General features: G+C 34.2%; 2 protein-coding genes across 4 annotated transcripts; one reads left to right on the top strand and one right to left on the bottom strand.

Annotated features, from left to right (window-relative positions):
- Window positions 1–18,270: 18,270 nt before the first annotated feature.
- Window positions 18,271–40,384, top strand: LOC124360666. 2 transcript variants are annotated; one of them, XM_046814488.1, is made up of 3 exons: window positions 18,271–18,403; window positions 23,409–24,715; window positions 26,538–26,658. In XM_046814488.1, the coding sequence occupies exon 2, from the start codon at window positions 23,443–23,445 to the stop codon at window positions 24,661–24,663; it is 1,221 nt and encodes a 406-aa protein (XP_046670444.1). In that variant the 5' UTR covers window positions 18,271–18,403; window positions 23,409–23,442; the 3' UTR covers window positions 24,664–24,715; window positions 26,538–26,658. The 2 variants fall into 2 exon arrangements, with proteins under 2 accessions (XP_046670444.1, XP_046670452.1); XM_046814496.1 differs by lacking the exons at window positions 23,409–24,715; window positions 26,538–26,658 and adding an exon at window positions 38,899–40,384.
- Window positions 40,385–55,009: 14,625 nt separating this feature from the next.
- LOC124360654 (CCAAT/enhancer-binding protein gamma-like) lies at window positions 55,010–66,744 on the bottom strand. Of its 2 annotated transcripts, none has more exons than XM_046814468.1 (4): window positions 66,464–66,744; window positions 61,041–61,159; window positions 55,970–56,126; window positions 55,010–55,833 (listed from the first exon to the last, which is right to left on the bottom strand). In XM_046814468.1, the coding sequence occupies exons 1-4, from the start codon at window positions 66,477–66,479 to the stop codon at window positions 55,748–55,750; spliced, it is 378 nt and encodes a 125-aa protein (XP_046670424.1). In that variant the 5' UTR covers window positions 66,480–66,744; the 3' UTR covers window positions 55,010–55,747. The 2 variants fall into 2 exon arrangements, with proteins under 2 accessions (XP_046670424.1, XP_046670433.1); XM_046814477.1 differs by having other exon boundaries at window positions 66,568–66,742.
- Between the last annotated feature and the right edge of the window lie 5,345 nt (window positions 66,745–72,089).

Raw genomic sequence — 72,089 nt, 5'->3', positions numbered from 1 at the left:
TCACCGGAATCCTTTCCGAACTCAGAATAATGAAATGAAAATGAAAATGAAACATTCTTTATTTATACAGGCAAAGTTAGGGCCGCACGCCACTTTCTTACACTTAACCTGCGACAACGTAAAATTTAAAACATTAATTAAATATTACCTTAAGAATAAAAAATTAAAGAAATGATTACATTTAAATAATGTGGTGTAATTAATATAATATTTTAACATGATACAATTAAAATTTAACAAATTAATAAGTTAACTACTTCTGTAATTCTTAAAACATATAAAATAAAATAATACTTTTACTTTTTTACTAAAAATATACAAATAAAACTAAAGTAGTTATTGGTAATGAGCCCTAATAGTCCGGTAAATTTAGACATTGACCCTTGAAAAAATTCCCAGAAAGCTGAAAATTTGTATAGATGTTAGGGACACCATTGTTGTGAAATTGTGAAAAGTCCCCATCGATCCCATGTACTCACGATTCACATTTCTGTAGATGATTGCATGATCTACAATTTTTGTTTGAAATATTTTTTCATAAAACTAACAGTTTCGCTGAAAAATTCAAAAACCCTATTTTTGTGAAATTTGACCTTGAATAAACATTTTTGCAGACATGGGATCGATGGGGACTTTTCACAATTTCATAACAATGGTATCCCTAACATCTATGCAAATTTTCAGCTTTCTGGGAATTAATGCAAAGTTACCCCTATTTTTTGGCTAAATTGACCGGACTATAACTTTTATCACACACTTACCCCTCTGTCAGCGTCACGCCCACAGCTTCTCAGACCGGACCTGCCCCGGCTAACCGCTTTAAGATACATATCTGTCAGTTTCGCCACAAACCGGGAAAAGCTATCGATGCAAGTAAGTGTTTAGAGAAGAGTACTCCATAACATGGAAGCACTTATCAAACACTGCAGTCCTGTGCTGAGGCATTCTCAAAATATATGAGCCAGAGCGAGTGCTTCTTACACCTACATGAGACACAGATTTAAAATATTCAGAAAAATATCTTGATAAACCAAATTATAATATTGAATGAACTAGTTTTCGAATTTTGATGGATCTTTGATCTTTTAATTTTAGAATATTTGACTGGATGTAGTACGGTGCGATGTGCTGCTCCCGTCTCACATCGTAAACGTAACGTATACAATAGTTTTGAGTTCGTTGCAGCTTCTCACTAAGTACTACTGTTATATCATTGATCACGGAGTTACAGTAATTTAAATGTGGAAGTACAAGTGATTTAGTCAAGAGCAGCTTGATATGTTCTGGTAAAAATCGTTGTAAACGTTTGAGTGAGTGAATAGATGCGAAAACCAAATCTCCGCAACAGCGTCAGTCAAGTCAAAGTCGAGTTTATAGCCAAACCAAGATCTTTAATTTTGTCATAGTATGGCAGAGTGATTTACAGTTAACGTTTCAATAGTATTGAAGTTTAATACGGCCATTTAGTGAAGCCATCAAGTTACCATCTCACTCAGTTATAAACTTTATCTGGACGATGTTATTTACATTTATCAATTTTGTGTAGACTGTAATTTTAATTAAGTTCAATATAATTTGAAATCTGTAGGATGTCTCATTCATTTCATTTCAATATTTTTAATTTTGCCCTATTATGTAATTTAGTGCTCACATTAATGTTATTTTAATGTATTACCTATTCAATGTAATTTAATGCTTACTTTAAAATATTCTTTAGTCCCGGTGTTATTTACTACATTAATAGCCTTGCTTGGGATAAACGCAGTGTTTGTCCAGTTGACCTTTAAAAGGTACATGCTTCTAACGTTCTGTGTGTTCCTACTTCAAATTTGAAGTTATAACACATACCTTAAACTGTGGTTTGAAAATTATTTTTCTCGTAATTATAAGAACTAAATTCTGTAATCTTCCATAAAATTAAATAGTTACTTCGTTATGAATAAGCAGCTTTTATAGCATTTTACCTAAGTAAAAATGGAGTAAACCATTCAGCAAAAAGTTACTGCATTCTTACTAAGCATTATCAGTGATACCAGCTGATGAAAAGTAGTTTCAAGATGCAGTATAAGTAGTGTCAGAGAAATAAAAAGCATCATTTATCATTTTTGTTTTATTGTACTATATGCATATAAAACAAGAACATTTCAGCTCATAAGTTCTTATAAGTAAAAATAAATGGATATATGCGCCTAAATAAGAAAACCCTTTGAACAGGTTTTGTATGTCTAGAAATAAATCATAGGACTAGCTAAAACAACTTAAATTAACCCTTTGCACAGCTTTAAATTGCACATTAACGTAAAAATGTAGTATTGAGTCTTTTGAGTCTTTTGTTTGAAAAAAATCTTGAAAATTGTTAGGCCTATGGCTTTGCTCTGTTGGATTAATTAAAAACAAAAATCCTCTTATGTGCTTATAAACGACCAAAAACTATAGGCTAAGATAAGTGGGCTATATCTTAAATGAGCATAACTAAATTATATAATTTATGACAATTTTATGCAGATTTATCACACAAAGATGTATTTTTATCACACAGGATACAACTAATACACAAATTAAGCCAGAAAAGCTTCCTATTTTCAGGGATTACTCAGCCTAAGTCCTTAAGAAGTTTATCCCTCTTTGTTTATGGAGGTTTATGAAATGATTCTAGCATGGGCGCGCCCTTTGCTGTTTTATCCATTACAAAGTCCAGTTTCTGAAGGATGTTTTATATGTTAAAATACTATTTCCTCTTGTAGCTGAAACCCGAAAAATATCGGCCATGTGTGCTTGTTCCTGATTTTATTTAAATTTAGCATATGAAGTGTAACCTCGCCACTAGTATAAATCCGTGTCGGCTATTATCTTCTCATTTATTAATACTTCTGCCCTAGAGATTTTCAAACCTTGAATAAAATCTTGAAAGTCTTTTATTCAAGGTTTTACCTTGTTTTTCAACGACAGTTCAACGCTATGGCGAAAACTATCGGGTACCATGAAGGTTTGTTCTTATACCCTTAGTATGTTCAAACATCCATAAAATGTACTTACCAAGTCTTCTTGTTTCGACCTGTGATACCCTCGTTCCACACTGCGACGAATGGTTTGTCAGTTGATTTTGTGCCAATACAGACAGAACTTCCATGGTACGTTATTACGTGCTGGGTAAACAAAACTCTTTAGAAAGTGTCCACTCTATGTACCATAATCACCTTTTGCAGATCAACTGAGACGATAATTTAACCTACATCGTCATCCTTTTCGCACAGCGCACAATAAACTACTCTTGCTTCTTTTGTGGCTGCAATATGTCGCTCCAAACATTGCATTGCAATCGTCACAGGCACTTTTCAAATTTCCTTTCATGCCCATGGAGTTTAAATCATTCGCACACCTCATTCACTCCGTGGCCTAGTTTTGCAAATAAAATACTTTTTCTCCTGACTTATTGGCGTTAAAATGTTGTAGGGTATGTTTTGATCAGGATATTTTTCTTTGAAGACACTGTGTATCAAAGACACGTTGGTGTGAAATGGAAGATACAGGGTATTTGGGGCGTGCTCACACCGATAGTGATTTGAGGCCCTGAATATGATCATGAGCAATATTTGTTTCAATGAAGTTTACAGAGCGGAACCTTCCTTGTACATCTGGATTAGGGTGTATACTTTCAATTGCTCTGTTATCGACAGCACTTCAAAGACGAATCTACGATTGGAATTTTTTGTAATCCAAGAGTAATAAGAAATAAAGGTCTTGCAGACATTTCTCCCGTCTGATTGTGGTAAACAGTACTTATTATATTTCTTCCAATTTTTTAGGCATTCCTGGTTTTATAGCACGTTCAGATACTAGTTTTATTTTACAGTAGTTAAGAATAAAAGCCCCTCTACCCACATAACTCAGATTCCAAAACTGTACAGTAATATAATGTCTCCGATCCTCCGATATTTTTGGGGAGCTTTACAAAAGCCCATGTTCTGCTCAATTATGTTAAAACTCTGTGCTTGTTTTTCAAATCTTCCTTTTTTTAAATTTCCTATTTTCCAAGCTCTCCAAATTTTTGCTTCTAACTGTTCCCTTATTAGTTAGTGTCATCAGTGCTTATTCATTGTTACTCTCATTTCATTTTCGTTAGCCCCAATATCCATATCAATTTCTTCATTTGCACTGTCATCTAATTTTATATGATTTATATATTCTCATTTGTAGTAAGTGCTTCATTTTTAAACGCTTCGGGGTCATTATCATGGCTGAGTCATATGGCTGTTGTTCACTTTGAGAACTCTCAATTTACTGAGCTTAGTTATGGAAAAAATTTTGGTTATGTATATAAGTTCTGGTACTTATTTTTCACCAACCTAAGACATCACTTACAACTACCGCATTGATTAAATCACCCATTTCAACATTTTCATTGTCGATCCTAATAGGGAAGCTTTCAATAGCTAAAGCTCATTCATTTTGTAATTCCTTGGCCTGGTCCTGGTGTTGTGTCTTTTAAACATTAACATCTTCACTTAAACTATTGACCACTATAAATTGGCACTTCTTCATCTAAGTAATATATTTCACTTACAGTTATAGATGTTGAACTTACTACTTTAGAAACTGACAAAGATTAATTCAGTTCATCTTTGAAACATCTTGTATCAAATAATAATCTCAGATATGGATCAATCAATCAACCAGTTAATTTAATTTACCAGTCGGATATTTCAAACACGTAGCCTACTGCAAGTTATAATCAGTTATTTAATTTTATAAAAAACACAGTAATTGATATGTGATTGGTAAGAATGCAGTAAGCGATATGTGGTTACTGAGTTCTTGACAAGGAATAACCAGTTATTCAATTTCTGTCAAGCAAACCGGTGGCCTGGCTAGAGTATATTGCATTTTCACGTGAAAGGTTAATAACTTATCTTGTAAAACACAGTTACATTGAAATATTTGGATGAATAAACATTGCTTTATGATAGTCATCAATAAAAACAAAAAGTTACAGTTAATGCAAAAAGCACTTTGACATGTTGGACTTATCACTCACTATTAATGGTTTATCACATCTTACTACTATCTTCTTAAATTAAATAAAAAATTGAAATAAAATGAAAAATGCCTTTATTAAAGAAGCTGAGTTAGAGCTCCATCAATTCGAGATACAGGAAGATGTACCGGGATAACCGTGGTATAGTTTTCTTTGAAGAAATCTTGGAAGAATATTATACGCTTGTACTACTATATGATTGACTAATGTTAGCTTTGCTTCCCCACCCTTCTAACTTCTTTCGTTTCGCCTTTATTCGAAATAACACTTTCCAGGTGCAGCGATCTGAATGGTAAAGACTTGCAGAGGTCAGTAGCTAAGTCATATTGGGCCAACATCTAAATTGTAATGGTATCTCTATGTTCAGTATTGGTTAATCATGGGACAATGAGAGTACCTCTTCATCTAAACTGTATTTTGTAGTCAATGTGTCTCTGATATCGAAAATAGTTCGGTTTGAACTTCTTCGTCACCGACTTTTTGATATCTCTTCATACCAGTGGCGTAGCGAAGGGGGGTCCAGGGGGTCCGAACCCCCCCCCCCCCCGAAATTTTAAGACATATTAAAAAATAAAGCATGGAGCAGGAGAAAAAGGGAGAGTTATCATTACTCTTTTCTACAAACATTAAATTGATTGATTTAATTGATTAAAGTGACCGTTGTTAAACGTATAATTGTCCTTTTGTTTAAATCATAAAGTATCAAACGATACTTTTGGGCTCGGACTTTCGGATAGTGTAGCGTAATCACGGTATTTCTATAGGGCGCGGTCACGTGACGTCGCAAAGTAACCTGAACCGTAACACGGCGAACAGTTTAAATTAGCGACCACTTCGTTCAAATTCGTCTTGGGGACGTATAATGACTGCTTAGAATTAAGTTACGACGTTGATTTTAGGTGTCATTAAACTGTAGACATGTATATAATTATCGAAAAAATATAAAAAATCACTTTCGGTCGGAAAATACACTTGAAAAACTCTACTGATTAGAACTTAAACTAATTTGGACTTCAGTGATTGAGGTAAACGTGGTATTTTCGATTGAGTTAGGACGACGATTGTTGTTATCATTAAACTGTACACTGTACACCTATATGATTATTGAGAAAAAATCACTTCCGGTCGGTAAATACCGAAGAAAAGCTCTCTACACATTCAAGTTTTGACGATTTTGGATTTCACTGGTTGAGTGGTTGAGGTAAAAGTGGTACTTATAATTATGTTAGGAGGTTGATTTTAGGTATCAATTTAACGCCGACTAATACCTATATAATTATCAAAGAAAAATTGAAAAAATCACTTCCGGTCGGATAATACACCGGAAAAACTCTGCTGATAAGAAGTTTCGACTACTTTGGATTTTACTGACTGAGGTATTATTTCATTTTTCTTAGTAAATTCCGATTGGAATTGATTATTTTTGTTTTTCTTTCGATAATTATAGGTATTAGTCGGCGTTGAATTAATACCTAAAATCAACCTCCTAACATAATTATAAGTACCACTTTTACCTCAACCACTCAACCAGTGAAATCTTAAATCGTCAAAACTTGAATCCGTAGAGAGCTTTTCTTCGGTAGTTACCGACCGGAAGTGATTTTTTTTCTCGATAATTATATAGGTAGTTGAGTACAGTTTAATGATAACAAAAAATCGTCGTCCTAACTCAATCAACAATACCACGTTTACCTCAATAACTGAAGTCTGAAGTAGTTGAAGTTCTAATCATTAGAGTTTTTCAAGTGTATTTTGTTTCCGACCGAAAGTGATTTTTTTTATTATTTCCGATAATTAGGCCTATATACTCGTCTACAGTGTAATGATACAAAAAGTCGACATTATAATTCATTCATAAATACCTCATCCAAAGTGGCCGAACTTCTAATCAGTAGAGTTTTTCCTGTGCATTTTCCGACCGTTAGTTCGATCTGTACCCGAGAAACGCTCGAAAATTGCCTTCCTTTTCTAAAGGGTTTTCGGCCGTCAGTGGCCCAATGTCCCCGAAGGGGTATTTCATTTTCTCCACAGAATATAGATGTGTCAATTATATGCTTGAGTGAAGCTCTGTTTTGTTCTTTTTCTTTCTTATCCAGTGAATCCAATATCACTTTGGTACCTTCTACTCGTCCAGAATCGAAGTTCGTAAAGTTTCTGTAGCTATACAAGAAAATTTGTGAGTTGCTGTGCGAGTTGAATTTGCCTATTACATCTTTCCACTTTCTATAAAGCGTAGTTACTAAAGATCCACATTTTTTGTATTTACTTTTTACCAGTGAACTCAATGGCCAATAACACACAAAACGTCTCCCGGATCCCCCGGTTTCGGACCCCCCCCCCCCCGAATGAAATTTCTGGCTACGCTACTGCTTCATACGAACATTACTCCAGATTCCAGAAGTCATGTCTGTGACAGCGTCACACTCAAAACTGTACTAAGAGGAAGGTAACTCAACATTCACGTTCATTTAACCATAACTACATTATGTTATTGGGTTACTATTAATGAAAAGTGTTGACAAAAGTCAGTGTAGCTGGCATCTTACTTTTCCATTACACGCTCAAGACACTAGTTATTTAATCAGATTCGCTTTCTAATCTATAACTGTGTATGTCAGCGTCTCAATTATGAATTTAATAAACATTTAAATTTATGTAACACTTAAAAGAAAAACTCGAATAAAGAATGCTCGTATAAATGCTTGAATTTAAAGTTGACTGAAAATTACTCTACATATTGTTATTTGTTTCTATTTCACACTTTTAATTTTTTTGCCAGAAAACCTACAATCCTAGATGATAGTCCAATTTTGTACCACTTCTACTACCTTTTGATTATTTGTAAGATAACTGTGTGACTTACATTTTATAATCGTAATAATCGAGTCATTCAAAACTCAAGTGAATGGAAGCCTCTTGAGAACTCAAGTGGCTGAAATAAACAGTAAGGCAACGAACTTGTTGATCTTATCTGAAATGTTTGTGCGTTGTTTCATGTAGTGCTCAATGGTAATAAATACGTAATGGACATCTATATACAATTTGAAAGCTCTACAACTGTTTTGTAACCACTGGTATGACAAAATTACAATTACAATTACAATTACAATTTGTAGGTCGACATCACTCATGGATGGACATTCACTTCTGGATGGTCAATAACTTCCAGTTGAATCAACACTGGATACAGCAAAAACCGATGTGTCACTACTGGGGAACTATTTACACATGCTGATTAGAACATCACTAACAGCAAACAACTAGATATTTGGAAGTGTGGATCAATGGGTCTAGCCTACTGCTGGAGATGACTGTTAGAGTGGATGGGGCTCCAGGCTGTTGCTAGCCTGGACATTAGAGAGTGCTGTCCTCTGTCCGGTGTGACTGGAGAGGCTGGAAAAGAGCGCTGCGCTTGATTGCTAGATGGGGATGTTAGAGCAGCGCAGTGGCCGTGTCTATGCCTTAAATAAGCATCCCTTGGAATAAGGGGGTCCTTATACTGTGCCTTGACCGTGCCCATTGCCCGCTTCAGCACCCTCTCGATACCATTTGTAATGATCACGGGCTCGTTGCGCTCGCTTATTCCTCAAATATTGCAGTGATGGAACAAATAGCTCTTTGGATCATACTAGTGTCCGGTCTCTCTTTTTATTTCTTCAGCTACTTTAAATATTTCGTACCAGTGTCCAAGAATCCCAATTATGGGTGCCTTACGTGCATAAAACACAATTTATGAATTATATTGAATATAATAACAATATTTAAATAATATCCCTAATACATTAAGTGACGCCATATATACTAAAGGCCATATACTATACATTGTCATTGCATAATAGGATTAATTTAGACTATTGCAAACCTTAAAAAATATCGACTTTGGTCCAGACGTTTTTATAATCGAACATCATTTTATTTTTATTTATGTAGATAATTACACTGACAAATTATTTATTAGCTTAGTCGATTAAGCTTCACTGACTAAAGTTGTGTGTTTTTACATCAATATGACTGTGTTACAACATTTTACAGCTAGCAACAATTCGTAAACCAAGCGTATTATGTATGTTATTCCGCAACAATTTACTCAGTAAATTACTCATATAGTGCCTTCGTGACGATATGGAAGTTTTCCTATAATCCCACTGGTTATCATTCGAGGATCTCTTTTCATCCAAGTAGTCTAAGTATACCAGTTAACACAGTTTATAAGTAACAGAAGAATTGGCTGTTATGGCACATTATTACTTTTTGTGGAAACATTTTTTAATATGAGAATACTTGATACTTCATGTATTATCAGCATAATAGTAGCGGAGTTTAGACATTTCGTGAATTGAACCTTCAAAGAAGTAGGTTCAAATTAACAGCCTCTAATTTTTTATCACAATGACAGCAACTCAATGAACACGAAATGCTGTTGTCCCTTTACATTACCGCATTTAATACAAAATAACACTAAAATGTTAGTTGAATTGGCTTTTTTAATCAAATTTATACAATGTTGTAATTAATAAAGAATTTATTTATATACTTAGAGGTTGTTAAAAATGTATAGGGCATTTTAGGCAATAGGAAACCTTACAGGATGGACCTTGCTTGTCAATAGTTTATATCCTACATGTTCTTTAAAACATGTAAATAATTATAAAGGTTTAAAGTTGTTTGCTAGTTATCAGAAAAACAGGAACTGGCCTACACTTTCCCTAGGCTAGATGACATAAGTAGGTTGCTATCCTTTATCGCATGATTTCGACAGGAGACTTCCCTGTCTTACCCATCCTGCATATCCTGTCCTTCCAGAAACAAGTGTAAAGATCCTTTTAGGAACAAGTTAAACGAGAGGTTCTTTAGTTTCTTGTCCTAAGTGAATAAAAAACCCCAGAAGTAGAAGTTTGTGGGAAATCTTTATGTAAACCAAGTTGTTTTTTATACTATGAAAGGTCTCACTGAAATAAAAATAAACAATATAAATGCGTGGAACCTTTAAAATGCGGGCTTTTACAGTTTGGTTGTTGAGCATTTAATATTTAACATCACGGCTTCCAGGCTTAAATTAAAATACATTCTATTACAAGCAGTGGTAGTGAACGTGTTGTGGATAACATCATTTTCACACAAAGCTAACTAAAAGAAATAAAAAAATTAATTGAAAATTAGAACTAAAAATACAATTGAAGGGAATTGCTTAAAAGTACTGAAAATTTCACCTATTTTTTGCCTGTAGTCTGACGTATGAAAAGTCTTTAATGTAAAGCAATGATCGTTTTTTATTTAAATTGGAAGAGATTTCTACAAGACCAAATATGTTTTCCAGATTAGACGGAGGAAAGAGTTATTTTACACGTAGCTAAAATGTCAAAAAATACATTACTACCGGAAGTTTATACAATGATGCAAGAACATAGCCAGGAAAAACTGGGGGGAGGGGTCCACACAACTGGTATTTTCCCGTAGTGGACAGAGAGTAAGGCCCCATTCTGTTACTTAAAAATTCTTGGCCCGATTCTTAGTTAAGAACGATCTTTCAGCAGTACGTGTCAGTAATACTGAATTATTAAAATAATAATAATCGTTTACTAAAAAAGTAATTGAAAGCATTGAAAATTTGGAGGGTTCGGACCCCTTCGACCCCCTCGCTGGCTACGTACTTGCATTCAACCTGTACAACACTGGTGGCACGATGATTAAATTTTTAGCATGTAAATATACTCGTAACACTCAAATATAAAGTTCATCGTCCTGAATCCTTAAAGGCCAATATTTTTGAAAGCATTTAAAGTCGTACGTCAAAACCTTGACCAGTTGCAGTTACAGTCAATCAACTTTTGTAAATTACGTTTGTAAAAATATTCATACGTTTGTAAAAATATTCATACGTTTGTAAAAATATTCATACATTCAATGTTATTTTACATTTAATGAAATATAAAAAGCACGTAAATACACACAATGTTAAACATAAATAATTGAGTTATGTAAAACACTTGTTAGTTTTAGTATATGACACATGACAACTAAGATATAAGAACCATTCATTTTCCAGATTCAGATTTGTAATAGCTTCCACCCTGAAATATTAAAAGGTATAAAAATTAAGTAATGATAAATGTTACTTCAAATTGTTTGACAATTTTTAACAATTGTAAATATGTATTACATCCTATGTTGTAAAGTAACCGAGATAAACTCCCGTGGGGGACTGGCATCCTCATCGGCATCAGCCACTGGGATCGTGGGTGATGTACCATCCTCGTCGTGTGCTGCAACTTCTAAGGGAGTGGCAGGGCAAGGGAAGGAAGCCACCTTCCCTTATCACTATTCCAGTGACAAGGGTAGAAAACCTTTCCCCCCTCTTGGTTTGGCCCTGAAATTGAAAGTAGTTACCTATCCCTTCCTTTCCGGATGTTCCTACCCCTACTTTACCAACAACCCCAGACTAAGGTGTTATGCGACCCGTGCTGAGAGTCTCGTGACACTGGGGGTTTATTCAGTGTCTTCAACGGAGCCTTCTGGGAACCAGGGGACACCCAGTCGTAATTACCCTTATCTTCCTAATCGGGTCACTGGGAAGATGGACTGCAAACACCCGGTTCTCGTGGGAACAGAATGGAGAATGGAAAAGAAAACAAAAACAAAACTGAAACTCAAGAGGTAAGCGAAACTCAACCAGAAGAGCTACCGATTGAGCAATTAAGAGTGTCTGAGATGACCCCAATGGAGGAAGAGAGACTTCTCTTGTCAGAAGGCGAAGTTCGGCCGGAAGAGCCAAAAAAGAAGCGGCTCTCGAGAGGCGAACTACGAAAGCGGAGGATTGAAGAGGCTGTCGTTAGAGGTGAGCCGATAATCCCCCGGAAAGAAAGGCAGAAGAGGTGGGAAGAGAAAAACCGATCTCTGATAAAACCACACAACGAAGCCGGTTCCTCAAAAGGGATTTGGTTGTTTTCGGGGCCTCAGAGCAAGGGAAAACTCATTCCGTACCAGCCCAAAAACAACAAACCCCAAGCTATGCAGGTGTGAAGAGGCTGCGATCGCAGCTGACACCTGAAAAACAAGCAAAGGGAGGGGAGAAAAGAAGGAAGGGGCATAATGGAGGTGTCACTAAGAAGACACCCGAAACATATGCCGAAAAGATCTCTGTGGAGAAGCTGGCTATTGTCCGGCTCGAACACCCAGAAGTGAAACTATCGATGGGAGAAGCCAACAACCTGAAGAAAGTGCTGGGCAAACGCGCCTTTAAGGGCAAAAACGTTAGGATGTCCAGCTGTCATGTTGAAGGTGGAGCGATAGTGGTCGGCTGTGTAAACACAGAAACTAAGGAGTGGGTGGAGAAGCAGGTCCAGGAGCTGAGTCCTTTTGAAGGAGTTCAACTGAAAATGGGTCCAGCTAAAAGCTTGGTAAAGATTTTCAAAGTGTCAACTTTTATCCCTAAGGACATCGAGGTGGACAGCAAGCAAGAGCTGTTCGAAGCCCTCAAAAACCAAAATGACCTTGACACGGACTAATGGACTGCTGTTGGAGGGAAATCTAGCACCAACGCAACGGCGAATTCCTGGTCCTTCATGTGGACGAAGACTCCCTGAAGAAGCTGAAGACATTTTTGGGCAGCGACAGGATCACCTTCAAGTTGCAGGGAGGTAACGACCAATAGAAGATGACAGCGGTGCTCCAGATAAACCTACACCACAGCAGAACAGCTACGGCAACACTCTGCCAGAAGATCCTGGCTGACGACATAGGCGTGGTCCTGATCCAAGAACTATGGACCGTTGGCAGCCGTGTGATGGGGACGATCACCGCTAAAGGTAATTTGATATACGATTCTGGCAGTAAAAACCCTAGAGCATGTATATATGTCAGTAACAAAATCATATCACTAAAAATGGCACAAATGTGTTCTAGAGACACAGCCGTGACAGAGGTTCACTTGCAGACAGGTGATGGCAACATCAGAATCCTGTTTGCAGCGGTTTACCTCGCATACGATTCTCCAGAACCACCGCCAACTGCGGAGATGAGGCGGATTGTGGAGTTCGGAACCCTTATGCGGAGGCACCTGATTGTCAGTTGTGATGCGAATGCCCACCACACACCGCTTGGGGGAGCAGCAACATCAACAATCAGGGAGAGTGCCTCTTGAATTTTATAGTAGAATCTAACTTAGTTATTATGAATCAAGGCCGTAAACCAACTTTTGTACAAAGAAGGGGTACAGGGGTAAGAGAAGAGGTCTCAGATATAACTCTGACTAGCACCTATATTGCAACTAAAGTTTTAAACTGGAGTGTGCTAGATGAAGCATCTGATTCAGATCATAGGTATATCACCTTTGACATGAGGTCGTACAAAATAAATGAGACCTATAGAAACCCAAAGAAAACAGATTGGGTAGCTTTCAATGCAGAGCTAAAAAGCAATCTAGTAAGGGAAAATGGGTATCAGGGGCAAGGGGTCGAGGACATGGCAAACTCTTTGCAAAACGCCGTGAAAGAATCGTACCACAAAGCCTGCCCCGTGATGGAAAAAACTCAAGGAAAAAAGCATGTTGGTGGAACCAGGGGCTGGAAACCTTGAGGAAAAACCTTCGCAGAGCATATAATACATGCAAACGTGCAGGGAACTGGGATAGGTACTCTGCTGCCCTAACAGAGTACAATAAAGAGGTGAGAAGAGCTAAGAGAAATTCGTGGAGAGAATTCTGTCAGAGTATTGATAAGGCACCTGACTGTGCAAAACTCCAAAACTTCCTAGCTCGAAGCCCCATAAATGTGGCGGGTACTATACTTAGGGAAGATGGGACTCACACCAAGGATCCTGAGGAGACTCTTCAGTGTTTACTGAATACACACTTCCCAGGATCTTTTCAAACCAGTGAAACAGTTGTTAGTGAATGGCGGCGAGAACCTAGAGATAGCTCGTCTAAGGAGGACTGGAACTGTGCAAAGACTGTTATCAACTACTTAGGGATAAAACGGGCCCTGGAGTCTTTTAAGCCGTTCAAATCACTAGGTACCGATGGCATTTTTCCTGCTTTACTGCAGGAAAGTGGGGACTTGGTGATACCTCTGCTTCTACGACTGTTTAGAACTAGTCTAGCGACAGGAGTCATACCCTCATCCTGGAGGACCTCTAGGGTTATATTAATCCCGAAGCCAGGTAAACCCTCCTATGAGGTTGCAAAGGCTTATAGACTAATAAGCCTAACATCCTTCTTCGTCAAGACCATGGAGAAGGTTCTGGATAGGCATTTAAGGGACACAGTCCTCATCAACCGTACCTTACATCCAAATCAAAATGCCTATCAGAAAGGTAAATCTTGTGAAACAGCCCTACACTGTCTGGTTGGCAAGATTGAGCAAGCTATTGAACTAAAGGAAATAGCTTTAGCAGTATTCCTGGATATAGAAGGAGCTTTTGATAATACGAGTACTCACTCTATAGTGTCTAAGCTTACATCCAGGGGTACGGAGAAAACTGTTGTTAGATGGATAAATAACATGCTTAAGAGCAGAAGAGCACAGGCATCTCTGTGCGGAGTCACAAGAGAGGTCAAAACGCAGCGAGGATGTCCACAAGGAGGTGTATTATCACCAAGCCTGTGGAACATAGTTGTGGATGACTTACTCTGGACTCTGAATGAACAGGGTATGTATGCTCAAGGCTATGTAGATGATGTTGTCATACTCATAAGAGGCAAGCATATGGTTACGTGTCTGGAAATGATGCAGAGAGCACTGGCCATTGTGGAGCGATGGTGTGACGAAGAAGGACTTGCAGTGAATCCTTCGAAGACCGTCATGATACCATTTACAAGTAGGAGGAAACTGGAAATCACACAGCCAGTCCTATGTGGGGGCCAGATACAGATAAGCAGGGAGTTCAAATATCTAGGAGTCAAACTAGATGATAAACTCACTTGGAATAGTCATCTGGAATACATAATCAGCCGATCTCAGACTACATTGATGATGGTGAGACGTGCGGTAGGATGCACATGGGGGCTTAGACTCGACATGTCACATTGGCTGTACACCAGGGTCATCAGACCAATGATGGTGTATGGCTCTGGTATGGTGGCCAAAAGTCCAACAGGTGACTGCCGCAAAAATCCTGTCAAAGGTACAGCGGTTGGCATGCTTGAGGACAATGGGCGCCATGAGAGGAACACCAACCGCTGCTATGGAAGTAGTGCTAAACCTCCCACCCCTAGACATATTCGTCATAGGAGAGGCTAGGATGACTGCCTACAGACTGAAGTGCAATGGGAACTGGCATCATCACCATGCTAGTAAGCACTCCAAGATCGTTGACATTCTCAAACTGGATATTCTAGAAATGATGTCTGACAGAATGGCAAAGGTTACGGACTGGTAAAAACCATTTCAAGTCAACATTGTTGAAGGGAAGGAATGGTCAAAAGGTGAGCCTGACTACATGAAGAAGGCTCTAACCTGGTACACGGACGGGTCAAAGACTCTGAAGGGTACTGGGGCAGGGGTCTGGGGAGTCAGACCTAGTGTTAACTTAAGCTTTAGCTTAGGTAAACTGGCAACTGTCTTTCAGGCTGAAGTTACAGCCCTTGCAGAATGTGCAAGAGTTAATGTGGAAAGGGGCTACAAAGGGAAAACCATCTACATTAACTCGGATAGCAGGGCTGCTCTGCAGGCCTTGGCCAACCATGACTGTAATTCGAAGACAGTCTGGGAATGCCATAAGGTCATGAAATTGCTGGCGAAAACCAATAAAGTTATTTTAACTTGGGTGCCTGTGCATAGAGGAATCACAGGTAATGAAGGGGCAGACAGTTGCGCTAACTTGGGAGCCAACTGTCCTCTTACCGGTCCTGAATCAACGTGTGGGGTCTCATATAACTTAGCACGTAGATCAGTTACCAAGTGGATGGTTAACAAACACCTACAACATTTGAGAAATACTGAGGGGAATGTACAAGCAAAGCGGATGCTCAAGGGACCATCAAGGAACATTGCAGCAGATGCCCTTAGATTGAGTAGAACGGAGATCCGAAAGGTGACTGGTTTTATTACAGGTCATTGGATATTCCAAAGTCACCTGAACAGAAAAGCCATTCCAGTGCAGGAAACACTGTGCAGGAAATGTGGCGAGGCTGACGAAACAGCCAAGCACGTCATATTTGAATGTCCGGCATTACAGAGCAAACGCTCAAGTGTTCTTATGCATACGGAAGAGGGTTTGGAACAGGAAAGCATTGTTCAGAAGATCTCATGGTTTTGTAAAGGCCTGGGATTTGATACAGCTTAAACCTGGGAGAGGGTGCACAATAAGCCGGATGGCTGAGAGGTAACTACCAGGCCTAGGAAACCTGGCCTTCTGTTAAAAAAAAACCGAGATAAAACTTGTATATACATCCGAATGGCTACTTGTGTAACTAATACAATCAAAGACACTACTCAAAACACTGACAGCAAACTACCTTGCACTGACCTTGGCCCCCATCACGGCACACACGTCAGAACTATCCTTGCTCTGACCACTTTATCTTAACAGCTGTTTGAGCAGAGATCCGTAAGTGAAGCCGAGCAATTTAATAAAATTCCTTGCATCATAACTTTTGAACAAAGTAGAAATTTTAAAATTATTTTCCATTTAGCTTTTAGAGAATCTTCTGTAGTTTTCATGTCAGTAATCAGTTTTAAAATTTTTTTAAAATGTTGCTATCAGGATAGAAAAATACTTTTGTAACTTATCACTTATTTATATCCTGACCTGGAACAGATTCCCAGTGCTAGTTTAAATAAAAATTAACATTCAATTATTCAAACTGATAATGTCACTGAACGTTTATTCAACTTCCTGGGCATATGTATATTATTATATTCTGGCCCAGTTATATATTTATTTTAAAAACATCTTTATCAATTTTATGGGAAGATTTTTTTGAATTGCTTATTTCAAACTTCAAAATTCCTACGCCTGCTTTAAGGAGATTAATGGTGTTCTATTTTGCCAAGTTTTACCGTCAACTGATCTCACTGCACGTAACTCTCCTGTCGCAAAGCTGCATATGCGTACCGGATCACAAGTTCGACTTCCTCGTGATGATGCTTCTCTCTCACAGATATTGAATTTCCAAATTTTACGGGTACTGATCTTGTTATTAGGGGATCTAGATGAATAAGCATAGGCGTATAAAACGAGGGGCAGAGGAGCCCCTGTAGGGGGAAAATTAAATTATATTAGAATGGGAGTAAGACTGTAATTAGAATAAAAATAAATTCAATATAAGCACATAAATGCAAGTAGTAAGAACTTGAATAATTAATTATATATAACTTTATTAAAGTTTCTGTTTAATTGATCTTTTTCCTTATATAATGTGAAAATCGTATCGATGCTAGCTTGCCCCCCTCCCTGACCTCCACAAGTTTTGACTATGGGGTGCCTTTGCGTTAAAGATCAAACAAGATGATCAAACAGTCGTGACATGTAATCGCATCCTTAAGCTCGTGTCATCGTCACATGTTTTTCATCTTTTCATCATAGTGCAAATAAATACATATGAGTGCCATATTATGTAGGCCGTAATAAACAAATAGGCTACGTGTTAAAGTTAAGTAAAGCTTATAACAAAGTCGCTATAAAAATCAGTATTATTTCACCTTACAGAACGGTAGGCTACACACTATGGGGTACGGGTATGAAAATCTGGGCAGGAACATCTTCAAAAGGTCTCTCCTTATATATTTATATCTGGGTAAGAACTAAAAAGGTATAATGAGGTGTAAATTTCAGAACTTGTAATAATATACCTCTTCAAGAACAGTTTATTGGTAATTAATTTAGATTAATCCTTTCAATTACAGTAGTTTGTGATGGGTTTTTGCCAAGCCCCAATATGATTTGAATCATTCGCAAATTCATACCACACCATAAAACATTACACGGGATCAAAAGTGTTAATGAAATAGTTTATAATTAAAAACTTAATATTGTTTCTTTGTTAAGTTGGATAACTAACTATTTATAATAGAAGCTGAGTAAATATTATAGTTGAATTTGCATTGCATTTTATTATTATTATTTTATAAAAAGAATATATTTGCAAATAATTTAAAGGTACAAAATATTGAATTAAATAGTTTAGAATAAACAAATAGCTGTTATCTAATCTGGTCCTGAACCTGATACGAGTACACTGTATATATAGAGAGAACAGCAATTAGGTGAGTAGCAGATTGGCGAGGTCACAGACCGGATATTCCAGTTGGTTAAATGTGCTGTTCTTCACACGGCATGGTAGAGTAGGCTAGGCTACTACACGCCAACTCGGCATCACCTGTACAGTACTCACTTCTCTTCTGTAGACATCTAGCTGGCACAGACACATTAGTAAGTAGATAGTACAGTGTAGATGTTTTATTAGAACCAATAATTGAAAAATCTTACACATCGATCATCCAAACATTTGATTTATTATTTTATCATTATATATCATATGAAAATTGCCCATAATGTCTTACTTTCCTCTCTAGATATCCAAACTTTATGGCTAAAGCTCCTAGAGTAATATTTAAACAACAAACCTCAAAATTTAAAAAAACAAACTCGTACAACACCGTAAATTACACCAACCCGTTACAAATGGATGTGAACCGTGCAACAAACCACGTTGCGGTCTTGCAAAATTATGAAAAACTCTAGGGAATGCGAAAGTAGCGTAAATGATATACCCTATCCCATCATTGGCAAAGTACACTGTAACTCTAAGAATGTAACAATCAGTGCATTGGGCAAACATTTAACCACCTTAGAGTCAGAATAACAGGGCACAGATTTGATATTTTTCATAAAGACAAGAAGAAGCCATTGGCCAAACATGCTGCTGAGCATAAACAAGACAAAGTTGAAGAATGTTATGAACTTAAAGGAAATAATAAGCTCTTCCCTTGTCCTGAAAAAAATGAAATAGGTTAAAATTAAAAAATCTCGACCTAGCCCATCGGTTACTTTTAACATATAAATACCCAAATGGTTGAAATTTAAGATTAAATTAAATTTTCCGAATTTCTTCTGTGCCATTAATGAATGATATAACATCTGCACTTGAATTTTTTAGCTACGTATTTATATTTTTAGTTATTTTCTTCTTATTTGTTGTGTTTCTTGTTCTTTATATTTTGATTTAGCTTCCTGAAGATGTGGGTATAAAATCCCACGAAATATATAGAAGCGCTAAATATTTGTCTTTTTATTCCAATAATTTAAATTGTGTGTGTGTGTGTAGATATTTTGCTTCTACTTTTAATGCCAAACATTAAAAAGTAGATATTTCTCAAATATTTATTATTACGGTAGTAATTTTCTTCAATCTAATTTGTAAACAATGATTGGGTCAAATTATATTAGTATACATATGAATTATATTTACACAGTTTGTGTGGATTTGATTTATAAATACATTTTGTTTTTGTCAAATCTCATGCATATTTCAATTAAAACACCCGGGGATAACTTATGGTATTTTGATAATATAAATAAGGTTATATAGGCTAACATATTGAAATGTTTTTATTAACCAAGATATTTTACAGGGTCATCCATTAAAACTTTCAAAAGTTCTTAAGTGCTAGTATAATATTACAGTTTAAAACTGTAATTATTCAGAAATCCTGGGAAAAAAGATACAAACATGTTATACAGTGTGTTCCAAATCTTTTGTACACTAAAGGGATCTCGGAAACTATAAGAGATATAGCAAAGTTTAAATGAACGAGGTTGTGCGTAAATACAAGATCAACAAATTAATGTGGTCAAGTTGATTATTGGTCGCGTCGTTCACTCGCTGCTCTCAAAAAAATTGATTTTGGTCAAACATTTCAAACTGTCACAGCTCTCTTATTGGTACCTATATTAAAACGTTTTTACGCGAACGAATCTGTATGAAATTTTATCTAGTGTTTAAATAGTAGACTATAATTAAAAGATGTTTCACATCCAGCAAGCAGGAGGGTTAGGGTTCGAGTCAATTTTTTCACAATATAATGACCCATTTTTTACTTAATCAAAAGTAAGTGTATTTTTTATTGATTTCAAAAATACCATATACGTTATACTTTCTTCGTGCTTTTTATCAAATAATTAATGAAACTCCGTTTTTGTATGGTTGTGTAAAAGGAATTTTAATTCTACTATTCGGATAGTTGTTATACCGGGCTATGTTAGTGCACGCAGTGTTGGAATCAGCTGTTTAGTAAAACATAGGAATATTATCAGACAAGGTCAATTTAAAAATTTAGTGTAACTGACACTTTTGTAATTGATTAGCAACTAACGGAAATCCTCGACCTTAGCGGCGGTGGCTGCGCCCTTGTATGCGCTTTTGGTGGGAGTTTAACCTATCACCATTATGGCGACTACACATAGGCCTACACATTTGTTTTTTTCTTTTGGCGGGAATTACAAATAAAACGACTCACTGAGGATTTAAACTAAGCTATTTATTAAATCATATTCATGCGGTTGATGTGGTCTTCTACAGAGGTCTCTGTGGTCACCTGTACAAAAACCATCAAGAAAGACCATCAGTAGTACAATTAATTGCAACCGTATTCTAAGCGACCGAAATAGGTGCGTTTCTGATTGGTCCAAAAATAGCGTTCTAGCACTCTGATTGATCGTCGTTGGGCCTTACCAGTAGAGATTTCCCTCTCTCGTCAGTTTGTCGGTGATTGTTACAGAGGTAATACCTGGGTCGCTCTGTTTCTTGATATTACGTAACATTGTCATTTATAGCGTTTTATTATCATCAAAACAAAATGTCTATAAAAAATCTCGTTATTGATAATATAAATATAAAATAAATACTTATAAACATTGTTTTAAATACTTTTACTAGTTTTCCTAAATAGTCTATAGTCTGCTGTAAGTAATTTAATACTTTGAAGGTGTGTATATATAAGTAAATAAGTGTGTGTATATAAGTGCGCTGGGGTTCCTAGCGCCGAAAATCAATGTAAAATACTGTTTAAAGGACAATAAACGAATCTGTAAAATCAAACAATACATATAAAATGAAAATAACTAATAAATAACTAAAATAACGAAAATAACTAATCTATAACTGTTTTACTGTTCAGGTTTGCTTCTACTTTCTTAAGCTGTTTTAATGAAAAATCTATTGGAAATGTTGTCAAATCTGCTATGAATAAACGAAAAATCTTCTAAATCTTTTGAAAAATCTGTATTCTATTATATTAATCATATTACATTCTTTTTCTTTAATTTCTTCGTTACAACAAATATTAAATGTAAGTTATCTTTTTTGTTGATTTCTTTGATCTTTTTATCATCCAATATATCAAAAAATCTATTTGGCAAATGTACCTTGAAATCTTCCAGTTCTGCAATTATTGTTAATCCAAATTTATCTTTAACTCTTTCCAAATTTATCTTTAATTCTTTCCAAATTCAAAATTTTGTATTTCTCACTTATCTTTAATTTATTTATCTTCTTTTATTTGTAACTTGAATTTACCAACCTCGTTTAACTCTTTCAAGAAGTCCATTTACAAAAAAACAAAATAATTAAAAATATTATCTTATTTTATTTTAATTAATTTTTCTTAATTCAGGTTATAGAATGTATTATTAATGTATTGAATGTAACTAAAAACCCTTTTAAAAATCTTTTTATTACATACACGTGTTTCGGTTTTTAACCATGATGGTTAAAAACCGAAACACGTGTATGTAATAAAAAGATTTTTAAAAGGGTTTTAGTTACTTTCATTGCATTAATATATATAGATAAACCCTATAAGTGGAGTTAATAACATAAGAATGTATTATATTTAATAGAAAAGCAAGCTCACGAATCAATGTAGAATATACTAGAAATGTAGTCAAATCTACTTAAAATCAATGTAAAATCTATTGCTAGTAAATTCAAATGGAAATGCTTTGAGTCTAATAAAATTGTCTTATCTTTTATGTAAAATCTGTTGCGAGTGAAATTGAAATGTAAATGCTTTGAATCTAATAAAATTGTGTCCATAAAAAAAATTTTGTATGTTTAGAATTTCAGATTTTCTCTTATTCCACAACCGTATTTTGGTCTAAATCTATATTTATAAAGTCGACCTCCAGAAATATTTTGTAAATCATCTAAATCAATTGTACTATTATTAATCTTCTTGACTATATCTGACTTTTTTCTTTATCTTCTACATCAAATGTAAATGAATCTGATTCTGCATTGTTTAATGTATGTACAGTCCTCTTACCATTTTTGAACTGTATTTCTACAAGGTCTGGTTTAAATTTGTCATCTAGAAGATTGTATAAGTTTATTCTCAAATTCTTAAAGTTTGCTTCTGCATTTTGTATTAATTCTAAGACTTTTTATTTCTGTCTTCTTCTATTTTTTCTGTTTCATTTTTAATAATGTTATTGCACTAGACATTTATTTAAGAAAAATATTGACAAGTTTAGTGATCTATTTAAAATTTTAAGTTTTCTCTTATAAAATTACCTGATTCTCTATATTGTTCTAATATAGATATATAGATCTATACCTTGATTGGTATGCAATTGTGTGCGTCTGTGTTCAAGACTGTTATCATTTTTGTCATAAAATTCCAGGTCTTTGTTATACTTTTTTTATTTTTATAATATCGATATAATTGTTTTTTATTTATACATTTTTTTACAAGATGATCTGATTTTTACGAGATGTTTTCCAAAGTCTGAAATATCTTTTACCATGTTACAAGTAGAAAATTTTTTTAAAGAGTTTTCTACTTATTGACCATAAATTTGACAACAGGAACGTAAAAGTTGACAACACTAACGTAACATAAACGTGAATTATGTGTTTGATGTTCTATTTAACGTGATTTTGCATGTAAATTCTTATTCTGAGCGCTCAGATATGTGAGATGCATGCTCAGTTCATCCCATTTTCCATCAGTAATCACAGTTAACATGGCAAACAAACATTCTTTACTATTTATTGCTGTGAAGTTAAAATTACTAAATTGCTTATTTCGTGTTTTTCTCATGGTTGATTACCCATAAGACCAATGTAACCGGGCCACTTGCCACTTGTTTACCCAATGGACCACTCTCTACCATTTTCTCTACTGATATAGAGGCAGTACAGGTTTTTAATTAAATTTCAACTCTGTACGTTACCAAGTTCGACAGTTATAATGTATAAAGATGAATAAAGATAGACAGAAATTAGATTTCGTCATCAGCTACTGGTGGGAGATGTTCTGCCGAAAACTTAGTCAATTACAGTCATATTTAATACGCATTTTCAATACAAAAACATTTTAGGGTCAAAATAATTGCCTTATTTAGTTTAACTAATAGTGAACATTGTCTTTTTCAGACGTATTGTGTAATACGATTTTACTCCTAATACAATGACACAAGAATCTCAAGAACATCTCTCTTGGTTGGACAAACCCTTTCTGGCTTCATTCCTCCAAAGAGAACACAGAAATCAAGTTACAATTGACAAGTTCTCTATCGCTCCAGCTGTAGCAGCAGGCAATAACTATATGAGTTACTTGTATAGGGTCAGAGTGGAGTACACTGTTGCAGAGTCAGATCTCAAGGTCACTTCACTCATCATCAAAATTCCCATCACGAAAGGTGTCATCACTGAAATGTCAAATGATGGCACAGACTTGTATGATAAGGAACCAAGATTTTATTGTGAACTGTTACCAAAAATTAACAAAATTTTCAACTGTGAGTTTGGCCCAAAGTCATATAACTGTCCAATTAAAAATGGAATGATTCTAACAGACTTAATAGCAGATGGTTACATAACGTGCGATAAGTATAAATTGCTGGATTATTCTCACTGTAAATGTGTCATTTCAACTTTAGCAAAGTTCCATGCTTCTTCTGTAGTGTGCTTTCACGATAATCCTGAACTGATAAAGGAAATTGGTGAAGAGCAGTTTTTCACAGCAGAAAATGAAACAGTCTCTCTTTGGCTAAACTGTTGTATGAAGAGTGTTTGGAAAGTACTTTGTGAAATGGAAGGGCAAGAGCAAGCTGCTAATTTATATTACAGTAAAATAGATCATGTGACAGAAATCTATGCAGATCTGTGCAAACCCAAAACAGACGCTTTGAATGTCTTGAACCACGGGGACTTATGGGTCAACAACATCCTGTTCAAACACTCAGACTCTGGAGAAGTGAAAGATGCTAAATTTATTGACTTTCAGACATTAAGATGGGGATCGCCAGTGTCAGATCTACTCTACTTCATATGGACCAGTGCAAATGAGGAAGTGCGAGAACACAGACAGACAGAACTGTACTCTCTCTACCGGCAGACTCTAAACTCCAGCCTAGAGCAGTTGGGCTGTCTAGAACGACTGTCTGATCATGAGTTGGAGGATCAACTTCGTGCAGCCTCTGACTTTGTACTACTTGTAATCGGTGGAACTCTTCCATATATGATGTGTGATGCAGATGAAGTTGTCAATACAGAAGATTTAAGTGCAGAAGATTTTAAAACTGGCAAATGCGATGAGGTATTGGCTAAGTTATTCAATTCTAGAAGATTTAAAGCAGCTCTACCTAAAATTATGGAACAATTCCAAATTTGGGTCTCCTCCAAATAATTATTAATGCTTTCATCATCACTATTATTAAGATTTTATTGATGTGGCAAATATTTGAACCGCTAACTGCAGAAAGGCATCAAGTCCAAATTAACCAACTTTTCAGGAGCGACAAAAAACCTTATAAATCCATATGTACATACATATATTTAAATATTTATTTTTTATTCTATATGACTGACCTTTTAAAGATCATATTTTGAAATTGAGTCAATCAAATATTTTTAAAGAGCTGATTATTAATTTTTTTTTACATAGGACATGTTTCCTTTCTGCGGTAAACTATTTTACAATTTTACAAATCATGGGGAAAAATCATAAAATCAATACAGATCCCAACACTAGTCAACTCATTTTTGCACTTTTCCGTTGTTTCTTGCAACGAGGCATAAAATTTTTTAGCTCTACGTTTGTGTACCATTAACTCGGCGACAGCTACTCGCTTGGCATTCTCGTTTAAAAAAGGACTTTTTATTTTCAAGGTTAGTTCCTCGCAAGTTACACAAGCATCTTTAACTGGTCGGTCAAAACCAATGTCAGGGTAGTTTTCATTAAAATAAGTCCAAAAGAACTTGTATGAGAGCCTTTTTTCACTTCCCAAAGTTGTTGTAAGAAAGTTTTGGTTTTTTTTTATGAACATATCATACATAATTTTCAAATTCAAGTTTGCTGAGAAGTACTGTTTATCTTTGCCTGTATAGTGATGGGTTTTTGTTGGGAATGATTCAACATGGGCCCTTAATCGAGTCAGGACAGACCCGGGTATTGCATTTCCTGAAACGTTCTTTCCTCTGTTGTCAGTTGGGATTTCATTTACTTGCAACAAATGAGATAAACGGTAACACTGTTTAGGAGTGTATCCATAAGTTGTCATAAATCCATTTTTACATACCTTGGTGCGTTTGCCATTGTGTAGAATGGAATAGCTTACACTAAAAGCTTTCGGCTTTTCAGATGATGACCCAGGTCTGGATCTTTCTCTTTCAACAGGACTAACTTCCATTAGAGATTGGATGAAAATGTCCTGTTCTACTTTGGTTGTCATATTATGTAGTTTTGAAAATATTTCTATCATATCTCCCTCCGAAAAGCTTTGAAGGCAGTTGGACTTGCAGCTGAAACAATAACAGGCTTAATAACAAGAGTATAATATTATGATGAATGTGTCAAAAATATAATAGGCCTAGGCCTACCATATTTTGAGGTTATGTTACCGTCGGGCCAATTTGATGTAATGATTAGGTTATCGTTCAAGACCACTAGGCTAATTTAAAATAAAACTAGAAGTGAAGAGATGTATCAACCAAACATTGTATGCAAAAATAAACTATTGAACAAAACTATATTTACCTGCAAACATTGGAGCCTGGATTTTTTGCAGGTACAGTTTTGCCTTTCCAGTTTACATGCTCTTTGCCCTCTACCTTAGACTTTTTAATCACATTTCTTCTGTACTTTTCTTCATTCTTTACACCCTTCCTTCTTTTATTCGACTGTCCTTCTTCTTCTGAACTACTCATTTTATTTCAATGATGAGGCATTAAGTAATCAGTGAGACCGCACTAAATAATGTTATGAATAAACAAAGCACTATGATCGTTGTTTGACGCGACTCAGCTGACTGAACGTTAGTTATCGCGTCTGCCACGCGAGCGCTGACAGCCAGCTGGTTACTGCAGAAGGGGAACAAGTCCAGGACTAGTTCCCTTTCTGCAGTAAATAGGTTATTCGAGACGTCGCCATTGCAATAGCAATGCGCGGACATGTTTCCTTTCTGCTGTGTAAACGACGAGTCTTAAACCTAACAACAACTTTGAAGGAAAAACGGAAAACCCGTTAATTTGGACTTGATGCCTTTCTGCAGTTAGCGGTTCATTTATAACTTGTATACCTACTATATTATTAGCATCTTTTCTTTTTTTATAACTGTAGATATTAATTGTTTGTTGAGCGTCTTAACTATAAATCTTTATCAAAAATAAATGTTCAAAATAGTTTCTTTTAGTTTCATTAAAACACCTCATTTTTAACAAGAATTTTGGACTTAAACGCCATATTGAATATTCCAGGTACAAAACAACATATTCTTAAAGCCTTTTAATAAGTTTATTCCTCCTACAAAGCAACATTTAACAACCGATAACAAAGAATAGTTTTACAGAACAAAGAAACTTTTAACCTTTACAAACTATTTGCTACTAAGATTAACCAACTTTGGCTTCACTATTGATGGACTTCGACCTCTTGAAGTTTCTGTCTCAGGGACCATCTGGAATCTATATGGAAGTCCCTAATATAAGAAACTGGTCTACCAAAACTCTTGGACACTCCCCAGAAACTGATTTTGAATGATTATTGTCAGCACCTATTCAAAATGCTGTTATTACATTTACATAAAAGTATATGATTTGAGAAAAATCATGACCTAAGTTTGATAAAAGAATAAGTGGAAGGAAAAGTGCACAGCTGAGTGTCACATGGTGCACAGAAGCTTGATATTGAACTATGTTCAATAACTATCAGAAAATTGATTAAAATTGAACTATGAATCAATTCTAAAGTTAGTTTAAAATCTTTTAAAGTGCAGGTAAATATTGATTGACATAGCACAATTTGGCATTTACCGTTGTTTGAAATTTTATTAAACCAAGTAATATTAATGTATGTTGTTGTAAACAATTTGCCCAAACAACATAACTGACTGCACAACCAACAACGGATACTGATATAACCAACTTTTCAACTATGTTACTGATCCACACTTTGAAGATGTCACTGTGTTCTAAGTCATCCTGGGGTTTTAGATAACTCTGAACCTGGAGAACCCTTGATTGTTGACATTGCATCCAACCGCCCATCTTCTCCCTCCTTCCAGCAACACTAACTCCTCCACCTTCTCTAAACCATAATAGTTTCAAAGTGCAAATTGTCTTGAAATCATGATTTACATCAAACTCTTTATTTTGTTTAAAATGTATTACTAATGATCGTTCATTTGTAAAAATAACAGGATTTCGGACATTTGTCATCGTTATACATTTAAAAAATAGAACACTATATTATGAGGAATGGAACAGATTCTCTTCTCCGAGAGCCAAAAACATTAAGGAATAATATGTTCATTAATGTGTAGCGATGAACTCACATTACTAAAGTCAACAGAAAAATTTTATATGTAAAAACCAAACTTACACTTCAAAAATCCAAGATGGTTGAAATGAACACAAATCGTGTCACTCCACAAAACAAGGGCACTTTACACACACACACACACACACACACACACACACACACACACACACACACACACACACACACACACACACACACACACACAAATCTTTTCCCACAACACCCGGAGCTTTAGATCGGTGACCTCAGCTCAGAGCAGCCGATACCGCTGATATCATTAGAGGAGCTAAACATCGCGAGTGCAAGACTGGGAAACAAGAAGGCTCCCGGACCTGACGGCATTCCAAATGTTGCCCTAAAAAGTGCGATAAAGCTGGCACCGAACATGTTTCTCCACATGTACAACAGATGCTTGGAAGAAGGCTACTTCCCAGACAAATGGAAGCTGCAGAGGCTGGTTCTTCTCTTAAAAAGGGAAAAAGCCACCCTATGAACCATCGGCCTACCGTCCTCTCTGCATGCTTGACTCGGCAGGCAAGGTCCTCGAACGGATCATGTATGCGAGGTGATGGCTGAGGGGCACCTATCGGACAGACAGTTTGGATTCCGCAAAGGAAGGTCAACTGTTGAAGCTATTAACCTGGTAGTCAACACAGCGAAGGAAGCTGTTTCAGGAGATAGATGGAAAAACGGCAAGAAACAATACTGCGCAGTAGTGATGCTGGACATGGAGAACGCTTTCTACTCTGCAAGGTGGGACCGAATCATGGAAACACTCGACCATTTCGGCATCCCAAAGTACCTGCAAAAGTTAGTGGCAAGCTACTTTACAAACAGAATTCTGCAGTATGAGACAGATGATGGAATCAAGAGATACACGGTCACTGGAGGTGTCCCACAAGGCTCGGTATTGGGACCGCTTCTGTGGATCATTATGTACAACGGCCTACTTAGATTGGGGATACCAAGGATGGTAACGTCCGTCGCTTTTGCAGATGATGTCGCCCTCGTAATTGTGGGAAAATATCTGGAGGACATCAAAAACTTATTCAAGGTGGTATTTGGTAAGTACGCCGTCTGGATGAATGAACAAGGACTCAAGATGGCCAAGCACAAGACAGACATAGTGCTCATAACAAGCAGGAAAGAGCTCGAAACGATCACGCTGCAAGTTGGTGAGCACGAGATCGAGTGAAAACCATCCATCCGTTACCTGGGGGTGATGATCGATGCACACCTCAACTTCAAATACCAAGTTGAGCATGCAAGCACTAAAGCAGCAGCTGTCGGAGGGGCATTATCCTGTCTCATGCCAAACGTAGGTGGGCCAAAACCGAGACGACGAGCCCTGCTAGCGTCAGTAGTTACATCGATACTGACCTATGGCATTGCCATCTGGGCAAGTGCACTAGAACTGCAGGAGTGCCAGAGGATGATATATCATGTAGGCCGACAAATGGCACTGAGAGTTACGAGTGCGTTCAGAACCGTCTCCAGGGATGCAGCGCACGTTATCTCGGGAATACTGCCAACTGAGATCCTAGCAGAGGAATACAGGAGATTATACAAGTGTAGAATCCATAAGCAAGAAAATGTAGATGACTGCAGAAAAAGAGAAAGACAGAAGAGTCTGGAGCACTGGAAAGCCCACTGGAACAACTCCGAAAAGGGTAGATGGACACATCAGCTCATACCGAGTCTAGCAGTTTGGATAAATCGCCAACCTGGAGATCCCAGCTACTACCTGACGCATATACTCACAGGACACGGATGCTTCCGTAAATACTTACACAAGTATAAACACGAGGACTCACCAGAGTGCCCAAAGTGTCGAGGGCTAGAGGAGGACGGGAGGCATGTGTTTTTCACATGTCCGAGATTTTACCTGCAGCGACGAAAGCTTGAAAGATTAAGCGATGTGGTGATTACGCCAGAAAACGTAGTGAAATAAATGCTCGCATCTGCAACCACATGGAAAGCAGCAACGGACTTCTCCAGGGAAGTCATCGAAGAGCTGAGGAAGGAAGAAAAGAAAAGGAGGGAAGAGCAAGACAGAAGGGCGAGGCGCCAGGCTATGGAATAGTGAACTCTCCACACAAAAGTAGAGGAAGAGCGAAATCGCTTATGTCTTCCCCCGCGAAGTAATACCTCGGGGGGACAAAAGGCTGGGTGAAGAGAGGTTTACGTTTTAGTCGGTATGTGTATTTATTCTATAAGCATATTGGTACATTGATTTTTACTGATTTTATTTATTTGATTGTTTTTGTAAGTTAACAATCTTAATATTACGCTGAAATAACATCAATTTGATAACTAATCTGGCAAAATACACTACTAGGATTTTGCCTAGGTTAATGCCTAATGGTAACTTCAATGGCTGTATTTCTCTCATTTCTATAGGTTTATTCACAGTTTTGAATAATAACTGATATGAAAAAATATTAAAATGTGATAAAAAATGTTTAGTTTATTTTTCATCCTCCTTGGCCACACTTCAAGAAAAACATACCGTTAATTTTTATTATATTACCGTAGACATGAATAAATAATGATTTTTAAAATATATTTGAAATACATAACTGTTTAGTTTTACAGTGTTATGCTTTAAACTATAAAGTTGGTTTTGTTTTCCTAACATCACCATTAGAGTCCCATGTTGACCTGCACGTGTTACTTTTACAAGGGTACTTCCAACTGATGAATTCATTTATTTTCATAATAAAATACTCACTGTGGAAAGTTTTTGAATGTGAAGTGGACTTTTATTTTCATAGTTGCTAGATTTTAAATGAACATTTCAACTGTGATACCTTTAGTACCCAGTGAAAATATTACTTACATAATTAAAACTGTCTTTGAACATCTCAGTGGTTCCAAGACATCCCAAATTTTGAAGTGTGATACAGCAACCTAGAAGTGTATTAGATAAATAATATAGGTACACCCAGAGCCAATATCTTTAATTGTTTAAAGCTGCTTTGCAATATCACAAAACACAAATCGCCTTAACAAAAATTACAAATCTATTTAACTATCTAAAATTCCTAATAAGTTGTTTTTAAATTAACTGTATTATTAAATATTTAAAAAATTTTAACCATTGAATTTATTACACTAGTGAAATAAAAGCATAAACATAATATTTAAATGTAGATATAAATAAATTATAGTTTATTGGAAAACACAAAATTTGTCTGTTCTATGAGGATATATAGTTGTTTCAAATGGATTGTTCATCTCACTGGAGAACTACTACTGTGTGTGTGGCACAGGTTGTTGTATAAGATAGTATGAATATCTCACTGTATTTTATTAAATAACAAACAAACTTGGCAATGAGTTGCTAACTTATCTTTTGTTTAAAATGTATATAAACAAGACAATGAGTAGCTGTTTTTAATCTTTTATTGAGATACCTACATCTCTAAACCTCACTCAATTCTATAAGATATATTATCTGTTTGGTCTAAAAACACAATCAGCACAGTCCTTGGATCTCTGCTCTTAAAAACTATGAGGGTGTAAAACTGCAGCCTTTTTGGATTAGTGTCAAATACTGGCAGTTGCAAAACATAATTTATAAGCTTTACTCATTTAAGGTCTCATTTTGTTTGTACATACATATATATTGGTGAGACATTCAATAAACATCATATTACAATTATATACCAGTATATATTTAATTTGCATGGTTTCAATTACTTTTTAAGATTTGTATTGATTTTTTTAGTAACAGACAAATGATTTAAGAAATTTTAATTTTACAAAAGAAATATTTAAGAAAAATAAAATAATGCATTCCAGAGAATAATGAAAACCAATTTTCAAAATTTTACAAATGATGTAAAAATAAATCAATGTATTAATGATTTGGTTGTGAATATTATAAATAGTTATGATATTTTAACATGTAACCCCAGTATGCATATAGTTGTAATACATGCAGTAAAAATTAAAATTCCAATAATTTTTGCCCTTTATCAAAAACAGCCATTATTTGACATCAATAAATTTGTATAAACACATTAGAGGCTCAAATCAATTAATATTTGTTCAAAGCAATTACAAAATAAAGTTTATTGTTGGAAATCTTTTTTATAGTAGAGAAACATTTTTTAAGTGTTTTTAATTTTAAATAAAGGTGAATTATTAGTTTAAAACGCTTAATAAATAACACTACATTAAATAGAATAAAACTAAAAAGTTAAATGAGTATTTTCATACTTCACTGTCACAATTTATTTAAAATGAAATTTATAGAAATTTGGTTTTATTAAGGGCTATATTACATTACTTTATAAAGTTTCATGTATTTGCTAATAAGTTTGTCTACTTTGATCTAATGTTTTAGTATGGAAATGTATTTAATGATATTTCCTATTTGTCTAAAATAGTTCATTTTCAATGGACTTTGTTTAACCCTCCAACTGGCAGTCATTTTTTTTCCTGTAGTGGCAGCATGTTTTCGAGCCTCGTGCAAGGGTTTTTTAAAAAATTTATTAAAAATATAAATTAAAAGTAATATATATAGAAGTATATATTTTTGTGTTCAGAATTAAACATATAATAATATTAGTATTTAAATTTGGCCTTAAAAAAATGTTAACTAAAAATTTTTTTCCATGAAATTCAAAAATTTACATTTTTTATTTTTTAATTTGGGGGGGACCATACCTAGCAAACCAAGTTATAGTAAGAAAACTATAAAAGTGAGATATCCATTTTATGTCAAATTTATTCTAGTTTCAGAAACACATAAGCATTTTACAAATTTATGAAACTATAATAACACTATATAACAAAAAGCAGCGATGCGCATAAATTGTGAAAATAGGGTGTATATGTAAGAGTTTGCTAATAAAAGTTTTACTAATACAGTTTTACTTCAATACATGTTATATTGCATATTTTATTACTCAGAATGAAGTAAACTATACAGCAGTAGTAAAATAAATTCCATAACTTTTTTTTGAAGAGTCGAAAAAAGTTTCATTTTGTCATTACTCAAAACTTTTGCGAAAAATTTTCGAAAAATGTATTTATTCTAAAATATATTTATTTGCACTACTGCAATATTTAACAATTCACCACACACTAAACACAACACTAAAACACAAATAAACCTACTAAAACTTACTAATAAACACGACTCGTCACATCAACAACTCAGACGGCATCGACAACATGGCGGTCACATCTTTTACGTTCCAAACTACGAACTTGGTACATTGCAACTACAATACAAAAAGGAATAAAAACTATAGTATTCCTTAGGCTTTTTTTTCCCGAATCCAATGGTGCATGAATCGAATCGATACGTTGCCGGAATATACTGTAATGAGTGATTATGCAAGAGAATGTTTGTTCATCAAAATTTTGATGAACAACAATCATAATTGGGTTGTGTTTATCAAAATTTTGATGAACAACAGTTGGAGGGTTAATTTGTTTTAGATTTCACTGCCTATATATACAGTGCTGGCCAAATTATTAGACTAAAGCATATTTTTTTGTTTTTTCTTCTCAATTTTTACTAAATAAATTTTTAATTTCATGTTGGTATATGTTAAAGTATATACCCTCATTCGTGTTGTGACAGGTCAAATTACGACGTCATTTAAATATTCGCGGGGAATTAGCAGACTCTGACGTCAGTAAATCACATGTTATCGGAATTGAGATTTATTTAATTAATAACGGAGAAATATATTAAACTTTATACGGGAACAAATTTAATTAATTAAAATAAGTTAAACATAACCAAAATTCGTGTTTTACAAAATTACTAAATAAAATTACGCAGAAAAGCCAATTGTGGGATAAAATGACTTGCGTATTGATGACATCAGAAAGCACATGTTGCAAAAAATTTAAATAAAAAAGCTATAGAAAAATAATAAAAAAAATAGAAAGACTTAAATTGATCAATTATAGTGAACGTGATAAATTTCGGCAATTATGAGAAAAGAATCAAATTATATTCAATTGTGAAGACGCTGATTTGAACGGGAGAGGGGATGAGTATTGTTTGAGCCGGTATGCGTGGTTTTAGACGGAGAATCTTTCTTCTCTCTCTGGACTTGAAGCAGCAAGGGCGTGTACTCGTGTAGGTCCTCCTGGTACAGTAGTGATGAAATATGAAACTGTACAATAGTGCATTAAAGTTGTAATCAGGGATGGGATGTTGTGTTAGTGAACAAATTATCAAAGCAAAGTGAGTAGAATTAGACAGTATAACATAAAATAAATTGACGTCAAAGTCATTTGCTTTGTCTTTCATTGACTATCCCATCTACAAAGAAATGTGGTATGTAAGAAAATAAGCTTAGCTTAAAGAATATTACTTTCAAAACGATTGATAAGAATTGATTCAAAGTGATTGATAAGAACAGTGAATATTTTGTGAAATTTATTATGATATAAACAATCATATTGATCAGAACTTTCAATAGAGTAATATTAAGTTTGAACCATCATTCAACCTACTTAAAAAACCTGAGATAAATATAGACCCAGTGCTAGTGATATATAACGTGTAGCCTACTTTCACTAATACAAACTACACTTCCAACAACACCACAGACATTGAGGTTTGATCGTTATTTAAATACCGACTTGGAACAATATGAGTCAGCCAACAGGGGAACTACAACACATGTTAAAAAGCGGTTTAAAAAACTGATCGTAAGCAAGTAGCACAACCAACGAGGGGCAGCACACTTAGAAAACTGATCATGAGCAAATTGGCACAACAAACGGGGGACGACGAACGTAGCAAAATCGCACAGCCAACGTGGGGCCTGGATCGTAACAAAATTATTTTCTTACTTATTTGATTCAAAGTGATTGATAAGAACAGTGAATATTTTGTGAACTTTATTATGATATAAACAATAATATTGATTAGAACTTTCAATAGAGTATTATTAAGTTTGAACCATCATTCAACCTACTTAAAAAACCTGAGATATATATATATATATATATATATATATATATATATATATATATATATAGACACAGTGCTAGTGATATATAACGTGTAGCCTACTTTCACTAATACAAACTACACTTCCAACAACACCACGGACATTGAGGTTTGATCGTTATTTAAATACCGACTTGGAACAATATGAGTCAGCCAACAGGGGACTACAACACATGTTAAAAAGCGGTTTAAAAACTGATCGTAGCAAGTCGCACAACCAACGAGGGGCAGCACACTTAGAAAACTAATCGTGAGCAAATTGGCACAACAAACGGGGGACGACGAACGTAGCAAAATCGCACAGCCAACGTGGGGCCTGGATCGTAACAGTGTGTTACTTTAGAATAGTATTAGCAGAAAATTTGGTAATTTTATGTTGGCGGGTGGCAACACTGCCTGTTTTGTTTATTATCTGCCTTTACAAATCTACCAGCTGCATAACCAAAATCAGGATACAGTTAATTTTTCATGTGTTTAACATGTTTTAGGTTCAGTAGATCTTTCTATTAGTGTGTTCTGTTATTATTAAAGTAAGTTTAAGGTCATTTGTGAGTGTATGAAACCACTTTTTTACTTCCTTATTGCCTATTTATAAAATTATCAGGAAATGGGTAAAAAGGCGGATCTTTCACCAAGGAAATGTGCTGTGGCCAAGGTTCTTTTGGAAGAACAACATTACACACAAACTGAAATAGCACACAGACTAAATATATCACAGAAGTCAGTTAGTAGGATCAAGAAAATACTTGATATCAGTGGTATTTATAAATCCAGCTGTATCGGAAAATGTGGCCGGAAGCAAGCGTTAAGTCCAAGGATGGCCAGAAAGTTGAAAAACGTGACACTAGTCAATAGAAAAATGACCAGCAAGATTCTTAGTGACCAGTTAAGAAATTATGGCAAAAAATGCTTCGCCCAGGACCATTAGAAGAACCTTGAATGAACAAGGTCTTCGCGCATGCAGGCCTACAAAAAAAAAAAAACAAAAAAAATAACACCAGCAATGGCTAAGAAGAGATTGGAATGGGTCTAAGGGATTCAGTTCACTACTGAATCCTGAGGGTACTGTACCTTGTTCCAATCACCATCAGTGAACTGAATGCCTTTGGCCCATTCCAATCTCTTCTTAGCCTTTGCCGGTGTTATTTTTTGTTTTTTGTAGGCCTGCATGCTCGAAGACCTTGTCCATTCAAGGTTCTTCTGATGGTCCTGGGCGAAACATTTGTGCCATAATTTCTTAACTGGTCACTAAGAACCTTACTGGTCATTTTTCTATTGACTAGTGTCATGTTTTTCAACTTTATGGCCATCCTTGGACTTAACGCTTTCTTCCGGCCACATTTTCTGATACAGCTGGTTTTATAAATACCACTGATATCAAGTGTTTTCTTGATCCTACTAACTGACTTATGTGAAATATTTAGTCTGTGTGCTATTTCAGTTTGTGTGTAATGTTGTTCTTCCAAAAGAACCTTGGCCACAGCACATTTCCTTGATGAAAGGTCCTCTTTTTACCCATTTCCTGATAATTTTATAAATAGGCAATAAGGAAGTAAAAAAGTGGTTTCATACACTCACAAATGACCTTAAACTTACTTTAATAATAACAGAACACACTAATAGAAAGATCTACTGAACCTAACACATGTTAACCATATAAAAAATTAACTGTAACCTGATTGTGGTTATGCAGCTGGTAGATTTGTAAAGGCAGATGATAAACAAAACAGGCAGTGTTGCCACCCGCCAAATTTTCTGCTAATACTATTCTAAAGTAACACACGAATGAGGGTATATACTTTAACATATACCAACATGAAATTAAAAATTTTTTTAGAAAAAATTGAGAAGAAAAAACAAAAAATGTGCTTTAGTCTAATAATTTGGCCAGCACTGTATATACAGGGTGTACATAAAGTCCTGCACATGTATAATATTTTCTGAACGATAACAGATAAATCAACAAGATTTGGTATATCAACACTACACCTAAAAATCTACTTTTTTAAGGAACTAACCTGATGTGCATCGGTTTTCTGCAATATCATAGGGACGTCCCGCAAGGAGTCAGAAGGAAATCTTAAATAGGAGCATAGGTCAATATGGACATCATTTTAAAGGGCTTATCTAGCAGAGTTTAATGCCCCAAACCGCACTTAAAAGGATTGATCCAGTACAAAATGGCGGCTGTTCAAAGGTTTTACTTGGTTACATTTTATTAGTAGCCAAAACCCCAAAAAAGCGGAACTGCAACCAACGAATACTGCAGCTAAATACTACATTATGCTTGTCAGTTGTACAGAAGTGAATTATGACGTTATATTGATTACGGGGAAAACCTGATAACAGTAACAATTAGAAAGCTCTTATCTTTGGGTCTTATCTTATCGTTGAGTTCGTGCACCAAATGAACTTTATAAGGTTTAAAATTAGACCCTTTCAGAATTTTTTTAACAGACGTAACAGAGATGTCATGAGTTTGTGCTGCTGAGCGTAGGGACTCTTGCAGGTTTTCAATAAATGAATGCAATACCTACATCTAAAGAGTTGTCTTCGGTTGTCGCAGTAGCGGGCCTTCCTGACCTATGACGATCTGAAACACTTCCTGTTTCCATAAAGCGTTGAACAGTTCTCCCTACAGTTGTTCTAGAAACTGGCTGCCTCTCGTGAAAGTAGTCATTAAATAAATGACATGCTTCGTCGTGTGATCGTCTGTTGTTTCCCCAACCAACCATCATAAGAAGTGTTATACGTTCACGTTCGTCAAGCGATATAGTGTAGTTGAAGAACTACAAGCAATACGACAAACTCTTTTGTACTAAAGCGCACTGATAGAAAGGTTGGACAGCACTACTAAAACAAGAAAACTAGAATAGCCTACTATGAATAGACTGGCTAATAGGAGAGTCCAAACTGCGACCCAAAGATAAGAGCTTTTTAATTGTTACTGTTATCAGGTTTTCCCGTAATCAATATAACGTCATAATTCACTTCTGTACAACTGACAAGCATAATGTAGTATTTAGCTGCAGTATTCGTTGGTTGCAGTTTCGCTTTACTGGGGTTATGACTACTAATAAAATGTAACCAAGTAAAACCTTTGAACAGCCGCCATTTTGTACTGGATCAATCTTTTTGAGTGCGGTTTGGGGCATTAAACTCTGCTAGATAAGCCCTTTAAAATGATGTGCATATTGACCTATGCTCCTATTTAAGATTTTTTTCTGACTCCTTGCGGGACGTCCCCTTGATATTGCAGAAAACCGATAGTTCCTTAAAAAAGTAGATTTTTAGGTGTAGTGTTGATATACCAAATCTTGTTGATTTATCTGTTATCGTTCAGAAAATATTATACATGTGCAGGACTTTATGTACACCCTGTATATAAAATAACAAAGAAATTCCCTAGTACATTAATCACATTATGATATGAAAAACTACTTGAGTGATATTCACGTTTAAAAAATTTTTTAAACACAATCAATTAACGACATAGTTTTTAAATTTTTAATCAAATGATAAATAAGGCCAGACTTCAATCCTTCTGAATGCCACAATCTTTAAAATCTGTTATAATGAAAAGGAATGGATGAGGTGCAAAGGTATTTTGTAACTGATGCTGACCATCTAATCATCTAGATTAGATGGAAATTAGATTGCAGTGGGAAAGGATTATGTAAGGGAAGAGATTTCTCTCAATGACCATTTAGCCTAAGAGACGTTTGGGGACACCTCAACACTTTGGTGGACAACAAGGTAGATCAGATTCCTTCTGATGGAGAACTTGAACAATTGGTACTTTGTGCAATGAGACAGGATTTTATCTAGGATTTGCCGTACTCTAAACTAGACTTACTAACTAAGAATTATTTCATTTTATTTAACGCAAAACATTGATTGACAGTGAAATTATATCCCAATTAAGGAAATGGAGAAATGCTGATAATTAGTTTACATTATATTTTTTTAGTACTTAAGATCAACAAGAGTTGACTATAAAATATCACTATAAAATTATGCAAAAATGCTTACCATAAAATTAATATATTTTAAAATAATTAGGTATTTTAATTAGTTATTGTAATTATGTTTATACAAATTAAACTATATTTCAGGTGAAATGATACAGGAACTTCCAGATTGGTTGGATAACTCTTTCTTGGCTTCAGCTCTACAGGGAGAAGATGATACTAAAGAAGTGACAGTTGTCAAGTTCTCTGCCACTCCAGCAGTAGCAGCAGGCAACAACTACACAAGTCAGCTGTATAGGATCACAGTGCAGTACACAATCCCAGAGTTAGACCCCCAGGTTACCTCACTCATTGTCAAAGCTCCGGTCACCAAGGGTGTGATTGTAGAAATTTCCCATAATAGAGATTTCTTTAGCAAAGAACCCAAAATTTATAATAAGGTATTACCATACCTACATTCAAAATCTGGCCAACAATTTGGCCCTACATATTATAACAGTAATGTTAAAAATGTATTGGTTTTGAAAGATATAAGCAGAGAAGGTTATGTCATGTGTGACAGGTACAAAAAGCTAGATTATTCACATTGTAAATGTGTTTTTTAAAACTTTAGCTAAATTTCATGCATCTTCAGTAGCTTGTTACAGAGATGATCCCAACCTAATCAAGGAAGTCGGAGAAGATTTTATATATAAAACTAGTAATGTAAAAAAGGAAGAAATGGAAATTTGGCTGCAAAGTTGTGTGAAAACTGCTGTAGAGATTGTCAATGGCATCAGTGATTGCAAATCTGCAGTAGAAATGTTTTTGAGTAGACTAAATAGTGCAAACATTGCAGAGTCAATTGGAATACTAAGCAACCCTAAGAAAGAGGGTTTGAATGTTCTGAACCACGGAGATCTCTGGATCAACAACATGTTGTTTAAACATACTGATTCTGGTGATGTTGAGGATGTGAAATTCATAGACTTCCAACTGTCAAAGTTCACCTCACCCATGGTGGATCTTCTATACTTCATGTGGACAAGTGCTAGTGAGGACGTGCGAGAGAGTAGGCAACAAGAACTCTACGATGTATACCTCCAAACTCTGAATGAGAAACTCAAGGAACTTGGGTGTCCAGAGAGACTATCAGAAGAGGAGTTTCACCAAGATATCATAGCTGCCGCTGACTGGGTAATTCTTGTCATATGTGGTACATTACCGATGATGATGTGTGATGCAGAAGATGTCATAGACTTAGCAGAAGTAAATAGAGATGATTTCACGAGTACCCAGCCAAGTGAGAAGATACTGAAAATGTACAATAGCAAACATTACAGATCAACCCTCCCCAATCTTATGAGACAGTTTCACAGCTGGATTTCTGTGTACATGTCATGAAAGTTAATGATAATAATTTTACAAGTATTACCAATTTTAGTACTATAGTAATACAATCTTCATGTATACAATTATGCTTAGTATAATTTTTTTCTAGGAAAAGCTATTAGCAGTATTAAAAATTATTGATATGTTTCTTGTCTTAGACACTTGCCTTTTACAGTTAAGAAAAATTAATACTATTAATATATAAAAATGTACAAATATTTATTAAACATATCTTAAATAATATTATTAAACTATTATTTTCTGAATCCAAATACATTATAACACCAGTAATTATTTTAAGAACTGTGAAAAATAACCTCATTGTAACTCAGATTTAAACCCTACATGTACTTACTGTACATATTGCACTGAAACACTGCTTCGGTAGTCTACTTTTTATGAGTCATAAAGTTCTTATATACAAGTAATGGCAAAGTCTTGACTGTATCACTTACTTATTAATTCTCCAATTTCACGTGAAATTAAAAGGTTTTAACAACCTAAATATGGCCCCCAAATGAAGAAAAGTGGGGTATCATGAGTTCGATATAATTCATAAATCCTTTAGTCTGCAAAAGTACAATAATTAAAAAATATAGTATGTTTTGATTTTTTTAATGAAAAAAGTGTAAATAGCAGCAATTTAACAGTAATATTAATTCATTATAATCTGAATTTGTAACATTCTTCTTAATGTTATATTGTTATTAAAAATATTTTGATTCTAATAGAAAAAGTATGAATCCTCTTTGTTCACAATATGTGGTTTTTAACAAACCTAGTAAAGAAATTCAACTGTTCTAAAAAAAAATATGGCTTTGTCTAAATTTTATTACTGACTAGCTGTTACCCGCGGCTTCGCACACAATCTTTAGAAAAGTCCTTATATTACTTAGTAAAAGCAATTATGCGCGATTAGCCGCGGGTAACAGCTAGTTCGTCAATACATTCGTAGTATTTTATAACGAAAACTCTTAATTTTCAATAAAATACCAATTACAACCAGATACTCATGGCTTCGCACGCGATTTCCTGCAGAAAAATTGGGACATAGGAGGCATATTTCTTTTGAACGTCCTTATTACCCTTCTGAGATAAATAGTCACTGAAAGATACTCCAAGCTCATGAACTATTTAAGATTTAAATTTTAAAACAGTCTCAATATGCACTTGTGAAATAACTGGAATTCTTCTCTAATATTCTATGATTTTTGTATACAATTGAACTATATTAGCCCAGCGTGGACAGGAGTCAAAAGTCGAATTCATTTGCACACATACGATGTAATAAATAATGGCGCTCAATGTAATTTTGAAACGAAATTGCGTATGGTTTTTATTTTATTGAAACAAAATTTGCTGATTCTCTTAAGCTTACTTTATGCTTTCAAACTATAAATGTAAAGAAATTTAAAATCGTAATTAAATTATATAAACATATTTGTTTGTCGCATTATATATGTTTACAAAGAACAGCTGATTAAATTTGAACAGGCTCTTTCACTTAATAACATATGTTTGCTGCAATGCATTTCTTACGGGTATTTCCGTAACTTTTAGAGACCAGTGGGGCGGAATCCTGAATCGGGAACGGGATAAAAAGTATCCTATGTCCTTTTCCCAGTCCTTAGCTACCTCCCTACCAATTTTCAGCCAAATCGGTTCAGCCGTTCTTGAGTTATAAATAGTGTAACTAACAGGACTTTCTTTTATATATATATAGACTATGGATAATTTGAAAAAATAACAGGTATTGTGTAGATTACGTATGATTGCCAAATGTTACAAAACCGAAACAATCTATCCGAACTAAATCCTCTCTCTTTACAGTTTCCTTACTCTACAAAAATTAGCTTAGAAAGAAAGTTACAAATAATAACAAAATGACATGAGAAATTTTTTGTCAAGACATATCCAAGTGACCAAAATCAAGGGAATAAAATCAACTACAAAATGTCACTGTACAACACACAAAACAAGATGGATGTTCCACAGCAGGTAAGTTGAATTAGTGATGGCTTAGGCAAGGTTAGTAACTGAATTGAACCAAGTCTTTTAGATGGACCTTTAAAATTTGTCCTTGAGTATATAGGTCTTTTAGAAGACCCTCAAGCCTAATTTGGATTATTTGGCTTTCTTCTTTATCAATGACATGACTTAACAAAATCATCTGAACTGACTCATGTCAGTCCAAATGTATTAAATAAATATAGAGCCTTACCTTCTGTGAAACGTTAGTCCTTTCATTTAAACAGAGAATTCTGAATGTTTCTTCACAATAATAGTACCATCATTGGGAATGCAGATAATAAAAAATAATTAACACCAATCAGCTGGTGGCCATAAAGTAACTTTAAATTACACAAAAACAGTTCACAATCCAAATAAAAACATATTCACAAATTGGCTTTAGTCGGAATTTACACGCTACTATATATTTATTTATTTATAAATATATATTTGATGAATGTATTAAGATATCTTTACTGACCACTGGAGTAACGACTTGTTCAGCTCTGCGATCAGCTGTCTGTGTGTGTTAATATCAACCACATTTTCATCCTTAGCTGAATGTTAGTAATAACTTTATTGAAACCAATCCTTCATTTTACGGGGTTAGATAGAGACAGTTGAATGAAGGAAAAGCACATTGTGTTGTATCTTGGTGTACTACTTTGGTGTGTGTGTAATTTATACCAGGCTGATAAATTCTCAACACAAAGTAATGTTGTTTCAAAAGCTTGAAGAATATGGGTCTTGTAATGTAGATTGCTTGAGATTTCAACAATAAGTATTCTTGTCTGATGGTACCACATCCTTGATCCATGGCCTTCTTGAGTATGTACTTGTTTGGAATGAGACAAAGGTTTCACAGATATAACAACTGAATCTATATAAAAGAAATTCATATCACGGATGGTCTGGCATTTTTTTCAGTACTTGGAATAGATACGCCAACGGTTCTTGTTTGTTGTATTCTATAATAACTTTTATTCAATAGTTCTGTATGGTCAACATCATGAGAAAATAGTTATCTGAAAATTTCCAGCAGCTATTATATAATAGATCTATTTAGTGGTCCTATTTTGTAGTAAATGGCTCAAATAATTCCAGCTATTAGCATCACACAAACTTTAACATTTTACATTTATTAGATTTTGACAAGTTTTATAGAGTAAGAAAATGACGTGTGAGTTGAGACTATGTTATTTATTTTCACTGTCAACTTGTTTTGAGACCTCATTTTATCCAAAGTATTGAATGAAATGGCCTCAGGGCTGTTTTGGGCATTTTTTTATATGAGTTCTACTCTTTCATACATTCAAGTTACGTTAGAGAAAAAATTTACTGCTTTCTTCATGCCTCCAGCATAACTGATTGTCATAACTTCTTGGATCCTGGGCAAGAGAAACATTCTTTCTTTTAAGTGGCTGAATTATTCAAATCTTTAGATGATTTGTACAGAAAGATCTGCCGCCAGTGGCACCCAGACTAGGTCAGAGACTTGTATATGATATATCAGGTCAGTTGGATTAGGACCTGACCATAGTATTCTACAGGGTTGCCTGTAGTCATACAATTCAGAAAATATTTCCACACAGGGAAGGACCGGTATCATAAAACCAAACATCTCTGTTAATCTTTGGGACACAAAATTATTGTTTAGATTGACTTGTGCTCAAAGTGATAAAGTGAATTGTCATTCTTGTACTTAACTAGCCCCTCTTACTCTTAGAATTAGACCAAAATCTCATCATTCTTAATTCCTCTTATCAGCAAGACACTGTCAACCAGGAGCAAATGTTTGTAACTGTAGAGAGAGCCCTAACTTTATTATGGAAGGAAAGCATTGAGTAAAATAGAACTGAGTACCTACCACGGATTTCATGTTAGATCTTTTTAGGTATATTAAGGTAGATTTTTTTACCTTTCAAGTGAATCTCACGTACAGGGAGAATAAATAAATAACGTTCATAAAAGATTGCAGATAGTTATTCCTCCCTTCCTTTCTTCTTAAACCTCCAATAGTGTGGTTGAAATCTTATGGTCACCTTAATTTTGAAGGTTACTTTGATGGATCATGCCATAGGGTTATTAATGGAGGAAAAATTAAAATAAAAAAGGAACCTAATATTTCTAAAAGAATACGGGACACATGGCCAGATAATATTGTTCTACTCAACGCTTCTCTTTCCAAAGATGTGAGGAACTTATCTCAGTCAAAAGAGCAGCAGTTTAAAACTTTTTCAGATTGTTTCAGTTACCCACTTTGTGTAAACTGTCCTCAAAAATAATCTAAGTTTGTCCCAAAACTGCAAGAAACAAAAAGACCTGCTTTCTGAGAATCAATTTGGTTTCAGAAAGAGTATGTTGACTATAGACACAGTAGTGAGTCTAGTGGAGATGGTTGGAAGACCGAAATACCATATTAGTGCGTTTTTTCAACCTATCTAAGGAATTCGACTGTGCTGAACACGCCAAACTGCTTGAAAAACTTGAATTTTATTGCATTAGAGGTGTGCTCTGGAGTGATTTAGCTCATTCCTAAGCCATAGAACACAATTTGTTCACATCTCAAATACATTCTCTGAACCAATTCACTCTAGATTTTAAGTCCTTCAGGACATCATTATTGCAGGGAAGACTTGTTGAGTACACTGATGACATGACACTCTGTTTCAGCAACAAATCAAATACAATCCTGAAACAACAATCTTTTGTTGACATTAACATATGTATCCACCATTTTAATAGCCTCAATACCACAGTAAACAAAAAAATTTCTGACTTTTACATTGCGGTCAGGAGATTCCTAGCTGTCTTATTGGTTGATACTAATATAGATAAAGTTGACTGTTCCAAATTGTTTGGAATATTCCTAGATCGGGGACTGACTTGAAATGCTTTTATTGACCATGTTTGCTCCAGTCTGTCCTCCTGTTTTGAGGTTTTTGGCCAAATACTGCCCTATTCAGGTTCCGATGATGGGATATTATGGCTTGATTTACCCACACCTTCTCTACAGTTTGGTGTTGTGGGAGCTAGTGCAAATGGTCAGCTCTTAAAAGTTTTTAAAATGGAAAAGCAATTGATTCATATAACTGCACAATTGAAATTCCGATAATCTTGTAATGAAGCCTTAAAAAAGTTACAACTGTTAACACTGCCCAATCTGTACATTTTGGAGACTTTATTTTGTATATTTAAAATATGTGCACTGACAAGAGGCCTGAAACATAAATGGATATGAGACAAGAGGCAGAGACACCTACCAAACTGCAAGACACAAGACGGGAGTTTACAAACATCTACCATCACAGGCATGGGGTTTTTTTTCATCAATAAGTTGCCAAATTTAATAAAGAATGCCCCAATGCTCAAGGCATTAAATACTCGTTTTAAAACGCTTTTTAGTATCTCAAGCAATTTATAGTGCTCACGAGTTTATCGCTTACAACTGAGTGACCACACACTCATTAGACTGACTACCGACATTGTAAGTGGAAATATTGGATGTTTGACTGGAGCTATAATGTTGTGCATTTGATACAATTTTAAACAAATAATCCTGACGACTGCTGTATATTACGTAATGTCTACAACAGTAAAATAATTTGAATTTGAATTAGAATAATGGGACAGTATTGATACACTCTGTCCTTAAAAATTCCAAATATTTGAGCATTTTAAGCTGCATTTTCAGCACTATCAATTTTAAATATATCCTATTCTTCCAAATTCAAACAATTAGAGTCATTAACCATTTAGAAGGAGTTGAGTCCACAAATTTTTGCATTTATGCATTGTCGTGCAGCTGTTGAGGTGAATGGAAGTACAGCCATCCTGAACATCATGTGTCGAGGTTGCTTTGTGATGGTATTGAATTGTAATACAAGAAGCAAGAAATTGTAATAGCTTAAGACTACCAATTTTCGACTCGGAACACTATCGAGGGTCTTTTCTGTCTTAATACCTTAACAGTTTAATTTTTGTACCTTAAATTATATTGTTTTGCTGAATTTGTTTTCAGGTTTTTAAAACAAATAGTTTCCTAGAGTTTAGATAATTATATACTCTATTAGGCAAAAATGTTATTAATCTTATTAAGTATTTTATTAATCTTTGTTTTTTTTTTTTGTAATTTTTAATATATTGTCCACTAAATCATTTTCACTATCCATGTTCATGGCATCATCATGTAAACAAAGCCAATATCTACTTGTGCATCATATATTACCTTGCTACAATAAACACTAGAAATAAATCCATAAAATACTCCAGGACGGGTGACATGCAACAACGTGTGGTAGCTGTCTGTACTGTGGAACTACAGCAAACTCATCACGGTGCCAAACTCATGACAGAGGACCAAGGAAGTATTGACATGTAGTAAAAAATATTACAACTATTTACGTGACATGCAGTTGTCAGAAATGCTTCTTACACAATACTCTGGCAGAAAACAGAATAAAAAAGGAACAATATAATGATGCGTAATATTATGTCAGTAGCACGCTTTCACGCAATAGCTGTGAACTTACTATCATGTCAAAAACTGTTAATAGGTTGATGAGACTCTATTTTCTTAAATAGTGCTCCTGAACTTAGAAACATGTTTACATACATGAACATACAGGGAACATACATATTTGAATTCAATTGATAAAGATGATCTTTTGAAGGTAGTATTTTATTCATGCAAAGTATTTCATATAACAATCTTAACTCAACATAACTGAATCAACTTCAAGCAAGCATAACGGCTTTGTACAGCTTCTTTCTGTTTTCTTTTTACCAAAACTAAAATAACGACATATTTCTTCCATATCTCTCAAATTCTTTGCATTGGACTTTAGTTTTAAATTTAGTGCACAGTAGATTAATTTTGCATTCCCCAATATGTATACAAACAATGTACATTGTACGTTTTCTTTACGGTTCTTGAGTTATTTGCAACTTTTAAACATAACCCATTTCACTGTTGAAAATAAAAGATATCTAAGCAGTCTAACGATATATTAAGGTCTGTAAAGAGTCCACTACACTTGTACCCAGAGAGTTAGCAATACAGTTTCAATTAATGAAACTTGGCCCTAATATGCTACATCAGGTCTAACAAGTATAAAAATAGAACGTTATCTTAAAACATTAAAGGACATGAATGGTAATATTAAAACAGCCTTTGCCAGTCAATATTACAGAGTAAATTAAAATTACTTTGTATTTAAGGGAAGTGATATAAATTTCAAACAAAAAGAAAAAAATGTAAGCAGCACAAAAGCAGCAAAATTGCATACCATGCGCCTATAGAGACCCACTTGAGGTACAGAGTCATTGTATGGGACAGCACTTCAGCAACAAACCTGAAGCAAGTGCTAAAAATACAAAAATCGGCTCTAAGATCTCTAGCCAATCTAGATTCTGGGGATAGCTGCAGATCAGCTTTTAAATTGAACCATTATTTAGTTGTATTTTATACAGTACATATTTTCACAACCCAGTTACTCGTTGCTGGTTACATCCAAATATTTTTGGAACTAAATTCTTGGCGGATTAATAATTTAATTAGCACACATATTAATTTTTTCTCGTGAACTTTGTAGCTGCCGAGCAGCATCTCGCACACCATGTCCGCGAGTTCAACCGAGTCTCTAATTTCAACTTTGAATCTCTAATTTTAACTTCCGAGTTTCTGATTTCAAATTCCAGTCTTGAATCCGCATGGGAACTAACCGTCTTTTTCCCTCAGGATAAAAAAAAAAAAAAACTTAGAGTCTCTTATTTCAACTTCAAGTGTTTCCAGCATTCATGTTTGAAACTTCTAATCGACTAATCTTCACTTTTTCCGACTACAGCTGCAATGTCAAGCCAAAATGCTGATGGCTGCTCTTGTGAGTCGATATCAACTTGAAAGAAATTCTTTTAAAATGTTATAATTATTAAGTTCATATTCAAAATTCCCATAGAACATACGAACCATTATGCCCACCCCTATGATATCATTTAGTTCATCATCACTCTATTTGGCAGTAATGTGGCAATACATTATTTTATTTTTAACACCTAGAAGTGGTGCTTTTATGTTTATTTGCCACAATTAAACATATAAGTAAACTTTGCAAATCGAGTATTCATTACTACGACCTCAGCGGTATCCAATTCCATGTGTTTTGTCCATTCGGTACAAAATTACTGAAAATAAAGGCTGTCACAGCAATATATATCCAAGAACTCATACTGCATGTAAGCTTGGGCTCCCCAGTGCAACCAGACTACATGGCTACAATACCTGGAAAGCGTCTTCGATACCACCAGTCCGATATCGAACTGCTCTCCACAACAAGAAACCCTCAACAATGGACCTGAACTCTACAATCAGCTCCCAGCTCATTTCAAACATCTAACTAGGAAGGTACTGAAGAGGACACTCAATTTGTAACTGACTGAACACCCCATCTATACTATCCAAGAAGGTATATTTTTTAGTAAAATTTGTATATGTAATTAGTAGTGTTGGGCTACAGTACACAAGGCTTTATAAACATGATATAGATAAATAAATCTTCAAATCTCAATTATTAATCCCCAGTAAAGAGGAAAACCCCAACTTGCAAGAATAGGTTAAGCAGTGCAAACTAAGCACTCTACTGCTAAAATGTCATTTATGGAGTCTACAGTTAATGTGTTAAAGAGATTCTGATTCTAAACAAAACAAAATTTTTTAGACAGCATACAGGTAACTAGAATTATTTTAGAGTAAAATTACATTTTTATCTAAATAAAGCATAATTTGGAGTAGTCTCCTAAAGATCCTATTTGAGCTTTTTAGGAAATATTTGTACATTTGGAAAATGGTGTTTATATGCTGATAATCCCACTTTAACCCACTAAACGGTGATCATTTCACCCCCCCCCCCCCAGTTTGCAGGCCATTTCTGAAAGTTTTGTACCTGTACCTAAAAATTTGGTAAAAAATATGTTTTTACAAAAAACCTATATATGTAATACATTTCTTTCAAGGGAATATGGAGATAAACTGTGGTATAAAAACATTATGCATTCACAATTTTAAAAAATTATCACTAGAATTAAAATATTTTCTTTTAAGTGGCGGCACTCTACCTGGTAATATAATAAATTTTACAATCTGAGCTAGCCAATTTATTCTTCATTTGATCTAGTTTCATAAAATGTATAATGGTGTAACCAGATTCTTTTGAAGAAAAAGCAATTTATTGTAAACCCCACAAATAGTACACAAAAGGCTAAATTTGTTATTATGGGTACGATTATTTGTAAAAATGTACAAGGGTAGGCTGAAAAGTAGTGCACAGGTTTTGTAGAATGCTAATGAAAAGAAATAGCGAGATCAGGTAAAAGTAAAGTAAAGTACAGTTCTTAAGCTTCACAATCATTCACTTATTTTTCAACATAGTCACAATTAAGACTAACACATTGTTTCCCAACATGTAATAAGTTTTTTTTTAATTCTATCAATGAAAAATTCTTCAGTTTGTTCTTCAATCCAGGACGCAATAGAAAGACAGAAAGAAAGAAACACTTCTTTATTGAGGCGAAATTAGGACCACATGGTCCTTTCTTACATTTAACCTCTAAAACAATACAATACAATAGCTGGTTTCAACACATCGTCTGAAGTGTAATGAGTACCCATGAGATCTCTCTTGTAGAGGGAAAAAATAAACATCGCAGGGGGCTAGATCGGGGAAATAGGGAGGGTGTGGAATTGGTTCAAACTTCAGCTTTCTCACTGCTTCTTCAGTTGCGCACGAAGTGTGCAGACGAGCGTTGTCGTGTTGCAAGATTATTGGCTCAAGGCTGCCTCTAAAATGACAAACATAACGTAGGAGCTGTTTTAGAATCTCTATGTATTGAGACGAATTTACCGTCATGCCTTGTTCCATATAATCGGTCACATAAACTCAATGAGCATCCAAAAACACACTTAAAAGGATTTTTTTGCGGATGGTTGTGTTTTGCACTTTTTGTCACAGGAGAACCCAAATATCGATATTTAGCGTTTTGTCTTTTCTCTTCTAGATCATAATGTGCACCCATGACTCGTCTCCCGTCACAATACTCAAAAGAAAGCCGTCTCCTTCGTCATGGTAGCGCTGCAAAAGTTGTTACCAGCATTCCATATTCTAAGCTGTTTATTCTCATTTGTTGTGCCGGCTGGCTCCCATCATGCACAGATTTTCCGGTATCCTAATTGTTGAATAATGAAACCAACACGTTGTTTAGATATTCCTACATGGTTTGCGATACGCTGTTAGGTGATTTGCCAATTACTTTGAATCAAATCATCAAAGAGTTTGTGATGCAAGTCGTCTGTGGGAGTGATCGGACGTCCACTCCATGTTCCATCAACAATTATGGCTTTTCCAGGCTCAAAACCACAAAATGTTATCATCCATAGATTGACAGTTGATCTATCAAGAGCATTATCACCATAAACACTCTTTAAACTACGTTGGATTTTAGTAGGATTCACTTTTCAACAATTAAAAATTCCATAACAGCACGTTGTTTACATCTAATTGACATAGCATTTGAATCCGTCTGCATGGTTACGCTGCTAAAAATACAATGGATTGACTTAAGGTTTGACAAAGGTTTTCAAACTGCACATGCATGTAGAGGAGCAATGGTACTTTCTAATGGCACTATAGCTCATTTCAATCGCGTTTTACAAGCATGTCTGCATTACTTTTCAGCCTACCCTCGTATATAAAACATAATTCTGACGCTAAATATTTCCAAAATACATAAAAATTTAGAGAAATATACGCATAAAACATAATTCTGATGCTAAATATTTCCAAAATACATAAAAATTTAGAGAAATATACGCACTACAAAATAATAAATAAATTACTAACCATTTTTGTCATTTTGAAAGTGTTGTTGAGCAGGGGCGCACCCAGAATTTTGGTTTGGGGGGGGCTTCGGCTTCCCAAGTATAAAAATGTACGCCTATAGTTTTCCATTACATGACCTTCAATGACCAGTAATATATAATTAGTTGGCCTATAACATATCGAACTACAATAATGTAACATTTGGTACATCACTGTATTACATGATCATTAGATAATTGAGTAAGCTAAAACCAACTGTCTGTGGCCTGTTTCATAATCAACTACAAGTTAATCTTATTAGAGAAAAATTTAAGGTTAATAGGCTACTATTTACATTAAACCAGCTTTTAGCTCAATTAAAAACCTTATTAAAATTTACAAGTTAAAGCTTTATATTGATTTTTTATTATGAAATGTCATCCTGGAATAAGTTGGACTGTCATTAATTAGTTTTAAGTTTTCAAGGAAAGAAATAATACATTTAAATTACAAATGTAAATTTAATGATTACAAAATGAGATGTAAGTTAAAGTTAAAAATATTTACAAGACAAAATCTAGACGTCTGGTCGATTTTTTGAGAACAGAAACTACCTCTGTATTGGTCACTTCTATTTCACGGTGAATATTCAAAGCCGCCAGTCCACTCAGTCTGTTAGCACCCATGGTATTCCTTAGATAGGTCTTGAGTCTACGTAATGTTGAGAACGACCTTTTGCGTACTCGTAGTTACAGGGATAGTGCACATATTTTCAACAATATGTGGATGTTAGGAAACATTGTCCTTATCACACAAGTTCAACAAATCAATTACATTTCTTGGTGTGTTGGTGTGGGTCTTAAAGCTGTTGTGCCACAACTCAAACTCGGCTTTGAGCAGGCTTTCGTTGTTCCCACCACTTTCAATTATGTCATTTTTATAAAAACAACACAGCTGCAGATAATTAAGTTTTGAGGTTTTCTTCCTTTCCACGTGATCCATCGGCTGTAGGCATCAGACACTAAAACCCCTTCAATATGTCTTTATGTTTCATGAATCGGGATTCCAAAGAACTTATCAAAGATTCACAATCCAAGGGATGAAAAATAGATCGCCGGTAGTACACTTCAGGCGTATCTGCTGGTGTTTGTTGTTTCTATTTTGTTGTCTGCCAACTGTTCGGGGCATGGAGATTTTACATCCAAAGTTGTTGCCATATGGGTAGCCTCTTCAAACAAGGAGTGAAACTCTTCATCCGCATTTGTTCTTATGGATTTTAGGCTTTCAAGTACAGTTTTCAGCATGTGTGATTGCAGAAGATAGTTCCAAATCACTTCCTTGCAGCTTTTTGCTTAGGTTTACAGTGTAACCAAGGAGCTTGTCTGATGCCAAGAGAGAAATGATGAATTCGCCTTGACGTAAAGAGCTGAGTAAAATAAGAGTTCCAGAAGAAGAGTCTCTATCACTCCAGTTTTTTATTTCCTCCAACGCTACTTCAACTGGTTGAAGAAGCTCCTTCATGACAAAGACGGCATCATGCCTTTGCACCCATCTTGTTGGACAAAGTTGTAGCAGTTTTTTCCTGTTGGTTTCAACATTTATCTCCGATGCAATTACACTGTTGTAAAACGGCTTGTCTTTTAGGAGTGTTGAAAAAAATTATACACCCTCTCTACTATTCCGAAAACAGTTTCTGATAGGTGCAACTTCAGAAGCGTTTGATAATGCCAGATTAAGGCTATGAGAAGCGCAATGCACAAATATTGCTGTGGGGTGAGCTTCTTGGATACAGGCTTGGGTCCCATTAAACTTCCCACTCATGGCAGCGCTCCATCGTACCCCTGGCCACGTAGGTTATTGACGTCAATGTTACTATCTTTCAAGTCCTTTTATTACAGTTTTTGCCAACTCCCTACCGGTTGTGGAGGTTATGGATGAACTTGAGAAATTGCTCACATATTTGGTAATTATTTGATGCATCAGAATCTACGTATCGTAGACACAACGAAAACTGTTCAATTGTTGAAACATCGGACGTTTCATCTGCGAGAATACTAAAAAACTTAGCCTCTTTAACTTTAGTTGCTATTTTTTCAGTTATGATCTGGTTACAAGCATCAATTATTTGGTTTTGGAAGTTCCAACTTATGTACGTAGCATTTTTTCCACATGATTCAAAGTGTTTTTTTAAATCTTGATCCCCCGCTTCAATTCTGGCTCTAAGCAGTGCTCTAAAGTTACCCTCATTCTCGGCAGGTCTACGATTTATATCAAACTCGCCATAATCTCTATGGCCCCTAAGAGCAATTATTTTGCCTTCCACACAAAATAATAGTGTCTATTATCGGAAGGATTCTTTTCACGTTGTTTTGGGCTTGAAGGTCTTTCCCCTTTATCAAGGGATTTGTCGATTGATTTTGATTTCACTATCCATTACTCTTTTAAAGTTAGCTGCGCTTACACAAGAGTCCTTGTGGTACTGTGAGGCTGCATTGCTTTTCAAATTTTTTTCTAATGCTTTTTTCCAGTTAGAAAAACCTTCCTCAACAAGTTGGCCAGTATGTTGAGCGTTACTCTTGCCTACTTCTTTTTTGGAAAAAAGCATACAATGAACACAGTATGCAGGAGTCTTCAATTCCAGAATAAGACAGCCAAGTATATTTATTTAGCCATGAAAACAAAAATTTTCGTTGTTGAGTCCCGTACGTTCTGTAAGGAAAAGTTAAAACTACTTTGAGGGACCCATCTGTCATTCAACACTTTTAACTTTTCACTGTCTGTCAATTTTTTTGTTTTAAAACAAAGCAATGTCTAAGTTATTTTGACTTACATCGGACTGCAGAGTTCTTACGTTAGCTCCCGAGACATCCTCCAACACAAACTCAGGCTGTTCAGCACATGTAGGCAGCTCCTTACTTGCCGAAATATTTTTGTGGCATTTCAACGGTTTAAAATAGTTTTGTATACTAGCTTTTCTTTTATCACCCATAACTTACTAGACTACTGTCCAACCAATTTGTCAGACCTAGACCACAAAACACAGCTTGAACTTGACAGCCAGACAACCCATAACACACACTATACTGCAATTCGATAAAACTACGACTGTCAACTGGACAAAAGACAAATTCCACTGCCGGGGCGGGCACGGGCGCGTCTGGTGAGAGTTGTGGAAACTAGAGCTGGTCGCCCATGGCAACGGCACGTAGTCATCGCCATAGAGCAGGATGGAATGGAGGGAGCTAACACAGCAGCGCAGGCAGTTATACTGTGAATACATACGTCTAAATATTTGTTTCACAACTCTTGATTTCTATGATTTAATCTGTGTTACTTTAATAAATAGGTTTAACGTTACCATTCATTATAGTTTATAAAAGTACGATAAAAACATATATGATGATACATAACGAATGATTAGTCACATACAGTATTTATTAGTCGGATATATATCAGGTCCTTGGGGGGGGCTTAAGCCCCCAAAGCCCCCCCCTGGGTGCGCCACTGTTGTTGAGAGTTAGGGCAAAGAAGAAGTAATGCTGAGTGAGACTCCACGTGTAGGCGGTTGTGTTATAAGTGACGGCTATGGAGGGTTAAAGAAATGTAGTATATATCTAAATATGATAAAATGTAAAGGCTTTCATTTAAATTTCATCTGTACATTTTGTAACATCCATGAAGATTAATCAAATTTTACTAGTTTTTAACACATTTTGACATCGTTATTGGCCAATTTATAATTTATAGCTTACATCATTACATATTATTTAGTATTTATGATTTGTGTAATAAAACCATTCAACATACCATTCATATGAACACGATTGTGTAATAAATTAAATCAAACGGTTCTAATATGCTCACTTTTATAAAAATTATACAATAATTAAGTATCAAATTTTATAATTTAATTTGTTTGGTATATACTTCAAATGGATATTAGAAAACAATAAAAGACAATTTATTACAGAACAATATTTTTATTTAGTACACAATAAACAATGCAAAAATATAATTCATTATCAATTTTTACATTTTATTTAAGCTATATACACATCAACTAGCTTTAGGAAACATAAAATACATATTTACAAAAAAATATTTTATGCTTATACCTATCACATATTACACTATGAATAAATAAAATTTATTATCAATTAATTTTCGACTTTGTTTAAATGATACATAATCCAAAACTTGCTTTTAGAAAAAATACATACTGTATGTACAAAACAATATTTGTATACTTATATTTATCACATGACAGACAATGAGTTATGATGCCTTTGTATGTTCTAGATACTTCAATAAGCTGAATTTCAGTCTGATCAGATAAGTTATTCCATAAAATATATATCTCTGCTGATTGACTACCACATAAGAAGGATATATGGGTCATTAAAAAAATACATTCAGATTACTTCACATCTAAATTAATAAAATCGTCACATCTCTTACTAGATAAATGGTATAAAATAACCTCTAGTATGTTAGTTTTAAAATGTCATAATATTATTCGTTTCTTAAAAACAGAAAGTTTTACTACATAGCTGTATATATTTCGCAATGAAAAATATTTTGTAAAAAAAATGTTAAATGTATTAAACAGAATAATAACTCCAACTGTATTTTAATGTTTCAAATATAAAGAATGTAGTTAGTGGGGATTGTATTGAATTAACTTTATGTTTGAGACATACAGGCATGTAATAGACATGTTTTTACCCTTCTTAGGTCATAACTCTTATTAAAGAAGTCTATCAATTAGCTAAATGGACTTCAGTTTCTGAGTCTGAGTCTTGCAGTAGCGCATCAAAGTCAATTTTTTGCCCAATTTCTGCAGATCCTAAAAACAAACATTATGTTTATAAAAATATATTCATAACTACTTAATGTACAAGCTAATTGATTAACAGTAATACAACTAACAGTAATTTATATCAAATGAAAGAAAACAAATAGATATGGTTTTGTATAATTACCTGCATGAGATAGGAATATACTTTTTAGATCGGACAGTTGTTTCTTGTAAACTCTAATCTTTTCTTCGAGCTTACAATTTTCCATCTTTAGGGAGTTTACTTTCTGTAGTGTCTCCTCTGTTTTTCTCTTTGATTTATCACGGCTTTTCCTAACAGCCTGGAACAACAATAATAAACTCACTGAAGTACTTATAGTAAAAATCTAGTTGTTTTGAATGTTATATGCCTTTTAAAATTGTATACTTGGTACTAATTCGCTGTGTTGTTTCTCACATGATTTACTTTTGGTATATAGACTTTATTGTACAATCATGTTTTATTTTTACAATAAACTTTAGCAATAATATAGGTGCATGAAGAAAAGTTTTATTAATGGAGATAATCTAATTAATATGTATAAATATAACTGGACATGAGTTACCCCTTCTCTCCCTCCAAAGGTTAGAGCTAAGAGGAGACATAGCCTGGTTTTCCCATTTTTTTGCAATCCCTAAAAATGCTATATTTCTCAAGAGTGTTAAGCCGATTCTACTAAAATCTACTAAATTATTGTTTTGCTATTACTATATCCCTCTCTCTTCCTCTCCTCTCTTTGGCATATTTTCCTGGGAAAATTAACTATGGACATACAGCCCAACCTAGCTTTAATCACTCAATCTCTGTATTGATTTACATGCTTTGATGACAGTGATTAACTCCTGCTTCTGCTGTTTTCAATGTGGTTAATGTTTGTAACTTTGGACTTATGCTTTGTCAAAAAAAGAGGAAAATTGGTAGTGAATTTCATGTGTTTTTAAATGGGATTTCTTTTTGGTTGAAAACAACACTGCCTTGTGCCTTATTTGTAATGAAATTAACTATAATATTTATAAGTTTTATGAAATACAACATTATAAAACAAATATGCTCAAATATAAATCAGCCCTGAGCAATAAAAGTGAAATTGAAATTACATTACAATCTGAATGTCATTTTTAGTTTACTCTTTTATAAGTTTTGACATACCCAGTACATGCATCGCTTCTGCGTTGTTTGTGTTTTACTTGGTACACACAAAAAATGAAAAAGTTAACATAAACCTTGACCTTTGGTTATTGACCTTTTAAGTTAACACAATTATAATAATTATCTAATGATTAGTTTTAGACAAGTAATACAGAGTTTTGAATGTATGAATAGACTATTACAAGTCAGAATGACAGTGAAATTTAAAAAGACTGCTCTAGAAGAGTCCAAAATGTAGCCCTGACCTAGATGAAAATGTTGAAGAAATTGGAGTTACTATTATGAACTGAATTATGGAAATTGTATTCTTTTCTAATATAGGCCTAAATGAAGATCCTATTCTTAAAATTGAAACAGGCCTAGGTCCTTTACCTATAACGAAATGAAACGGTATGGACTATTATGACAGTGAGTGAGAACTTAAAGAGTTATGTAAGTGATACAAAAATATTTTCTGTGCTTTTACTTGTAAAAATAATAAACCCTACATATAATAAATAATACCATATCCAAGCACCAAGCTATATACATAATAAGGAATTCAGCCAAAATTACCAAATTATGTTGTGCAGGAGGGAGTAAATGGAGTAAAATAAGTTACACGCCAAAGGGTTAAGAGTAAAAATCATAACAAGGCCACTATTCGAGCAACAGTGATTATTTAAAGATTGGTTTTACATATACTTAATCTGAACATGAACCTAAACCTCAACGTATGATTTGCTATGAAAGTCTTTCTAATGAGTGTATGAAGCCTGTAAAACTTGGCCGGCATTTAGAAACAAAGTACCCAGAACAAAAATAAGTCAGTAAATTATTTTAAAAATTGGTAATTCTAAGCAATATAGGGGTCAACCTCGATTTTTCTCATATTACAATATAATGTTCCAATAGTCAATTAAAAAAGGAAATGACTAGAATTTCTTGCCGGAAAGCAGTTATAGGGAGCAGGCAACTCATATTACAATATAATGTTCCAATAGTCAATTAGAAAAGGAAATGACTAGAATTTCTTGCTGGAAAGCAGTTATAGGGAGCAGGCAACTGCGAGAATTACCTATTAGTGATCAGGGGCACTGACGTGATCTGGGCTTCAAATTTGGAACTACTCCACTTAATTTTTTTTCTAAAAGAGCAAGCAGCGCGAAGCGCTGCTCAGCGGGCAAGCATCATGCGTAATATGTTGTAACATGTATTGTATTGTATTGGCATTATATTGTAATATGTAATAACAATTTATCAGAAATTTTTAATAAAAAAAAGGATCACGCACGATGCCTGCCCACTGCGCAGCGCTTCGCGCTGCTTGCTCTTTTAGAAAAAAAATTAACTCAAGTAGTTCCAAATTTGAAGCCCACATCACGTCAGTGCCCCTGATCACTAATAGGTAACTCTAAGCAATATATGACCGTCTGGCGGTTGCCTGCTCCCTATAACTGCTTTCCGGCAAGAAATTCTAGTCATTTCCTTTTCTAATTGACTATTGGAACATTATATTGTAATATGAGAAAAATCGAGGTTGACCCATATATTGCTTAGAATTACCTAAAAATTAAACTAGGTGAGCTCAAATCATCACAAAAGGTTATTTCAAAACCTTCTGGTACAAATGTATATGAAAATTCTTATGAGGTATCGCAACTTGTTGCAAACTGTAGTAAAAACCATACAATTTCAGAAGAACTTATATTACCATCAGCAGTAATTTTCTCCAAAAATATGTTGGGTGATGCAGCCTCTAAGCTAGTAGCTACTGTCCCACTCTCTAACAATACTGTCTAAAGACGAATTACAGATATGGCTAGTAACATTGAAAATACCATGTTGGTTAGGCTTTGCTTATGTGACATGTTTGCTCTTCAGTTGGCTGAGAGCACAGACATATAAAAGAAAGCAGTGATGTTGGTTTTTGTTTGACATTTATGGGAAGACCACTTGTTCGAAGATTTTCTTTTTTCATGTGAACTACTCCATACAAACAAATGATATTTTCACTTCATTTGACTTTTTTTAAACATGACATTGACTGGAGGAAATGTGTGGGTTTATCTACAGATGGAGCAAAATCCATGGCTGGATACATAATAGGTCTCTAAGTTTGTATCAAATCTGTAGCTCCTAACATGAAATGAACGCACTGTAGCACTCATCGAGAGACTTTAGTAGCCAAGAGATTGCCTGAAATGTTGCAGAAAGTTCTTAACGAAGTAGTTAAAATTATTAACTACATTAAAATTCAACCAGATTGTTTTCTTTGTTGTGCAAAGAGATGAGTAGTGAGCACGAGCAGCTTCTTATTCACACCGAAACTTATTTCAGCCATCTTAATGGCTCTCTCGATCAAGGTTAAGATCTTGACAAGGTTTTTCGAGCTAAAAGATAAGGTTAGACTCTTCCTTCTTGATACCAAATATGCAGATTTTCTCAAAATCTGTTCTTGGCTTTGCGTAACTGCTTACTTAGCTGATGTGTTTGAACATTTGAATGAGTTTTGAATCAAGGCGTACAAGGTAACAATGTAGACATGTTCAAGTTAGTGATGATAAAGTTAGTGTCATTGTTAAAAATCGTCAATTGTGGGCAACAAGAGTCGATAAATGCTCTTTTACAAATTTCTCTACTTTGAAAGCATTTTTGGAGTCTTCTGATGAGAACTTAACAAACCAAATAAATGAAAACATAACCGAGCACCTTCAAAGCTAGAAAACCACTTTTAGGGACTCAGAAGAGGAACAAGATCAGCTTGTGGACCTGACTAGCAGTGGCACAATGTAATATGTTTTTAAAGGCAAGAAAATTGTAGAATTTTGGCTAAAAGCATGTAAGGACTACAAAACACTCAGCGATAAGGCAATGAAAGTATTACTTCATTTTCCAACTTGTTAATAGGCATTATCAACTATATGCTTCATGAAAAATAAATACAGGAATCGGCTTAATACGCAGTATGATTTCAGAGTAAAAAGTGTCACAAACAGAACATATCTGAAGTCATGCTCAATAGACAGATTCAACGTATATTACTGAAAATGTTTAAAGTTGTAAGTTATTGCATTGTTTTGTTTGTAAATAATAATTTAGATTTATTAATATTATTTATTTTCTTATTATTATATATTATTGTAATAAATACTTTTCTCTGTATATCGCAATTAAAACACACTTGTGATACTTGTTTTTACTTCATTAACACATTTTTCCAAAGAAATTAATAATATAAAAAAGTGTATTAAATTTTGCCTAGATCTACATATTCTGACATATTGGTGGTATTGCTTTTGGTTTCTTAAATAAAAATAAAAACATTACATTTGTCAAATAAACTATAATAAACTTGAGCTAGCTAATTTAATTTTCATAAGAACAGATTCTATCTTAAAGTAAATGGGTAGGCAAGGTACTTACTGACTAATGTAACCTCAGACGATTATGTGTGTAATCTACCATTTAAGTTTAAGAATTTTAGGGATCCATGTCAGTAAAGTGACTGATGATGGGGACTCCTTGAAAATTTTTTGTTGGGAACTACTAGGCTACATTAATATTCACATTTTGTTCATCAAATATGTTTTCATCTTTTTCTCATGCCTTCAATATTATTTTCTATTACTGTTTTATATTAACTTGTCATGTATCATGGTGTCAGTTAGGTCATATACATAAAACTACTGTGTAGGCCTACTTCCAATTTTTTTGAAGTAACAAGTCAATTATTTGGCACTTGTTAATAAAAATTAGATATATCCTTAAAATCTTCAGCTGTTTAACTCTTTTAGTGCCACACGGTTTTAATAATATTCTTGTGTGAAAAGTGCCACAACATTTATTTGCAAATATAAAATTTTTCAAATGTTCCACAATATCTTTAGTTTTTAATAAATCATCCTCAATTTTTAATATGTTGTAAGGAATAAACTGAACTTTTTAAAAAGTATCAAAATTCATACTAAACTGTTTTCCAAAAAATATTCATTTTAAAGGAATAAAACAGTAGTTTAGTAGTTAAAACACCCATTCTTGAAGATTTATTAGAAAATTATACTAGTATTTCTTGTAGTATTCAAACCTCATTATTTTTCATTCTTCGAATTTTATAGTCTTCACTATTTTCCCCATCCAGTGGTCCTAGTTGCACTCTGCGCTTTCCAGACCGAGCTGCATTTTCTTTATTGGAAGGCATATTATCTATAGACACAATTTTTAAATTAATGCATGAAATACCAAATGCACACTAACCTTGTTAAAATAAATCTGAAACACAGTATCATATATATAAATATACACAATATAGGATTCTTCCATTACATCGCACCAACTTGGGAGATTATTTCTCACACTAAGCCTACGTGTTTTAATGCAAAGAGGTTATATCTAGATTTATTTATCCATGTCTTTCTACATGTGCTCTTCGTTTATTAGCAAAAACATTTTGTGCATTTTGTGTAACAACAATATTTTTTTAGTTATTTCTCTTCATAATACCTAATTAAGAGCTTAATATTAACGTAATAATATTAAAAGAACTGGTTTCACAAAATAAAATAAATAAATTTGCACAGGAGTTTTTTTTATTTATAGTAAAGATTAATTTGACTGACCAACCTTAATACTAACTTTGTTAAAAACTGTAATGAACTTTGGAACATTTGTTTAAATTTATTTTCTTTCTTAAAAACAGCTGCTGATGAGTACTTTTTTAAATATGAACTAACGATTAAATGTAAAATTAAATAAATGATAAAAATAACTTATTTTATCAAGAGAAAATGCTGATGATGACCCCATACACCATTCATTGATGCCACCAATACAGACAACTCTGAACAATATGAGATTAAAGACAAGAAGAGGTGGGTATTCAGCGCTCCCAATGGTGTATTTATAAACCTTTAGGTCCGATTCCACGAAATGGAATGTCAACAGATTTTTTCAATTAGTTGACTACATCTTCCAGAACGTTTGATTTTTATTTCACACTGAAACACCACAAGGATGAATGGGTTCCAAGACTAATGGAAAAATTACCTGATATTTATTTTCAAATGTTCAGGGGTAGATTTTTAAGTGTTATCTGGTATTTACACTGTTGTGCATAAGAAGAAACCCAAAGTAAAGGTGATAATCTTGAAAACAATCCTATTTCTTGTCAAATATTTCAACAAAAAAATAATGAATGTTTACCTCAGAAAGATCATACAGGGACCCACTCTTTTGAACCTCAAATATGTTTTTTAATTATACAGTTGAAGCCTCATATTTGAGCATTGAATGTGATTCCTATAGATAAGGAAAGTGTTAGGACCATATTACTTTCAGTATTACACAACAGTTGAAATTCCCGCAATGTATCCATGGCTCAAATATTAATTTTATTGTTTTTCTAAAATAAATGTAAGTCTTATGCAAATTTACAAAAATTTAGGCTCAGTAGAATTACTCTTGGATTACATAAGCGTTGAAAATTTGAAAGTAAATCCTTACAGAACGCCTATGTTCACAGAAAGGCTCTTTTTTGGTAAAGAATCACTTTTTATTTTGTTTATTGAAATGTTACAAAAACACTAGCTGTGTTTACATATATAATTATGCAAACACACAAAACATCAGTGTTTCAAATAGAAATTAGTACACTAATCCTTCCTCTAATATTTAAAGTTAAGCAAAGTTAACCCATTGGCATGTTAATTTTTAATGGTATTCTAGTACATGGAAATTCCTATTACGCACGCACGCACACACACACACACACTTATATATATACTTCATTGTTAAGTACAAAATAGTACTGTTTTTCTTGAAATTCAAGAAACTCCAGATCCTGATGTATTTTCTTGTCATACCACATGATATCATAAATCAACCATTTTAAAGGGTGTTACAGATTTTTACCAGCTGTTTCTGGGTGTAATCATCAAAGTTATACAAAAGTAAGATCCCAAGCAGTTATAATTTTCAGGATTTCGTTATGGTATACCTCTTTTTTAATAGGCTATTCAAGTAAAAATATAATTACACACATAGCACCAAAAGTATTAAGTGTATTTATTTTGTGAATGTTTAACTCCACTGTACAGGAGGAAGCTCTTAGAGCAGCGTCTGAAATACGTCATGATGCATAGTTCTTTTTTGATTTTCTTCACCAAGTTTTTTTGTGGATCTTTTCAAAGGTAACTTCTAATTTCCAGGAATAAAGTCTGTGGCCTCAGATTGTTTACCGGTTTATTAGCCTTTAAATAGGTAAAAAGTGTACTGTCTGTGGTATACAGATGCCAACATGCCTAGCTCACATGCCACATTCTACTGCATTTAATACAGGCTTTAAGTTTGTACAACAGTCCTTAGCATATTATGTACAAAGAAGGCTCATAACATTGTTTAATAAAGCCTCCAATACCGCTCGTATTATAAGACATGTTTTGAGAACATTGCTGTGAACATATTTAGACCATTGTTTATATTCATAATAGGAAAGTAAGACTTTATGTGGGGAGACTAATAAGCGGACTACACTCGTTATTTGATTGTTATTACCAAACTACTAGATATATTATACAAATTCAATATTATATATTAATCGTACAAAACCAGAAATTATAATAGGCCTACATTAACAACAAGAATAATAAATTATAAATTTTGATTCCACAAATTTAACAATAACATTAAAAAATAACAAATCCAACTATGGCCTGGACCTACCATCAAAAATACGTTACAATATTTATACATTGCACAGATAGCAATGGCAACCGATTTTGTGAAGGCAATAGCAAAACCCACATGTATATCTAGAAATTGATCACATAATTTCCCTATATTTATTGTCATTTTCAAATTCTCAACAAATTAATTAAACTTCTTCTTGTTTATTGTTTACATGAAAAATTACTGTAACTAGTTAGTAGGAATCATATATTATGTTAAATAAATTGTAATATTGACTGATTCATTAGGATAAAAACAATCAAACCATTTGACAAAAACACCCGAATAAAGAGTGTAGGCCACTTATTAAAGTCTACCCCTTTAACCCTTTTACTGCCGGCCATTTTTTTACTGTACTTGTCAAAATTGCCAAGGAGGAAAATCGCTGTTGTGCATTCATTTACAAAAAATGCTGTATCTTTTTTTATTTGTCATTAGATTTGCATGAATTTTTATTTTATTTACTCGTATTTAAATGCTGTTTATTAAATAATAAAAAGACATTTTAATTTGAAACAAACACATTATTTAATTTTAAAAATGATGTAAATAAAAAAAAATAAAAAAAAAAAATTGTGTTTGGCATCTGATAATTTATTTTTAAAATTATACTAAAATTATGAGCATGATATCATTATAAACTAGAGCAATTGCTTAGAACATATACCAAATTTGAATGTGCTACCTTGAAACATAGCTGCATTATAAGGATTTTCCCAAAACTGGTAGGCCTCCTCTAGGCCTACCAGTGGAAATTGAAGGTAAACTTATCTGTGCCACATCCCCCTCACTATCTAATAACTCCTCATTATCTGATGGTAAGATACAGTCAGGATCGTCATCAGTGTCATCCACATCACAATAGCCCTAACAATAATATCAGATTCGTTCTCGGCATCTGAATCTGACAAATTCTGAAGGAAATCGTCACTCAAATCGTCTTGCACTTAATTATTGTTCCCTCACTCACAGGAGAGTTAGATGTAACTCTTTTACTCATTTTATCCTTGATCAACAAAAGTAACACTTCAAAAAACTTTCGATAACATTGTAAACAACAACAATGAACGAAGATTTCAGTAACATAACCCGATCAACTGGTTTTGACAGCTGTCTAGGTAGTTCGCCAATTCTAGTCAAAGACGACGAAAATAGAAATCCGAAGTTCTTCAAATGGCTTCTTTCATTATCCTTTGCTCCTAAACAACCAAAATACCGAATATTTTGGCATTTGAACATAACAGAAGCCAGTAACGATTAAAAAAACAGACGTCCGACATATCGGACGTTGGCGTTTTCGGCAAAAATGCCGACGTCCGATATGTCGGACGTCGGCAGTAAAAGGGTTAAGTAGTTAACATTTCGGAAACACAGAAGGCAATGCACTTATAAAAACAACTTTTGAGGTTATATACACAATTAATCCTTTCTTTGCAACAATTTGGCATGCAGTATAAATAACATATATAGCTATAAGAAAAGATTTACAGGTGACAATGTCTATATATAATTACAAGGTAGTCTGTATTAAATAAGCCACCTGTAAAATTATGTAAAACCTAGGCCTAGTTCATTTTTTGAACTTTTTTATGTCCATTTTTAAAAAAACTTCATTGATTTTTAACATTCTTTGGGTAGGGTACGATAAGCGGACCCGGTTTTTTATATCGAAATTTGCAAACGATATTACTTAATCATAACCATCGATATAATCAATTGATACTGATTAATTATTTTGAACAATTAAATTAAATAATCTATATCAACAGCTGTAAACACGTTTAAATAAAACACATAGGGTAATATTTCAATTTTACATATATAAGTAACATTTGATTATTAAAAATAACAGTCACTTTTAAAAAACTACACAGTGGATTGCTTTGAAAGATGATGTTTTCGTGGCTTCAACGTGTTGGACTCATACCGAAAAACCCATTATGTGAAATTTGTGGGAAAGAGACAACTGTAACTGTGAGAGGAGTACATATGGCCGTCTTCAGTTTTCCTAATTTTGGTTATATAATAATTTGTTTGATCACTGTAAATATTAAATTCATGTTTTAATTTTAAACATATGATTGTTATTGAGGACTATAGATACTTTTATATCGATTGATAGTGTAGGATTTGAGATGCGAATATTAGGTATCGATGATTACATTCTTCCACATAAGAAACCGGGTCCGCTTATCATACCCTACCCCATTCTTTTGACAAAAATGTCGTTTTTAATTATAATGTGATCTAAGGTTGCGAAACTTAAGAAAATTTTAAAAGGTGTTTGTAAACATGTGCAGATTTTGTCTAATCCAAAGTTGAAAAGAACATTAAGGAATTGTACAAACTAGAATGGCATTAAGGTGCTTGTGTAGCACTACAACCCATAGGCTATGACCGAAAAGAGTCGAATTGTAATATAGCCTATCCTTCTTCCCACTCTCCTACTTCATAGTTAAATTATATTTAGTGTTGAAAACAATATTTCATAAAATTAAAATTTTGTATACATAGTTTCCTCCAATTACAAGACAAATAGCTAAGAAATATTTTTTAACGCTGATGCATTATTTTTACATACATGTTTGAAACATTTATTTGAGTTTTAATAAACTGAAAAATAGGCTACGTGCATTTAATTTAAATACACCTGTTAATCTTCTATACTAGAGTATACAGACCTAGAAAATATTGGCTGATTTTTAGAAATACCACATAGTCTGATTGAATGAGATGATTTTGAATATTTTAACAATAATAAGAGTTTCACTAAATTAATCTTACCATAAATATTATTCATTTTTATATAGGCTGATGTATCCCATACACAGATTGACACAATAATGTGCAATAGAAAGATGTATTACGTAACAAGCAATGTTAATTACCTCAGTGTGTGTCCGCAGTGAAGCTTATCTTATCAATAAACAAACTATACTGTAGTAAGTTATAATTACAAAATATGATACGACGTCTCAGTAATGTAAACACTATGACGGAATGAATGACAATGACGGAGACGGATCACTCAACGGAGGGGGGTGGCAAGGGGAGAGAGACATTTCACGTCTGTTCTATTTTTTTAGGCCCAGTTCCAATGACTAATTTAGTGACGTCAATAACTATCGATTGTTCAGGCGTCATTCTACATTTTTCTCATTAATCGTTAGATTGATACAGTCAGTACCGTCACCGATTCAAATTAGAACCCTACTTTTATAGAGGGCCTCGAGTTGTAACATATATGGTAACCCATGTATATAAATCGCCCATAATCGCCCACGCAATCCTTGAGGAATGATAACCAAAACTGAGATGTTTATCGTAAAATATGTTCAGTTAAGACAACTGAGGCGGTTTCCGGAGGATGTGCCATTTTTCCAGAAATAGTTTTAAAAGACCCACCATGTTATTATGAATATTCACAGCAAACTTTACTAGGATATATTTACTCTGTAGGCTGAAAGTAACTTTTTTGTTTATTTGAATGGCTGGTTGTTGGGCTTCACTGCTAGAGATTATGAGGTTGTTTTATTCTTAACTGTGAGACTAATTATTTAGTACGGTACTGGTAACTATTATTTTTATGCAATTGAAATAGATCTACCTTTAAAGAACACCAGAAGTATTGTTTACAGTGATAAAAGTTTAAAATTTCACGATATAAAATCAAAGAAGTGCGGAGTATGAACATTACATACACACTTCTGATAATTTGATTGATTCAAAACCGTTTTATCTCGTGACTGCATGCTGTAAGGACAAATGCTTTTAAGCAATTTCTCTTCCGGATCAGTGTAATCTGTTTGATTATTTCTAAAGCGGCTAAAATAAATCTCTTCAAGACCCATTTTCTCTTCTTGTGAGTAATGAGTAAATCAGGAAACGTATAAGTTGTACCTAAGCAGAACAAGCCGAGGCTTAATACATGGGCTTATAAAGTTGATGGATTTAACCAAAAGTATGCCATAAATTTATAACTTCAGTGTTTAATGTTTAAAAATAAAGTGCTGTGGGCAATTCAGTCAAATATCACGAAAAGGAAGGTTTTTAAGAAAGACGAAGCTCTCATAACAACAGATTCCACCAACTGAAAGCTGACATTTTGGAGTTAATGACTGAACATTTAACACCCATATCTATTGGACCAAGTCATTATAGTGCCCATCAACCACTTTTAAGTATTTTGATTATCTAGATCTCAATGTAAAATATTGTTTGCCAAATTCAAAGATTTTAATAAGGAAAATACGCAAAATACTTCAAACTCTTTAACGAGAAATTAAGGTATGAATTTAAAGAGCCTAAAATCGATGTTTGCAATTTTTGTGCGCAGATTAATAAAAAACTATCTCAGAACCCAAATGACCCCTGCAAGCCAGCTATTTAAATCCAGATAAGGAAAGTCGCTACGCGTTAATCGTTAAAAATAATTCATTTCAATGGCAAAAAAGGAGGAAGCCGACCATCTGGTTGATGAATTTGACTACAAATTATCCAATTCCTCGCTTCAACGTCAACATTGCTTTGGCTGTACCCGTTCAATACCCATGGCTCTACAATGATGATTCATCATTTGTCTACTGTTACATGGAAACTCATACTGAGGAAAATTAAAATTCTGTTGTTTCGTTTATAAATGACTGCCTTAAGAAAGTCTAAGCAAGTCTAGTTTTTCAAACATTAAGATAGTTGCCCTCATGTCCGACGCAACAGGTTGCCAAACAGAAACACCACCGTAACTTAAGTTTTGTGCCTCATTTTACGAAGTGCACAATTCGAACGTTATTCATTTGTATCCGGTTCGGGGACATTCCTTTAGCCAATGTGACCAAACTTTGGTCATGTGCGTAACAAAGCAAAGCATAAAGGAGTGATTGGGTAAGCAATTCCATGGCTCGAAGCGATTATTAGGTCTCGAGCTCCTACCCCATTTGAAATGATAATGAACACTAACTTGATTGGGGAATGAAAAAAACTGTGTCTAATTATTCCTGAAAGAATCTTTTTTTAAAACAAAAAGTATACTACAGTACTGTATTATGAAGTACGTTATCATGAAATACAACACCTCAGGCATCCTACTGTGATCCGAGAACTATATTCGTATGTACTATCCATTCAAGTATTTTTCTACCATTAAGAAGAAATCAGCATAGAATCATTAAGAAGTATAATTCTTGAACCAGTACCTTTAGTTCCTATTTCAGAAGCAGAGTAATGTGTTAGGAGTCTCCTTAAGTTCTTGTCTCAAGAAGACATAATTGAGTTTATCGTATATGAAAAAGACTAATACTGTTTAGACTTACATAGGTCTTGTAGATTTGTAAGTGAAAATAAAGTGTTATTCCTGTATAACTGTTATTGTTTATCTAATATTTCAATTTCTTTTTCGAAAAAGGGAACATAGCATTCATCAATATTTAGAAATAAAATGTTAATTGTTCTAAATATGTGTAGTTGTATAAAACAATTCCACTTAAAATTGCTAGACAAATATTTACATCAATAATACAATAATGTTAAATATGTTTGCACAATAAATGTTTTAGCTTGATTTTCTTGAAATAACAAAATAGCTTATGGGCCCTTCTTCCAGAAACCGTCTCAATTGGACCCCAGCCCGAAAAGGGTGGAATACAATTATTATACTAGAGAGAGCTACTTGTCCGTATTATAAAAGTATGTATTTCGTTTAAAGATTGGCACGAACGATACAACAACAATATTATAAACTAGAGTTTTGTGAAAACCTCTGGATTGAAATAAGTAAAAATACACATTCTATTTCTTTGTTTTACTTTTATTTATTATATTTTGCAATCTATTCAATAAAATATTTACAATAAATAAATATGATACGTTAGAGAAACATTGAATTTAATTATAAATTTGAATTTAAAATGTCGTTATTCCTTTTAAAGCAATATACTTCATGGATGATATGGTAGCAATATGCTCGACGGTCCTACACAGTTTTGATGGCCGGCGAAAACCAAAACCGCCAGTAGTAGTAGTAGTGTTATCACTTGACTTATTTAAAAACCACTGTGGGTAATCTTAACCCTTACCTATTAACAGCTTTAAGAAACAAAAATACAAGTACTATCAAAATTGTTATACACTCTTCTTATCAGATACTGCGGCTTTCGTAGTGTATTTATTTCAATGTAACCTATGAGACCTGAATTCTCTCTATACTCTAAGTACAACTTGTTACGCATCAACATATATACATTCAGAAATATTTTATTATATTATATATGTTAATTGTTTGGTTTCTCAAGAGGTTATCAGCCATTTTTCACGTGAGCTTTCAATATTTTACTAGATTTTCACGTTTTATCTCAATTGGTAACATATTAAAACTCTTTGGGCCTAAAAAAATACGATTTGTTTAATGTTTATTTAACTTTTGGTCTTATAACTGCTTTGTTTACGTTAAGTGTCATGTATGTATGTTTATATAAATGTTTTGTTCTATTGTTACCACTTATTTTGAAAAGAAATGTAATGGTTTATAAATAAATTAATGTTGGAGTGGTAAAATAATCAGTTTTTGATAAAGGGAAAAAGATGATTATTTCTTGTTCTTCTATAAAACTATACACAAAAATGGTTTTTAGTTACTGTAAGTTTTCCTATAGAATTTTTAATAACTCCTCCCTAGCAATGAATACCATATTGCAACATAGAATTTATAAAATCAAAATATAATTTCTGTAATATATCTGCGTTACAATTATTCTTTATAATATGATAAAACTTCCTAATTCGATGCTGTAAAGAATTGTGTATGATATATTCAATGTTTTTTTTCTTATGACAATTAATATCTTAAAACACTCCTAAATATTTGAAATGCTAAACTATGTAAATTTTCTCACATTTACATATTATGTTTATTTAGTTACAATCAGAATCATGAAAAATTATATCATTCATAAACTTAAAATCTCTTAAATTGAAATTAACTACTTTATTTTAGGTACATTTACAATCATTTTATTTTGAACACATCACAACTTTAAAACGTTTTTGCTTGTATTATGCATTGCCATTGTCTCCTCTTCGCTTTCATTAACATATTTATTTTATTTATTTATTTATTTATTTACGGCAATACACCATTTTACATAGAAATTGTACAACTGAAAACAACAAAGAAGAAGGCTGCTGCCACAGAAAAGACATTAATAACAATCAAAAGAATGTGCAAGGACTAATAAATACAATTATGAATAACAGCTGTTATGACAACAATCATAGATAACAATAGTAAATAATAATAAAAAAAATAACAGATTATAAATAACAGTAATAAATAACAAATTATAAATAACAATAATAAATGGAATTATAAATAACAATAATAAGTAACGATAGTAAATAACAATTATAATAACAAGGAATAGTAACAATTAATAAATAAGAATTGACGATTGATAATAGAATAAATTAACATGCATAATGCTTATTTACAGCTTAGTTAAATTAGTAGTATGAAAAACGTGTTGAGTTACTTTAGGATGAAAGCGAGTGCACCACCGCTTGAAAGATTCTGTAGAAGGGCCAAAGAAGTCAAGATCATCACAGGCATCATTACCAAGTCTCATTATGCGGGGTAGAGTACTGTAGTAGGTGTAGTTGGTCGGATGGAAATTCCTTGAGAAAAGCTGAGGGTGACGAGACTGACGAGGTACATGGAAGTTTTATCATCTGAAGGATATTCGGACAATCAATAAGGCTATTTAGTAGTCTGTAGAGGAACATGAGATCCAGTAGAGCCCTGCGAGCAGCCAAGGAAGGAAGGTGCAGCTGTTGTCCCATTTCCTCCAAGTTTGTCTCCAAGTAGCGATATCCCCATCTTCACGCCAACCATCCGTAGAAAGCGTCTTTGTACAGCATCAAGACTAGAGCAGTGACCAACCTGATGTGGGGACCATACCGTAACGGAGTATTCTAGTATTGGCCGAACTAATGTGACGTAAAGTGTTCTGTATGGCAGGAATAGCAAAGTGCTCTGGCGGCAGGTTCGGTTGATAAGTCCAAGAAACACGATTAGCCCTGCTGCAAATGTTCCGAGATATGGGCACTGGGGTCAAGGTTTTGATGTCAGAAGTACTCCGAGTCGCGAAATTCTATCCACTCTTCTGATGGCAGCTTCCTGGAGGTAGTAGTCAAATAGAAGAGTCTGTCTGGCTCTGGAAAAGGAGACGGAAAACACACTTGGTTGGTTCAAGTCCATTTCATTGATAACACACCATTGGTCCACACCGTCAAGATCCCTCTGCAATTCATTTTGTTGTTGAGTCTGAGGGAAATTTCTCTAAATATCTTCACGTCATCAGCAAAACAAGAGAAAGTCCCCGCTGATGTATTCACCAATATCATTTATAAATAAGCTAAA

The sequence above is a fragment of the Homalodisca vitripennis genome, chromosome 1 (assembly GCF_021130785.1).
Source record: "Homalodisca vitripennis isolate AUS2020 chromosome 1, UT_GWSS_2.1, whole genome shotgun sequence".
Classification (NCBI taxonomy): domain Eukaryota; kingdom Metazoa; phylum Arthropoda; class Insecta; order Hemiptera; family Cicadellidae; genus Homalodisca; species Homalodisca vitripennis.
This window is presented reverse-complemented; position numbering and strand designations above follow the sequence as displayed.

Coding starts and splice junctions, on each gene's coding strand:
- LOC124360666 (XM_046814488.1), top strand. CDS start 23,443: ATGACACAAGAATCTCAAGAACATCTCTCTTGGTTGGACAAACCCTTT.
- LOC124360654 (XM_046814468.1), bottom strand. Junction 56,127..61,040: donor GAAGAATGAAAAATAATGAG/GTTTGAATACTA, acceptor TTGTTGTTCCAG/GCTGTTAGGAAAAGCCGTGA. Junction 55,834..55,969: donor TATATTCCTATCTCATGCAG/GTAATTATACAA, acceptor GTTTGTTTTTAG/GATCTGCAGAAATTGGGCAA.